Source organism: Perca flavescens, chromosome 9 (genome assembly GCF_004354835.1).
Source record: "Perca flavescens isolate YP-PL-M2 chromosome 9, PFLA_1.0, whole genome shotgun sequence".
NCBI classification, from domain to species: Eukaryota; Metazoa; Chordata; class Actinopteri; order Perciformes; family Percidae; genus Perca; species Perca flavescens.
In genome coordinates, this window is record NC_041339.1 from 3,105,529 (window position 1) to 3,177,617 (window position 72,089).

At 42.3% G+C, this 72,089-nt stretch overlaps 2 protein-coding genes and 1 long non-coding RNA gene across 3 annotated transcripts; 2 read left to right on the plus strand and 1 right to left on the minus strand.

The window, feature by feature from the left end:
* Positions 1-9,712: 9,712 nt before the first annotated feature.
* On the minus strand, positions 9,713-22,708 carry LOC114561913 (uncharacterized). The gene is made up of 3 exons (XR_003693406.1): positions 22,623-22,708; positions 19,853-19,925; positions 9,713-11,110 (listed from the first exon to the last, which is right to left on the minus strand). It is a non-coding gene; the product is annotated as an uncharacterized LOC114561913 (long non-coding RNA).
* On the plus strand, positions 15,525-17,007 carry gsx2 (GS homeobox 2). The gene is made up of 2 exons (XM_028588075.1): positions 15,525-16,044; positions 16,256-17,007. The coding sequence occupies exons 1-2, from the start codon at positions 15,669-15,671 to the stop codon at positions 16,594-16,596; spliced, it is 717 nt and encodes a 238-aa protein (XP_028443876.1). The 5' UTR covers positions 15,525-15,668; the 3' UTR covers positions 16,597-17,007.
* A 103-nt stretch (positions 22,709-22,811) lies between the features above and the next one.
* On the plus strand, positions 22,812-47,469 carry pdgfra (platelet-derived growth factor receptor, alpha polypeptide). Its single transcript, XM_028587001.1, has 29 exons — positions 22,812-23,061; positions 25,423-25,498; positions 25,592-25,882; positions 26,911-27,171; positions 27,692-27,831; positions 28,920-29,082; positions 29,520-29,712; positions 30,214-30,329; positions 30,410-30,706; positions 30,961-31,227; positions 31,379-31,509; positions 31,631-31,799; positions 31,908-32,097; positions 32,247-32,362; positions 33,370-33,496; positions 33,622-33,818; positions 35,069-35,163; positions 35,502-35,634; positions 35,971-36,075; positions 39,748-39,858; positions 40,286-40,439; positions 41,573-41,721; positions 42,031-42,146; positions 42,680-42,802; positions 42,917-43,028; positions 43,118-43,217; positions 43,437-43,542; positions 45,528-45,763; positions 45,980-47,469. The coding sequence occupies exons 2-29, from the start codon at positions 25,441-25,443 to the stop codon at positions 46,125-46,127; spliced, it is 4,404 nt and encodes a 1,467-aa protein (XP_028442802.1). The 5' UTR covers positions 22,812-23,061; positions 25,423-25,440; the 3' UTR covers positions 46,128-47,469.
* Positions 47,470-72,089: the final 24,620 nt, after the last annotated feature.

The following is a 72,089-nucleotide window of genomic DNA, read 5'->3' on the forward strand; positions in this document are numbered from 1 at the left end:
AAATTGTTAACAGAGAAATAGCTCTGTATTTGGTCAAATACAATTTTTTCCAGTAGTTTGCTAAGAACAGGCAACAAACTAATAGGTCGGCTATTCGTGCCGGTGAAGGCAGCCCTAGCTTGCTTGGGAAAAGGTATAACTTTAGCTTCTTTCTAAATTCGAGGAAAAACATTACTTACAAGGCTTAAATTGAAAATGTGACATACTGTATAGGCATGGCAACTTGGTCAGCAACCATCCTCAGTAACTTTCTATCCAAGTTGTCAATACCAGGTGGTTTTTCATTATTGATGGACAGCAATATTTTTTTCCACCTGTTCTACCGTCACTTTACACAATACAAAAGTGCAGGTCTTGTCTTTCATTATTTGGTCTGTTATACGTGAATATGATGGATTACAACTTATTGTTGGTATTTCTTGCCGTAGTTTATACACTTTGTCAATAAAATGATCATTAAAATAATTAGCAATTTCAAAAGGTTTAGTAATAAAAGACTCATCCAACTCAATGAAAGATGGAGTTGAATTACTCTTTCTGCCCATGATGTCATTTAAGGTACTCCAGAGTTTTTACCATCATACTTTACATTATTTATTTTACTTTCATAATACAATTTCTTCTATTTTTTGTTCATTTTAGTCACATAATTCCGTATTTTACAATATGTTTGCCAATCAGATGTACATCCAGACCTGTTTGCCACTCGTTTTGCCTCATCTCTATCAGCCATGGATTTTTTCAAGTCCTCATCAATCCAAAGGGCACTAACAGTTCTAACAGTCATTTTCTTCACCGGTGCATGCTTATCAATAACTTGACTCAACAGTTTCATGAATACTTCAACTGCAGCATCTGGGTCCGTCATCTTACTCACATCAGACCAACAAATCTTTTTAACATCATCCACATACGACTCACAGCAGAATTGCTTGTATGATCTCTTAAACACTATTTTAGGCCCTGCTTTTGGAACTTTGACTTTCCTAGATATTGCTACTAAATTATGATCACTAAATCCTATGGGAACCGATACAGTTTTTGAGCATAATTCTGCAGCAGAGAGAAGAATAGAGCTGGGTGTTTTGGAGAAAATCAAGTATCACGATATTATTAGTCTATATCCTCGACGTTCCACTACTGGGATTGCTCAGGTGCTGCAGGAAATTCCGCCGGATGCATGTCATTTCGGCCGGATGTCCGTCCCCTTCCTCTTCCTTTGTGTTGGCGTTCTAACCTCTGGTGGATTTGTGAGGACTATGGTTAACTGCTCCTCAGATCTCTGCAGGGTAAATCCAGACAGCTAGCTAGACTATCTGTCCAATTTGAGTTTTCTGTTGCACGACTAAAACCACTTTTGAACGTACACATGTTCCACTAAAAGAAGTTCCTTCCTGGGACTATTTTGCAGCGGCTCCGTGTGGAGCAGCCCATGACAATTGTGATTGGTTTAAAGAAATGCCAATAAACCAGAGCAGGTTTTTCTCCTATCCCAGAATGCAGTGTGGACTAGCCAGACCCTCTTTCTCAGCGCTGTGGAGGAAGGTCTGGCAAAGCGAGACTACGATATTCTTGACCAAATACATCGATGTCGATATTGCGACGATATTGTAGGGTTGACTACTCGTGCTTTCCCAAAATATTAACACAATGACAGTTTCGATTAATAATCATCAGTAATGTGGATATAATACTAAGTGGGTAAAGGCAAATAATCAAACAGCTAGAACAGTCTGGAAAGTTCAGAAAATGACATCACTGTAATGTAATGAAGCCTGCAAAACCAGGAAAAGACACCATTTGTATCATATCATGATATTACGATATCCAAAATTTAAGAGGATATCTAGCCTCATATATTGATGTCGATATAATATCGATATATTGCCCAGCCCTAAGTTACAGTAACACACGTACGAAGAAAAAAAACTATTCTGCCAAGTCTCAAGTTCCCTGTGCTCGAGTCAGAGTCCAAGTCCGAGTCACCATGGAAGAGTCTGAGTCGAGTCACCATTACCAGAGTACAAATCCGAGTTGAGTCACGAGTCCAGATAATAGCGACATGAGTCTGACATGAGTCTGTGTCCAGGACTTGAGTACTCCATCACTGCCTATTACACATAAAAGCAGTCAGAAACTTCATCCAACTACCGAGTCCTATTTTTATGAACGCTCAAGTGCGTGTTCATAAATCCTTGAGTCCAAGTCATTAGAGCGCAAGTCCAAGTCCAGAGAATAGCGACTGGAGTCGGACTCGAGTACTCCATCACTGCCTTGTGGATGTGAAAAATAACATTTCAAAAAAGAGCATTTGTCTCTTGAGGTGTGATGGTATTCGTCCTGAACCTGTTGTCACAGAACATTCAGTTTGGTACACGAGTTCTTATTCTGCCAACGCTACGAGGAAGCACATGCTACACTGCTAACGTTTACCTGCCAGAATGACTATGTTGTGTTAACTTGTGTATACTGGAGGGCAATTAGTATGGAGCAGGAACTCTGGCCACCAGCAGCCCTGTAAATGACCTCTGACCCCTACTACATGATCAGCCCATTGAGAGGAGGGCCTGCTTTAATTAGGAGGTCATTAATAGCCAACCTCAACACACCATGGGAGCACATAAAGGCAGCGCTCACTCCCACCTGCAATCACAAAACCTGCGCTCCGACTTTCATTCAAACACAGCTGACTACTCCACAACACTGCACACTGTATGTATGGTTAAAGTTGAAATTGTTTAGTTTGTGATATATATAAAAAAAACATGCTTGGCTTTACCAATATAGTCATTTTATTCAGTATAAGAATAACATTTTTTATATTTGAGCAGTATATGTAAAAATAAAAACGGTTCCTTTTTCTACATTTCACCAAGACTGGAAACAACGCGTAGCTATGTGATTGGCTGGAAGGTATAAAAAAAGAAGGTTACACTCTGACCATGCTTCATAGGATGAAATATAGAGGAAGTGAAAATTCAAAAAAAAAGATGAAAAGCGAGTGAAGAGTCTAAAGAGGTGAAACGACAGAGTCAGTTAGGGTATAAAGGTGGAGAAAATAGATGACAAGGGAATGAGTGATTCCAGAGCGCTTTTATTCAAGCCTCTGATTTCACACTGGCACAAAGAGCTTTGGGGACGTTTCATCCTTTTCACATTTCTTCTGCATTTAGTCAGTGTTATTCTGCGGTGCAGTGTCTCCTATGTGGGAGAGGGAGCGCTGCCCGGAGAGGAGTCAGCTCCATTCACAGCTTTATAAATCACCTCAGCATGCGCAGACCATGGCCAATCGGCCAATTATGCCCCCCTGACACACCGGGGCTGATAAAGAAGGCCCCGGACAATGGGATCACAGGCCAGATAAACGACCCTTTAATGAAGTCGCCCACAAAACAGGCCAAAACCGCGCGCCCCACTTACGTATTCCATCACGCCGTTGCCCTCACATTTCCTCTTGCTCAGCCGCCATGGCAGGCACAGCTGGGGAGAGGGGAGACACAGAGAAAGAGAGGCAGAGTGAGAGAAAAAGGAGAGAAAAATGACTCTGTGCTCTGACACTGCTAAGCCCCCCAACCCAAGGCCCCTTTCAGACTTTTGGCCGAACAAAAGCATCTGTTGCCATACTGTGCCGCTCAGACCCCCCTTAACACACACATACTCAAGTCGGGTAAGGAGCCTCGCAGGAGCTAAAAAAGGCAGCACTGGGCCGTATGCAGCTGAGGCTGCTCACCTTGTGGCACAACCTATTGTGCGCCCCATTCCAGGAGCTTCTCCATCCATCTTTGTGTCTCAGGGACAAATAGAGAAAGAGAGAGATAGAGATAGAGGAGAGAGAGAGAGAGAGAGAGAGAGAGAGAGAGAGAGAGAGAGGGGCACAAGACTGCAGCTGCAGGATGAATAGGAGAGGGAATGAAGGGATGAGGTGGGAGTGAGAGTAGGAGAAGGGGGCAGCTGCATGGTGGTCCCACCCCTCCATCCCTCCACCTCTAGAGTGTTGTTCGGCTTCTCTTAGGATTCAGAACACAAACAACTTGATGCTACGTGCTACGGGAGCAGACTGTTCCTGGAACGCCACTGACAGACAGACTGTGCACAGAGAAGGGTGTGTAGTTGTGAGTTGCGCATGCGTCACTTTGCGACAATTGCTGTTAGCCAAGGCATCCCATTGTCACGGCACGATCACTGATGTCAGTTCTAGATTAGAGGCTGAAGTAGCCAACAAGAACCTACTAACAAGAACTCCTGTAATGTCAATACAATAAAAATGGACCTACATAACAAAGTTCGTTCACTGCTGGCTACAAGTTCAAGCACAACAAAGGCTGTCACTTGAATAGCGTTTTGAGCTAACGTTAGCAATCAAACAATCATAGATAGCTAAAACGTTTTTGAAATGATTTCCATCTTCTGATATTGTTTGTAATGAGAAAAGTTTATTATTTTATGGATTTCACAATGCAGTTGGATCCGGATCCCTTGGCGTTATGCCGTAAAACGTTTAAATCTGGGCATGTGCAACTCACATCTGCACTCAACTCACATCGGGTAGTAACAAAGGGCAAAGGTGTATGTGATTACCTATAGAGGTTTCACATGTAAACCTTCAGGGGGGTGGGAGGTGGAGAGGCTTCCCCCTGAAGTAGTTATAAGATGGGGAAGAAAATCAGCTCAATAAACTATGTCTGCCAGAATAATTTCCTGTATATTCTGTATCACTGCTCTATGTTTACACGGAGTGAAGGATTCAAACCACAGACTGTTTACATAGCTGGTTACGTATAGCCATTCCTTCAGGGTGAAAATATTTTAGCCTTCTATACACATTTCCCCCAAATTCAGCACATTATTTGGCATCTTTGGAAACTTCAGGACATCTACTAGAATAGTGAGAGTGTTTGGCTGCAGGCATGAGTTTGACAGTTTGCTGCTTGTTTGAATGAACGGATGAATAAAGGTGAGTTGGAGATACGCATATAAAAAATAATGCAGGAGCAGCATAACACAAACAATTAAAGATACATTTCATGACAAAGTTTTAGTAAAACTTGACTTTAAAAAGCCATGCCAGTATACATATCATAAAAAGCTAAAGACATATGCAGCTCTATAGTTTGATTGCACAGTGCTTAATAATGACTGCAGTGAGTTCTGGCTTCCCATTGGTTGAAAGGTGTAACATGATGTCTGTGCTTGTTGGTTATTGTAGTTAAAGCTATGGAGAACACGCTCTTTTTTAATGGGTTTTTGGTAACATTTTCATGTTATTCAGTGCTGTTCATTGAAAACCATGCATCTCCAAACTTAGTGATTTTCAAAAAAGTTCCAAACAAATTAAGGATTAAGTGCGATTTTCTGTTGTATTTCTTAGGGTTAAATAAACCATAAAAAAAAAATAGGGTAGGTGACACTTTGGAGATACTGTACATGGTTTTCACAGGACAGCAACAAAAGCTGAAAACAAAAACCTACAGTCATTGGAAACAAATATTCCATATTAGTTTCTTTAGCGAACCTAAATAGTCTAAATATTGCATTAGGTGCATGCTAGAAGAAGCCAATAAAATGTTAAAGAGTTATTGCACTTTAGTGAAAAAATCAGCTGATGATAATCAAAGCTGCAGGTGCAGTAGGGGTGTCACCAAGTTCAAACCCCTCCGCCCGTCCCTCCCTGGCCTCTCTTTAAACAGCCGCCTCCCTGGAGGAGAGTCATCGGACGCCACGGGCCAGCCTCCAGCCTTCAGCCTCCAGCCTCCGGCCTCCTCACACCCAGCCCACTTCTTTATTCTTTGTATATGTGACCTTGCTCCTGAAGAAAACGTATTATGGATTAAACAAACATACGTCTTTGTGATGAAGTACCTTTCTCTAGCATCCTCTACTTTATCATCACATGGCTTAAAGCCTTTTTCTTCTCAAGAAGATCCTTCACTGAGGTCTGTGTTTTTTTCTGATTTATATGTAGATCAGGTCTGGTCCAAAGATGCTCCTACAGTATCCTCACTGTAGAGATATCTTCTTCTTTTTCTTCTTCCATCCACACAAACATCTCTCACTCACACTTAAAACAAATGTACTCTCTTGGGCATTGTCATGCTTCAGAATGAGACTTTTTAAGAGTGTGTTTAGCATTCAGGTTTGGTCATTCCTTCCCCCCCCCCGTTCTCTGCCAAGAGATCCTCTTCAAACCTTGGAGTGTCACGAGGGGCGGGGGGATCGATTTGATTCTAATCGGACCATGAAAAGAACATGATCTAACTACTTTCAGACCGGAGTATATATACACTCTCCCTCTCTCCATCCCCCCCCCACACACACACTTTAGTGCAAGCACAATGAAGCTGGCCAATTTGAAAAGCTTTGAATGTCTCGTCAATGACTTTGTGAATACAGGGGAGAGAGAGAGAGAGAGAGAGAGAGATTTGGAGAGGAGAAGAGGGAGAGAGCGAGTGAGTGAGGAAAGCAGGAAAAAAGGCCAGGGGAGCAGACAGAAAAATTCCAAGAGTTGTTTAAGCGTGGGTGGATTCATTTGCATGACAGCGCCATGTGAATAAGACTGACCTCTTGGACCGCCCCAGTGCTAGGCCGAGCTGCAGCCTGACGTGCAGGCTTTGACCCAGCTCATTGACTCTGAATGGATACTCTGTCAAAGGGAGGGACCTTGCAGCTCTCAGCCGGACCGGCATCTGCAGACCTCCTGTTTGACACCCAGCTATACCTCCAATTCCATCCCTACTGCTATCACAGAGAGCAGTGCGCACACAGAGATACACACACACACACACACACACACACACACACACACACACACACCATTAGGCAAAGCTCCAAAACTCTCTTATCACTGAGCCCCAGACCTGCATGAAGAATCACAGAAACAGTTAAAACATTTGCAAAGACCTTTCTTTACTTCTTCAGAACAAACACACACTCACACACACACACACACACACACACACACACACACACACACACACACACACACACGACAGGTGCAGCAAAGCTCTTGCACGTGCAGCTCCCATAAACACGCTTCACTTGATGGCTCTATGATTAACTGCACCAGGCAGGTGAGAGGACATAGAGTGGACCAGGGGGGAGTTGGAGCGATGCGGTCTGCATACAAATCTCCGGAGCTGCCCCGACATCCCCCTCAACCCCATACAAAGTTGTGACTCAGTGCAAACACAAAGCTCAGAGAGCTTACAAACACTCCATCCATTTATCTGGCTGGCACAGAGCTGGGACGGTGCAGACAGGAGCTCCTGACCTCCGCTGTCTAGATACGGTGAAAAGGAAGCCCACTGCACTTGGAAATGCAAACAGTGTGGAGCAAAACACTTATTAAATTTCTATGAATTAGCTTTTCAAAGAAAAAAAGACAAGTATAGTGCAATGAATGGCTGATTATGACAAGGGATGGTGCAGTTTCTGTTGGAGACTCATTTTACAAAGAGCTAGGTGTGAGTGCTGGCCAGCGCTGGCCCGCAGCGTAGGCAGTAAAAAAAAAAAAAAAAAAAAAAAAAAACGTTGAACAAAAACACTAAAAAAATCACAAAAGTATCAACGGATGTCAAAAAGCATGGGGGAAAACGTTGAAAAAAACCACCAAAAAATTCTGAAAAAAAGACCAAAACGTAAAAAAAAAACTGAAAGAATAAAAAATTCGAAAAAAGTGGCACAAATGTTCAAAAAAGCAGAATAAAACTGGTTAGGGCCTGCTCTGGTGCAGACATTCAAAGTACACAATTCTAAATCATAACCTTATTTCTTCTAGCACCCACATCCCCTCCATTCCAGCACCTTTATGTACAATTTACATGTAGGCCTATGCATTTATTATTGTGGACTCACTGCAACAAAGCTGCTTATTAATTCACTACCTAAAAAGATGGAAAGGCTGCATGGTGTTTATGGGTTACAGTAACAATCTGCACTTTTGAAATTCTGACTTAATAATTTGAATTTGTGTGTTTTATTAGAAAATACTATCATGGGGAGCTGAGTTTTGTGTCCACCATACATCACTGTGCAGTAGAGAAAGAGTTACTGTATGCTGAACATTCATCTTTACCAAATATAACTTTTTTGTGTGTTTTGGGGTGAAACTGAAGTTTTATAATCAAGTATTTTCAGTTAAACACATTTCAAGTACCAAAAGAAAAAGAACCATTTACACACAGTGGCCTCGTACATAGTGTTATATTCATAGACATATATACATAGACGTTTATGTATATATGTCTGGTTATATTTATCATAGCCTATATATTATTGAAATATCATTACTGATGTGTGTTTTTAATGTTTTCAAGGTTTTTTTGTCAGGTTGTTATCTATGGCAATACATCGTATTTCATTAAGTGATTGTATATTTTGAAAGAAACTTAATTTGAAAAGTAACAAGCTAACAGATAAATGTAGTAGAGTAAAAGTATACATTAACATTCAAATTGAACATTTTAAGTCTAGTACAAGTACCTTAAAATTGTACTTAAGTACAGTACTGAAGTAAACAGACTTACAGTTGTGACACTACTGCACTGACTGTAGAGCCAAAATGATTCTTTAATTTAGAGATTTTCGGAAATTCCTCCCCTGTCCTAAAATGTGTACAGAAACGTGCCGGAAATGTGGAAATGATTTAATCCATTCACTGTATCAATTGTATTTATGTCTAGGTGTACAGTATGTATTGGTTTTATATTTGTTTGTTTCTAAAGGATTTATATATTCTAGGGAAGAAGATTAGGGCCACATGTGAAAACATTTATTTGGGTTCTGACTTTATTCTCAGAATTCTGACTTTTAAAAATTCGGACGTTAAACCGAGAGAACTGTAGAGAGCTTTTCGTTAGGTCATTGTCTGTACTATTCTGTAGTGCGGAGACTGCCTCCTTGTTGGGTTCTCAAGTAAAGTGAACTTTGATATACAGTGTTGGACAAGTTACTTTCAAAATGTAATACATTATAGATTACTAGTTACTGTGATTTGAGAGTAATTAGTTATATTACAATATTACTGTCTCTGAATTGTAATGCGTTACACTACTTTTGCATTACTTTTGAGTTACTTTCACCGACACCCCCCCACTATGATATAGAGAGAGAGAGAAAGAGAAAGAGAGAGAGAGAGAGAGATACAGTACAGTATACCCACTACAATACATTAGACTACACCACTGAAGACACTTCTGTAATACTACAGACATCCTAATTTGACAGTAACCACTTCAAACAGCTTTATTCAGCATGGTGTATTGGAAATGGTCAAGAAAATTCCAAATAGCTCAAAATGGGATTACAGCATGTTCTAATTAGAGTTTTGCACTTTTGAACTGAATCACATGACTTCTAAAATAATATGGCACATAGAAAACAAACAGCCCTCTGGGCTGCAGCCCCTGTGCTGACTCACTGAGCTGGAGGGTGGATGCAGCGGTCCGCCAAACTCCAGCCAGTTCATGTGATGCCCCCAACGGCCCGCCGCACAATTAGCTGCCTGTTGTGTGTAATAAGCTCTGCTGGGCTTCAAAACACTTTTTTTGCTATTAAACCTTGTGATGCTCTCGATAGACGCCGACTGTTGGGTGGATGCGAACACTAAATCTGCCAATTCACAGTGGACCGCTCTCACAATTTCTAAAGAAAAATGAGGAAAAAAAACAACCTCTTTGGCAGTTTCACAGATAATTTCTCATCAGCAATTTAGTCATGATCTAAAGTCAAACGCTTTATTATGATCAGAATATTCAGTTACATTTACTTTGAAATCCCTTATACTCTTTACTCCTTAAACAGGATCTTCAACATATGAAGCTAAACTGATACAGTTGCTGACAAAGTGTTAAAGTGAAATTTTCTTCCTTCATGTTTTGAAAAGCTTTTTGCTTTTTTTTTAGCTCTGTATCTGAGAATTACACAAGACAGTAAAGGAGTGTCTGTGGCTGCCTACTGCCAATTAACACATATAAATCTGATAATCCTCTCATAAAAAGAATCACATGCGCTGGCGGGAAGGAACACATCCATCGCTCTAAAATACGAACAGTGGAATGGATGTGAATACACACTAAAATGCCAACAGCTGTAACGATGAAGAAGACAACGACAGAGGAAAAACATCCTGATCGAGGCTTTCGTCCCCAATGAGCCGGAAAATGTCTCAGAGTCCTGACAGCTCGCTCTCGACCTTCCTTTAAACTTCTGCACATCTTCCAATAAATCACACTATATTCGTAATAATAGATGGGGAAATACGGCCATCATGTCAATTGAGGATCTCGTGAAAGCTTTCCCATTTGTTTGAAAAGCCCCTATTTGACCTCGTCTATAGGACGAGTTTAGAGCGGCAAGCTGACACTAACGGGCAACGATGAGAATCAACATAACGACAAACTCTACTCAACACGACACTTTTCTAGATCAATATTAAATCTGGAGAGATTACACATAGGAAAATAAATCAGAAATATTACTTATCTAAGAATAAAGTCCCTTGATCTGTCCTCTTTGGCTACATTTAGCATGAATGGGGAACAGCAAAGAGGATGCTAATTAAAACAGAAGCTGCAGGTTTACAGGGAATAAAGAAGTGATTGACAGGTATAAGGTGCCGATAACATGCAGAAGAAACATTTGGGTTTGTTTACTTCTTCACAGTCTGATAAACAAGAGGACAGGGAGATTGCGGCCTGTGCCTATTCATGGCGCCGGCAGGCGACAAAAGACGCGGCCCTGGACACACATTCCAGCCTGCTTCCGCTCCAGCACACAAGCTCAATCCCAGGGATTTCCCCTTTCAGAAAGGGAGAAAAAGGGCTACAATATCACCTCCTTTAGATTGAGGGAGAGACCGGTCGGGGTAACCGGGTGGAGGGACTCCTGTCATTCACTCCTTTGAAACGTTTCCTGATTTGAGCTTCAGGGGAAGTCAGGATCTCTCTGTTCATGAGCAGAGGAGGGGTGGGAACCTTTCAGGTTTTGGCTGAGGCTGTTCAGGGAGGACGTGATCGGTCTCCATCTATAACCACAGTTGCTTTTAATTTGCGAAATAATTTGTATCCGTGGTGGAGTTGTGCTGTGCAGAGATGAGCATGTGTTCAGATAAAGTCTAAAGGGGAAAAAAAAAAAAGCAAATCATTAACAAATACATAAAACAGCATCTTGATCTTCCTAGAAAACCAGCGAGGAGCACAATAATGAGTCCTTACAGCTGATCACTCCTGCGGGGAGAACATGCACTACAAAGTGACCAACAATGGAATAGCTCCCTATTATAAAAAGGATAGAATTTCAGGACTGTTTGACGACTCAAGCGAGAAGAGATTGAAATAAGGGCGGCTGTGTGTGCACGCTGCCTCTGTAATGGCATTTGCTTAGTCTTTTGGAAACAACAGAGGAGGCAGAGGGACAAATCAGGGCTCGAACAATGAGCTTTAATAAAGACGTTTCTCTGGGAACTTAACCGTGATCGGCGTCACTTATCGGTCGGTGTTTATCTCATTTCCGAGGCTCGTTAATTGTGTGCGCAGACGCATACACATGCCGCAGCGCTGAGTGCGGACACGCAGACACACTCGTTGGCGCAGGGGCACACTTCAGTCTGGAGTGTCTGGTCTGAGCAGCTCTGGGAGACTGAGAAGCGTCTCTCTAATTAGAGGGAGCCTGGTGCAGGACATCTCTATAGGCCATCGACAGGGCCCTCGCTGGCTTTGTCCAGCAGCCTCTTCTTACACTGAAGCTGTCACTTTACTTTTTTCTATAGCAGTGAGGGCCGTGCTCCCTAACAGTGTTGTTGTCTTTTTTTCCAATCACAGAAACCGTTTTGTGGACATTTTTTTTAAAGACATGAGCTGCAACACAACACTCCCATACTGAAACAGATGTAATTTCTCAGGGTGGGGTAAAAAAATATCGATTCACGTATGGGTCGTGATATTTTTCCGATGTTTTTTAAAGTCGGTTCTTTTCCCCAGGTTTGATATTTTTATTTTTATGAATTTGTTTTTATTTATTTTTTTATTTGGGCATTTCTGCCTTTATTTGATAGGAAAGCTGAGATATGAAAGCTGAGAGAGAGGGGGGATGACATGTAGGAAAACCGTCACAGGTCAAACTCGGAACCCTGGACTTTCTGCGTCGAGGAATAAACCTCTGCATATGTGCGCCCGTTCTACCAACTGAGCTAACCGGCCACTTATTTATTTTTACCAATGATTCACCTGAATATTTTCTGTTTACACTGTACCGCCGATGGCGACTACATCATATCTGCTTCCAGCAAAACAGAACAAAAGCAGAAAAATGCAGAAAATCCATGTTATGTACTTCTTTACAGATGAAATTAATGTCAGACTGACTGACTGACATGTGATGTGCATTGTTTTTAGAAAACAATTAGTTTTTTTTGCACATTATTGTTTAGGAATGTATGAGGATATATTGTCTCTAGAAGTGTATTCTTCCACTTTTGTTTTTGTTAAAGAAGGAAAAGAAAATCGCAATGCTCAATACTATCGAATCGCAATGCTTCTAGAATCACAATAAATGAAAATCGCAGTACAAATTGAATCGGCGCCCACGTATCATGAAAGATTTTAATCGGAACAATAGTCCCAGGCCTAGTGGCCTCCTGATCCACTTTTGCACTGAAAATTGAAACGTTAGCTTATTGATCTTGACAAACTCCCGGCTGTGAGACGTTAAAAAGGGACTGCTTTGCTTTGTTTCTCCGGCTAACTTGTCACGGCATTTTAAAATGTAATTATTTCCGACTCATTTTTGCATAGAAACCTAATTATTCACTGAGATATAAATTAGATTCCACATTCATGGAGACCATGAACCCCCTAAACTCCTGCAGGATGCTATTCACTGGCAAGCCTCTTTCTCCCTCTTTTCTCTGCAAACCATGAGATGGAGAGCAGCCACTGCAGCTGCTATTCACATCAAGCAGATAATTGTTGATGAAAAGTCATTGCGTGGCATTATGTTGTCCACAGGATCATTGTTCATTTTCCCCCCATCGCCATTGAGATCTATATGGAGGACCAGAGTGTTTCCTTTGAGTTTTGGTATTCAGGATCTGTTGCCTGGTAACTAATAAAGGGGCAAATCATCCACTGTATTGGCCAAGATGGGCCGCAGACACAACAATGCAAGGTTTGTAAAAAGGCGTTGAAACAAGTTAATGACGCTTGTTCAACAAAACATTAATGGACTTCTTCACGCTATAATATGGCATGGGATGCGATGTGAATGAGAGGGGGGAACTTTAGCAGTGCACTTTTACAAAGTTTGTGTGTTTTTAGTACTGGGAGGAGCCTGTTACACACCCCCCCCCCACACACACACACACACACACACCTTTTTCCCCTCTCTTTGATGCACTTGCACACACTCTCATACCTGAAATGTTGTTTGCCACTCAGGGGGAATGAATTTAAGACTAACCCAATCTCTGAAGAGAACCAACTTGTTTTAAATCCCCTATTTAAATTGAATTTTCATGTTATTGAATGGGCCAGTGATTAATTGCCCATCAGCATGATTTGAAAAGGGGGGGGTGAGTAGTGGAGGGCAACTGCTGCACTTTAAAGTAAAAGGCGCACAACATTGGAGAGAAAGACGAGGCAAGAGAGAGAGAGGTGGGGGCCTGAGAGCTGTACACATTTCTCATTTTTTTGTATATATAATCTAACGTTTAAACAGTGAGTGATATAGCACAGCTCCATTGGTTGCACAGGCTTCTTGTAACCGAGCGGACAAAAAAAACTGCAGCCCTGTCACCCCGAGCAGAATAAAAGGGAATCAAAGGATTTTTCCCTTAAATGGACTAATTTTCTCCTTGAATTATGAAAGTAATGGCTAGGTAACAGCCTGTGCTCAGTACCCGACGGCTTAATGCTTCCTAAATCCTTCCACGTGGCTCCACTAGTCCACTAGCAATTAGGCCTCATTATAGCCTCATAAAGGGTCTCATTTGTGGGATTACTTAATAGACAATGAAATTTTATCGTGCAGAATTATGGAAAAATAATATTAGAGCTCGCATGGCGTGTTGAGGGCGCGCGCCACGCATCATTCCGCCTGGTTTGCTCTCTCTCTCTCTCTCTCTCTCTCTCTCTCTCTCTCTCTCTCTCTCTCTCTCTCTCTCTCTCTTGTTTCAGACTGCTATCTGTACCATAACAACTCTGTGGCTTCCTTGTCAAGCGCTGGATTCACTTTATTAGAGCAATTACTGTCTGTGTGACAGACAGACACGTTTGTTTGGATCCTAACTGCGGTTGGATTTTAAAGACTTTCTAATTCTTTCAAAGACTGCATTTTAACTCACGCTTCAATAAGCGCTCCAGTTTGCTCTAATCATGCATGTGCTCCATAATGAAGAGTTTTTATTTAAGAAAAAAAGGGGGGGCAATATAAACAATTTAAAAAAAATCCACTTATTAAAAACTTGGCACCCACTCCCAACAGGCCAGTTCCATGTTATTCTGTGAGGTCAGAGGAGAAACTAACACACGTTGTGTTGGATCTGCACCACGGACCTGCTGACGGCCCGCCTCTGTCTGAAGGGCCGAGGCGTTACTTGGCAGATGAAAGCAGAAGCTAAACCTACCGGTGACCCGCCCGGGGATCAAACTCGCTAATTATTGTCACAAGATGAAGGATTAACGCATTTCTGAAATAGCTGCCTGTTTACACCCGCACAGACCGACCATTATAAACACTTTCTAATTGAATCCTAATCGCCATCGAATAACCGCTGCGGCCCAGACTCGCCATCACTTCATAATTCTTTAATTGCTGGAAGTGAAACTTGGACCAACCGGATTCAAAGTATGATTAGGCTGCAGGGCAAATTAGTGCTTATATAGTCGCGTGCACAATTCCTTAAATGGCATTCGGGGGAAAAATAAATCCACTATGGAATAAAAGTAGGCCTGGATAGAGTCCATTATATAGCTTTGCTTACATTCCAGTTCATCACGTCATGGAAAGAATTTTAATTCATCTGTAGATTGAATTTTGGGGAGAAAAAAAAAGAATAAAGACAGTGATTATTCTGTTAACCCACAGCACCTGCTCCTACAGGTGCATCTTTCAGCTATTTCATCTGACTTATTTAATGCAAATCCAAATTACATTTTACAATTTCAGATTTCTATCTGACCAGTTCCTAAAAATCCTATAAATAAAATTTTTTTGCAGCACGTTTGTGAAAAAATATATTTCTAAAAGCTTCATATTTTTGTTACATTGTTTCAAAATTATTCTTATTGGATAATTTAGGTCTGCTGAAGAAAGCCCTGCAGTGCAGAACTTATAGTTCATAAGAAAATATATTTTAAAAAAAATGTATGTATTTGTAATGTGGCTGGTTATGGTATTCTAGTGCCCAAGACTTTTCTAAATTCGAGGATTGAAAAAAAAGAAGGAAATCTGCAAGATGTGATTGGAGGCCCGGGGAGACGTCACGTGGTTTGGGTCGCTGACAGTATAAACCTTTGGAATCGGGTGCGCACGTGGGTGACGCTGCAGGGCCAACCCTCTTCGGGGTCCCTTTTGTTAAACCATCAAACATAAGCACCTTTGGAGATCCCGAGGGGTTCAGATGAGAAACAGCTATCATCCTGTGCACGGAGAGATCAGTTATCAGCAGCGCAGCCATGTCGAGGTCTTTTTACGTCGACTCTTTAATAATCAAGGATACGGTTCGACCAGGACCGGTTGAGCATCCAGGACAAGACTTCCTTATTCCCATCAGCATGCATTCTCCGAGCGTAATGACCGTCACCGCTCCGGTCTGTCCATCCAGGAAAACTGGGACTTTCTGTGTTTGCCCGCTGTGCGTCACGTCCCACATCCACTCTTCCCGCAGTGGCATTCCCATGCTGAAGAGTCAGTTTCCAGGAGCGGAGGCACAGTACTGTCAGAGGATAGCGCATCATCAGTCTTCTGCACTCGCGCACCCGGGACATACACCTGTCTGCACGCCCACCTTCAGCGTCACAGATCCCAGGAGATACCACTGTCTTTCTATTGGTAAGCCACCTGTTTGCTTCACTCTCCACTCACAACACTGTTCGCCACCTGTTTGACAGTCTTCCTACCCTTCGTGATGCCCTTTCAGTTAGATGAATGCTTGGCTTTTACGCACAATGATTTACGCGCGATGTTTTTGCGCCATTTGCATCTGCGATTGAGTTACAAAAAAGAATTAAACGTCTGACATCAATTTGTTTCTCTCCAACAGGCGCCTCCGAGAACAGCCACATACAGAATGGCAAGAGGATGCGCACGGCTTTCACAAGCACGCAACTCCTGGAACTTGAAAGGGAGTTTTCCACGAACATGTATCTTTCAAGACTCAGGAGAATCGAAATCGCCACGTATCTGAGCCTGTCAGAGAAGCAGGTGAAAATCTGGTTTCAGAACCGCAGGGTGAAGCACAAGAAGGAGGGGAAAGCCACCCAAAGGAGCGCGCACAGCGGTTGCAAGTGCGCAAGCGGTCACACAGACTATTCGAGGTCAGAGGACGAGGAATCTCTGTCTCCGGCCTCTGCTTCGGAAGAGAAAGAGGTGTCACCCATCTGAGAGAAACGCGACTCTCCATGGAGAGATCCCACCGCTGGCACTTCTATCTGCCCTGCTGTAGCTATGGGTTACAGCATTTCGCAACCTCTGGGCCAAAAACCTCCTGCATGAAGTCTGAGAAAAAGTGTTAAAAATGTTGTTCTTCACTTCATGTTTATCCTGCTTTTAAATGAAAGGAACAATGTGAATACATGTTTTACCCCTGTGGTGAAATAATGGGAATCATGACCTAGGCTGTGTCGTAATGATGATGTAATTTTTATCCCTTCAGGGTCCCACCTACATACCCAGGTCTAGCTTACTATCCCCAGTAAATGTTTTCAACTACTGCCTAACATCCCATTACTGTCAGCGAGGTTGTGTGGTAATAAAAGCCCTTTAGGCCTGCCCCGTGGGGAACCTGTACGCAACAATTTGTAAACTATGTATATGTGTATTTATTGTAATAAACATGACGAGTTGACCTAAGAAGTTGTCAGTGTGCTGATTATGACCAATCCTGTGTTCAGGTATAAAAAATAAGGACCTAATAATGCAAAATATATATATATATATATATATATATATATATATTTTAGTCATATATTTTAGTCATTTAATTTTTTGTAAGAGTTTGAAGAAATGTGTTTTCGCATGTATTCAAGTTGAGACGTTTCCAACTAAAATGGCCCACATACATAAATGCCCTTCATTATTGCATTTTAAATTGAATATAAATAATCTGCTTATACTATGATGCATTATTATTATATTATGATTATTATCAATTTATCGACACATTGATAACCGGGAAGAACTGGTCCTATAGTTTTGATGATATACTGAATATTAGTATCCCCTGTATAATGAAGTGCAGAGCTTTATCCCACACATCAGGGGTTCATAATATGAGTGGACAAAATATTTGAAACACCTTTCAAGACAACTGGATCCAGTAAAACACCACCACCAACTCCATCTTTAAAAAAAAAAAAAAAAAGTTGGATCAATTTCCCTGAAAAAAATAAAATAAAATAAAAAAAAGTTCACAGAGGGAGTTCCCTTTTTGCATTTCAATACATTAGATCACCTTTCTACTTTTCTGGCCAATCGTGAGTAAAAGCTAAAGAGTTCTGCACAAAGTGCACATTAACTATGAGCGCAGTTTTTTCCAACTACAGTTTTACAACCTTCCCAACTCTTTTCTATCAATCGACAAAGTACCTGACATTACATGTGCTGCTATGTTTAATATAGTAGAGCCAATGTTCACTGTGCGTTTTATTTTATTTTTATTTTTTGATACGATGATACAAGCTATTTAATTATCAATGGACGGAGTGAGCTATATGAAAGTGTAGCTGTAATTTCTCCTTAGATCCGACCACAAAAGGGTACCCGATAACGCCCCGTGGGGAGCAGCCAATAGTCCATTAATGTTCACTTTTGAAAAGATTTTGGGTTGTCCAAAGCGAGTTTAATTGCGTTTTCGGTCCCACGTTGGTTGATTATGCTGCTATTGCTTGAAACCCCAGAACAAGGATATATAGAAGTGGGCAAAGGCTTTGACAGGTTAGATTGTCCTGCCTTGGGACTTGCATTTAGCCGGAGACCCCCGACGGCTGTGTGCTCAGAGAGCTTTGAGAGACAGCTACAGGGTTCCTCCGAGCGACACAGAACGATTTAGTCACTGTTTCATTAGGCACTATTTGAACCTTTCAACTTATGGTGAATTAAAGGGGGCACGCTCAAATGGAAAGACTGTGAGGTGGGGGATTACGTAGGAGGGGACATTGGAAATTAGCTGACGCCTAATTTAACTCGGTTCTGTCAGAGTTTGGGATACATTCCTAATTGAGAGGGGAAGCAGGTGAAGTTTTGGTCCCACGCAGGCCCATTCAGAGCGCGAATAAATGTCCCCTTTCACGTCCCGCTGGAGATCATATATTATTGGGGGAAAGCCACCTAATGAATATATATTGAAGTTCCTATTAATCGAATTAGAGTTCCCTTGCAGGTGTGAAAGACCAATGCAGCATTTAAAGCGATTCACAATGGAATAAACCGCAGTTTTGGAGAAAGACTCCCCCGTTTCCAGCCCCACAGGACGTGACCTGCAGCCTGGAAGGCCACTATGAATCTCATTCTGACAGTGGATCTATTTGTCCAGGTCAAATGGATAAAACTGTCACACTCCCTAAAACTTTTTGATCACATGCATCAAACTAAATGTCGAAAACAGTGCCAAGCAGAGTCTGCGGAGTGTAAATTTCAGATGAAAGAGACTATACCTACCACTTTACAGAGAAACCAGGCCACTCCAAAGATGTCAGGCCCTTGCCACCATTGAAAATGTGGCAATTACGCATGACAAAAGGCAATTAATAAGAGCGCTTTTCAGCCGGTTGCAGCTGCTGTCTCATGCGGAGAGATGGAGGCTAGAAGAAGTGCCGGTGTGGAAAAGGGGAAAGCAGCGTTGTCTTTTCCAGAAGAGACGTCTACTTTACTAATGAATGGAATAAAATGCAATATAATCCTCCCTAAATGCGGCCTGTATGGATAAGCCTGACGGCTGACATCAGATAGTGTGGAGAGATCTGAAGAAGGAAGATCCTTCCTCTGAATGGTGGAAATCATCACAGCTGTAGCATTAACGGCATTTTCTGGGAGCAAAGAACCGTTTACACCTGTGGTAAACGTTTTGTACAGTTAAACGATGGTGGTGGCCTGCTGTTATAAAGACACAGATTTGTAATGCAAATGTATAGGTTGGCTGTTAGATTTGGTAGGCTATAATATAATTAACGGGGGGGGGGCATCCTGTCACAGTGTTAAAGGGCTAGTCTATGTGTGCGTGTGTGTGGTGTGTGTAAGAGTATATCATAATGGTGTCAGTTTCAAAGTAAAAGCCAAGTGGGTAAACAGAAAGAGGCAGCGCCAGTGAAACACTATTCATTTTTTTATTATAATTTTAGTTTGGCTAATTATTAATTTGCTTGTTCTTGAGGATTTGGCCAATACATGTGCTTTCTGGCTGTAAAAATGACTTCCACTTCTCTTAGTGGTTAAATCATTAAACATCTGTTATGTACGTCACTAAATCCGTCACTAAATCTGTTCAGTTTGTTGCAGTGTTACTGTGAAATCTTTTTTTTTTTTTTAAAAAAAAAAAAATCATTGCATTTTAACTGAATTCCTCTGTTATCTGCTTGTATTCATTTATTGTTTTGACATGTAAGATGTTGTGTCGTTTTTCTTCTGATTTATAAAAACTCACCTCAAACCTTGAGAGATCTCCACAAGGCCTTTGAGTTTCTCTGCAGTCCACTGCTTCAGAGAGGTCAAAGCTGCTGGAAAAAAAAAAAAAACACGGGAGAATTTTACTGATGTATTTATTTATTTATAGATAAATCGATAGAGTCAGTACTTGGGCTGAGAGGCGCCAAGACTAATTTCAGCACGCTGGACAGCTCCCACAGGGACCGCCGCCCGAAGGCCAGCGACACTGTGTGTGTGGAGTCATCTTCAGACACTCAACATCTGGATGACCGCAGCAGGACTGTTGGGTGTCCACGTGTGTAGTCCTGTTGTGTTGTATGCACTCTTAATCACAGACATGGAAGTCGGAGTGCCATGCATTCATTTATCCTGGTATTTGACCCGACTAACAACTTTTAGACAACAACAAAGTGGATACATCAGGAACAGGATGAGCTCCAAATGCTTAACCCTTGTGCTGTCTTTATGTCGAACATGCGCGCTGTAAAGACATAACTTATCATCCACTTATGTGTTACACCGTCTAGCCAACTTCATTCCAACTTATTCCCACTAGTTGTACACTTATGTTTGGAATTCATGGTCAATGAACCTCATTTTTATGAAAAGGGAATTCATTATTTTAAGAACGCTGTATGGAATCATTCACGTTATTGTTGGGCATTAAGGATGAATATTTATAAGTACAGACGTTTTGAAAATGGGTCAAATTTGACCCGAGGACAACATGAGGATTAAAGAGTAGCCTAAAAACGGATGTTTTGATGAGTGTTGTTACTTTGGGATTTTAGGGATAGTTTTCTTTTGACACAGGAAGGAGCGTGTGTCGAAATGATCAGCAAAACATGCTCAGTTTGTTTAATGTATGATGATTTCTATTGGATAAGTCGCCTCTGAACGTAGGTTACAGTTTAGATACTTAGACACATATTGCTATTTTCCCAAAGCCCCCTGGTGGACAGTCGGGGGCAAGTCCCCATGAAGAAGATGAGTAATGTTGGTAAGAGCAGTGCCCCCGACTGCTTACAGTAAGCCATGATGTGCAAACGTGTGGATTTTAAAGCTTCTGAGATTTCACTCAGCTCCATCTTTAAGTTATCTTATATCCCATATAGCCTAGTGAAGAACGCTTCTGTTATGATTTAGCAAAACTCTCGGTGATATTTGGAATCATTTGTAAAAGACAGTGCTGACTGGGGACTTCTTTATGACTTTTTATGTTGCGGTAGTGGTATTTTTAATTTTTTTAAGTTTTGGTGAAGGCAGATATTTGCCTTTTATCACGTTGGATTTATGCAAATTTTAAAATGTTGTTTTAGTTAATGTCTGTATAAAATCCGCCTCTAGAATCTTAACTTTAATTTAGTTTTTGTTTGTTTTTTAAGTGTTTTTTTCCCCCCATCTTTTTTAATTTAAATTTTCACAACAAGTAACCTACAGCACAGGCCACGGTGAGCAAGGCATAGTGAAGACAGTATGTCACTGTTGTGTATTGAGTTACGTCTTAACCACTAGAGGGCGCTGTAGTCCACAATACATTGTACTGGATGTTGGTAAGAACCGTAAAGAAGAGGGAAGAAGAAGAAGAAGAAGAAGAAGAAGAAGAAGAAGAAGAAGAAAATAAAGAAGGGAGTTTACAAAAGTTGATGCTAGCTTGACGGTCTCGTCTGTTTTGGTGTGAATAATACCGAGACATAACAAATTGGCGACGAGGATGGCGACTACCGGTGTGCCTCTTCCTGCGTTGTTCCTACCATGCACTTCCCTTCAAGTCCCCTACCCACCCACAAACCAACCCAGTTCGGGTCCAAAACAGACGGGGACACACAACACGGACCCATGCGCACTGACAAACACACCAGTAAGGGCACACAAAATCCAAACGATAAAAGTAAAAAAAATAATAGACAAATTAAAAGAGATACTTTTAAGTGTGTTTAAAAAAGATCTGTAAAATTGAGAAACTCAAACCGATTTGAGGTAAGCTTGGTCTGCCGAAATTGAGACCCTTTGTTTGGAGAACAAGGGCACTGTTCTTTTCGGCAACATGTGGAAGTAATTGCGCCAAACGGCTGCGTGGAGCTCGGAGAGGGGTGGGGGGGTGATCATCGGCCCCGGGGCTCTGCTCCATGCAGAGACACCGGTCCGATGCCCCTCTTCTACCCAGAAATGGACGATTCATAGCGGCCCATTATTCTCTTGTTGCCCGTCAGGAGAGCCCGGGGGTAAGGGGGGGCAGGGGTAAAGAAAATAAAGAAAAATAATGGCTGTGCTTTAGGACTCGGTTACCAGCTGACGCATGTGTGCCAGTAAACAGGAGTCACAGTAGTTTTCTGTGGAAAAGAAAGAACTACCCTGATGGTGTCATTTCTTTCAATAAAATGTGCAAAGGGCGATATGTGCGTGCGTGCGTGCGTGCGTGCGTGTGTGTGTGTGTGTGTGTGTGTGTGTGTGTGTGTGAGAGAGAGAGAAAGAGAGAGAAACAGAGGCTCTGATGTGGCTTATGATATGATGGTGTTGGAGCGCCCTCTATGAGTTCAGCAATCCACTGTCCCCGCTTTGTGACTGATGCACAAGAACTCCATTCACATGCATCATGCAAAAGGAAGTAAAAGAAAAAGTGCAAATTTATATTGTAATCTAGTGGTAACGCTTGGGAACGCGATCAGCTAATAATTGTACTCGCAAAACGAGAACATTTGTGCGCATGCAATAGACAGTGACATAATCAGATGCAACACGAGCTACTAAAAAAAAACACAACACACCTACTTCTGTCCTCCAAAAGATTCCGCATCCACATAAAACCCCATGAAAATGCCATTCCTGCCTTCATTTCGCCGGGGATATTTGTCTGCATTTCTCCCCTAAAAAGACTCTTACTTTGAAAAGGGGTTCAGCGCTCGAAGGGAGGAGAGGGGGGGAGTCATTTCCTGAGAGTTATTTACTTTGAGCCAGATGATTACTTCTTTTTTTTCGGAGGGAGGAGGGAGGACTGTAACATTGAATCAGTTACAGGTCGCTTAGCTGGAGCGCAGTTGTGCGGACGGTCGCGGATGCGAACAGAGGGTCGCACATATGCTCTCACAGCGCAGGACCTCTGAGGATTACAGCCGCTGTAAAGGACCCTTACTGCGCCTTTTGGAGCGAACAATTCACTGTGGATATACTTACACTGAAGGAATATAAAGAGGGTGTTACTAAAAGGTAATTGAAAGGTTGCTGGAATCCAAAAGATGATTCAAACTTTTTTTTTAAAGAAAAGAAAAGTTTGGGGTGATTTTTTATCGAATAAATCTTGAGGGATGTAAGATAGAATGATACACTATGGGGCTAACAAGAGTTTAATTGCAGACTTAATTACTTTATCCAATTAGATTATCTTCTGGAATCGTTCTGGAAAAGTTTAAAAAAAAAGTTGTATTCACGTATATGGGGATGCACTGCTGGAGTGCAAGTTGTGTGCAACTTGTGCATTAGGCAACGCATTATATTCTTTTTAAATTAGATTTCTGTTCCCCGTGCAACATATGGTGTCCGTCCGTCCGTCTCCCCCGACGCCGAGCAGGGAGATTTCGCTTACTCTGCTGGATGAAGGCGCTCGGTTTCGGCCTCACAGCTGGAGGTGTCACCTCGACGACTGAAGGCACCATTGTGGGATGCTGCCTGGCATGTAATGGGGAACACATTGGAAATTGTACATCGCATTGTTTTCTCGTCTGGTCGTGGAATGTGAAGAATTAAAACGGAAAATCGGCACTGGGGGGCACAGGAATGAGTCCGACTGACTGAGGCTTCAGAGCTGCAGCTGAACCCGTTCCAGAGGGGGAAACACGAAGAACTGAGCTTTGGAGCCATGACGCATTCTTCATTAACCCGCTACCCTGCTGTGTCACCAAGGGATTTTGCATAGAAACACTAATGGGGATCAACGTTGCTTTACATTTTTGTTCATGTTTTTTGCACAGTGGTTTGGTTTTGAGACAAATTCTCTTTTCAAAATATTTTCCATAGAAATCCAAACTTTTTGACGCGCGGATTGAACCGAACCATATCACCACCGTCCGTGGAGGGCAGAAAGTTGAGACAAGCATTATATCAGCTGTTGCTCAAATGCATCCAGCCCAGAAGAGCGATGCATTTGCTATCTGCCACATTTGTTGACTCGCTCGGTGGGAGCAGGGGGGGAATAGAAGAGGAGCAGGATATGCAAGCAGTATGACTGCCACTCAAGGCTTAAGTTAGATTTACGCGCAGTGGCTGCAGGATCCTCGCCAAAAGCCAAGGCAGGAATCCCTTATTGAAATTGTTTGAGACAAGGCGTGTGTACACAAACGCGTCAAAACGAATTAGGCTTTTTTTTTTTTTGCCAGCTGATTCCCACGCATGTATGTACTTTTGTGCGGAGTGGGTCCGTTAATTATAGAATTTAAGAAACCCAGGTTAACCATGGATAATTTAGGCCGTTTCGGATGAGCCAGAGCGGCTAGCCACTGGAAGCTTTGCGAGGGCCAAACGTTTTATTGTTTGGGGACAATGAAGATGCAGAATGGCTCCTGGACGCTAGAAATAGAAATAAAAGAGTTACAGGTCAAACACATAGGCTAACTATTTTAAGATAAATAACTCCCGAAGCAGAGATGGTTTGGATGGTGATTTTAGAAAGCTATGGAAATTAAAATGTTCAGACGCGTTGGGTTTTAGTGAGCGCCCCTCAAACTGTGTGGCCCCTGATCCAACATCAGACAGACAGACAGACAGACAGACAGACAGACAGACAGACCAGGGGAATGTCCGTGACAAAACTCAACCTGACAGGATCTGTGAGATGAGTTGAGAGGAGTCTGGAATAAACTTGAGAATGTCTTAATTAGGGCTCCTTTAGACATTTCGTTTAGCCTAATGAATGCGGTTAGATTAAACAAGAACACGGCAATTTAGACATGCATAGGCCTAGCAAAAACAGATTGAAGACAAAGCAATGAAAATCGGATATTTTCGAAAAGAAAAAAAACTTTGGAAAGGCGACTGGGCAAACTGGAGATGATGAGATTCCCGGAGGTCCAGTGCCCCTCAAAAGGTGGACTGTGTCGCCCTCTAGTGGCGGCCCTGGCCCTCACTGTCACTTGGAGTCTCTCCTCTTCATCCTGCCCACCAACCTTTCTTCTAACGCATTGGAATTTACAGTCTTGTTATCCTCCCCCTCATCTTACGAAAAATAACTCGTGTGTTACATTTTAGATTGTTACTTGTTCAGTACTGAAGTGATGTGGGAGACCACAAGTGTTGCTGCCAAGTTCCCTTAAGCCCTCTATAAATCACTGTGGGTTTATTACAGTAAGGGCATGTTACCGGAGTCAGTGGAACTGAACTGCTTATAGGCTGGGTTTGACGGGACATTAAGAAGTCAATCAAGACATCGATTTAAATCGAAATGTTATCGAATTGTTTAGAATGTAGAGACAGTGGGATCATATCTTATCAGGAAGGACCAAATAATAATAATAATAATAATAATAATAATAATAAATTGTTTGCTTTACTAGCTGACTTCTTCTGTCTTTACAGGCTAGAATATCCATAGTCATGGATGGGGTAAAGACGTATGTTGTCTTTGGGGGTATCCTGGTGGTGCTGGTTTCAGGTAGGGCCTAAACATACATAATATTGATGGTTTTTTTTCCCCTCATTTTTTTTTTCGGACAGTTCCTCTAATGGTTTCACAACTATCTTTCAGTTACCTTTGGACTGTCGCCGCCTACCATTGTGTCCAATGAAGAAGAGTTCATCCTGCAGCCCAATTCCGTGTTCAACATTAGCTGTACCGGTAAAAGAAACGTCGTTTGGGTTGAACCCCTGCCGGAAAACACTTTCGTTTACCCAGGATATTACACGGCAACGCTTTTCATTTACAACGCAACTGTAGAAAACACCGGCTATTACATGTGTACCTATGAAACCCCGGAGGGTGACCTGGAGGATGAACTGGATGAAGACAATGAGGCCGGAATATACGTCTTTGTCCCAGGTGAATATGTTTAATATCAGTCAGTACCAATAGTCATGGGTTTACTGTGTATGGACATTTAAAGAGAGACTAGTCTTAGTAGAGCCCGACCGAATATTTGGTGATTTAAAAATCCGATATTCCGCCGATATATATATTAAAAATTATTTTCCTAACATTAGTTATTTGAAGTTATTTATGAGTCCTCACTAAAATTATATGATAATGGAGTTTAAAAATAAACTTGTTTGTTTTATTGTCACAACAGAACAGAGGAACATCAAAATATATTAAAGTTCTGATAAATAAAATGTATAAAAATACAAACTTAAGACATGAAACTTAAAGTCCTTTGAACAAAAACAATAACAACAAAAATCAAGAGTGCTGCCAACAGTGACCTTGTAGAGCACCCTCTGGTGGACAAACAATGGACCGCCAACAATCATAACATGGTTGAAGGGTGTTTCATCCGTTTTTATTTAATTTTTTAAATATTAATTTATTGGCCATTATAAATGCCGATACCGATAGTTTGGAAAATGCCTAATATCGGCCGATAATATTGGTCGGACTCTACTACGTAACTAGTCACAAGTGGGCTAACAGTAATTGGGATGACAGTACATGTTAAATAGCAGTGTAACAGCAGCACAAGTAGGGAATCACAAAATCAGAGAACTAGCTAACTTATTCATATCAGTTAGCGAACAGAAGCTAACATTAGTCAATGGCCATACCAGACCATGCATGTATTTAGCACCAGACCAAGTAAGGCTGTAGCAGCAAAACCCTTAAGTGTATTAAGGTGAGCAATGGTGCCTTTTAATACTCATAAATTCAACTTTTCATTTGTATGAGAAATATGTATAGAAGAAGTGTACACTTCTTTTGAAAGTTGCAGAGTCTCACTTTAAAGTAATGGAGTGTACGTTTGCAGTAATTGTGAAATTATATGAAAAAGAAGCTTAATGGATCACAATGATGCTTTTTGATCAATCCAAATCGCCTTACACAGTGTGACCTCATTCCTCTGCTTGCACACCCAGATCCCCAGGCTCCATTTGTCCCCGAGACCCCTGACAACTTGGTAGTCCCCATGGACACACTTGGGGTCCCCATCTCCTGCCGTGTGTCTGACCCCTACTCCCAGGTCACCCTGAGGAGTGTCCCCAGTGGAGAGGATATGCCCGCCTACTACGACAACAAGATAGGCTTCTTCGGAAGCCTCTTGCCTGGGCAGTACCAGTGTGAAACCATAGTGAACGGCCAGACCATGAGAAGTGCCATTTATACTGTGGAGACTGAGGGTAAGTCAAGACTAATAGAGACCATGGGGTGTTGAGGGAAAAAAGGGACATTTCATAGATTTGGTGTTATAAAGAACATCACAAGATATATCTGGATATCACCTGCTGATTACGTTTTTTAATGAAATGAACAACTTAGAATGAGCAAGAATCAAGTTATTATTGTGTATGTCTTTTCAAAAAGCACAAGTAAGTAATATGATAAGGGTCTAAAAACTGCACAGCTGGAATCACTCCCCAAGTCTGTTTACCATGAGAGGGCTGCAGGGTGATCTCACTGCATGAGAGCCATGACATTATGTCATTATCACAGAGGGAGATGACTTAACACGTCTGTTTTCACTCTGTGTGTGTGTGTGTGTGTGTGTGTGTGTGTGTGTGTGTGTGTGTGTGTGTGTGTGTATAACAATCCTAGTGAGCCACCACTCAGTGATGAATTAGCTCATGTTAATCAATTCGTCACTATATTGGTCCCTGTGAGATGACGGTGCTGATATCTGCTCTCTGGTGGTCCCTCTAGCCCCTGCAGACACTGAGGATTTCGACGTGGAAGTAAAAGCCAGCGGGGAGACGGTGAGAGCAGGGCAGCCTTTTAACGTCACGTGTGTCGCTCCGCCTGGACTGGGCTTTCAGCAGCAGTGGCTCCATCCTAAAAAACAGGCAAGATGCAGCCCTTTTCCTTTCTGTGTTTTCTTTTGAATTTCAATTTAGTCTCCTCTATTGTTTTTCATCCATAATCAGCTTTAACTTCTCAGCCTTCCTGTCCTATTTCCTTCAAACCCCTCGTCATACTTCAGATCCCTTCACATGAGCACAGCTGTGTGTGATTGTTTTCACTGAGTATTATTTACTTGTTTTGTGCTTCATGTTTTATGTGTCTTGTATCTCGGCAAAATGAGGGAAACCTCAGTGATTTCCGAGATTCTTAAATAAAGGTTATGATGAAATTGTTTCCTACCCAGCAGCACTGAGCCTTAAATTAGCCAATAATGGTTTTGGACTTAAGCTTACTGTAGCAGCGGCAAGTGGAATATAGCTCTGAGGACGGCCCTTGGTGGTTACAAAGTATGTGTTAGGAAAGCAGCGACCGAATGTTGCGTCTTCATTATGAGGACGTCAGCCAAACAGCTCCTTCTGCAGTTAACCCTGAACGCAACACGCTGAAGTTCAGGACAAATGGCTCGAGGGGAGAAACAAACAAACAGAACAGTTCAAACAAAGTAAAAAAAAAGGATAGTAAATCCTTTGACCCCGTAGACCCTAAAACATGCAGGACAGATGCTGTCTGCCCATGACAGCCAGCTGAACATTTAATGCTTTTGAAGTGTTGGCTAAAAGGATCCGAACGAGTTTCCTATGCAATTAACGTTTGTTTATATTTATATTCAGATTCCTAATCTATATAGCACGTCGTCTGTTTTTCTGCATGGGATTCCTCTAAGCCCTTTTCCAGAGACATGGAGCGTAAGAACGCTGGAGTCCTGACTCCTGGTTTTGGTCTCAGTTGCAATTACAGGCTTTTAAAAGGCTCTGTGATCCTGATTTATCTCCTGTGGCCTAGCAAGTGTTTTAGCCATTAGCCTTCAGCAGCACGACGGACGCACCGATCATACATTGTACCTGTAAAACGGAAAAACACTGAGTTAAAAAAAAAGAAAATATCAAATATCTTATTACCAAGATTTTTTATTTTTTTTTTATTCCATTGGGTAGGATCTCAAACCCATATTGTTCTCCTGTACTTATAGGCTGTGGATGCAGTTCAGATGAAACAGACTTTCCCTGACCGGGTCATCTACATCCTTAGTATCCAACAAGCCACCTCTCAGGATAGCGGCACCTACGAGTGCTCCGTCACCCAGCATATTAGCGGAGAGGTCCGAGTCAGCAGCGTGGCCGTCACTGTCTTTGGTAAGTCTTTGTCTGGTCAGAAACCTGGATATTAGAATCCTTATTTTTTATGAGTTATCAGCCAAACTGTAATAATGGGAATAAGTGCTCACACCACTGACTTACACGCACTTAATCCAAATGTAATAGTCACATCATCATTCAGTTAAATTTGTTGGGGTTTCACATGTGTGCACAAGGTGCTTTTAGTGGTGTGTGGAAGTCATTTTCTACCATCCGATTGTAAAGCTTCACCTCTGCTTTCAACATCAGCTGCTGTGTTTTATGGGATGGCTCCAGCATATGTGTGTCAGGCCTTCATTTCACCTCTCTGTCACTCCACCTTCATCTCAATCTTCGCTCTGCTCTTTTTACTCACTAAATCCATTTCTTTACCCATTTTTTTTTATCCACGATTACCTGTTCATTCGTCTCTTATTTTTTGTTCATCTCTTCAGAGGAGAATTCCTTTGTGGCACTGGACCACAGCGGGATTCAAGCTACGGAGTTTGTCAGCCTTTTAGAGGAGACAGAGTTTACCATCCTCATTGATGCCTACCCGGCCCCCAAAGTGACCTGGCTGAAAGACGGCACAGCCATGCCACAGAACTACTACATCCTCACCAAAACTAGCCACCTCGAAGGGAATCGGTGAGAATAAAGATTTGTTAATATAATAATGGGTGAGGCTTTTCCTTTTCAGTTCTGACAGCAGTTAATAAGTTTAAGGAATAGTTTGACATTTTGGGAAATACGCTTTTTTGCTTTCTTGACAAGAGTTGAGGTAACAAAATAGCCAAAAACATACTAATTAACATGCTATAGCCTGTGTGTTGAATCTGTACAAAAACCCAAATGACAAATCGTTGTTTTACAGGCAGTTATGTGTCGGGCTATTCCATGGTTGGGAGCAGTCATTTCCTGAAGGAATAGTCTGGCACTTAACCCCCTGCAAAACAACAATGTATCATTTCAAAACCTTCAAATAAATGGTCGATGTTTTTTGTTACCTTTGGACATTGCCTTGCTAGCTGTTTCCCCCTGTTTCCAGTCTTTATGCTAAGCTAAGCTTAGATAAGCATATTTCCCAAATTGTCAGTCGTCAACAACTCCTTTTTAAATGAAAATTATTTGATAATTTTCTTCTCATAGGTATCAAAGCATTCTGACATTACGGCAGCCTCTGGGGAAAGACAACGGGAATTATACCATCACGGCCCTCAGTGGCTCTAGCACGGCTCAGTTCTCCTTTACCCTCAAAGTGAAAGGTAAGATAGATAGATAGATAGATAGATAGATAGATAGATTTGTGACCTATGACTGAGCGCTGTACATGTCTTTCTTTCAGCCCCCACCGCCATGATGTTCCCACCATCCTCAGCCCCTGTGCTGCTTCCCCAGGTAGAGGAGATGGTGGTGCCCCTCCACACTCCTTTCACCCTGACCTGTCGGGGAGAGGCAAAACTAGACTGGGAGACACCGCTGGACGTGCACGAGCAAACGCAGGAGGACAACAGCGGCCTGTTTGTCACCACCGTCACCGTGGACAGCGCCACTGCAATGCACACCGGCTACTACACATGCTCCTACAGCCGTAATACCACCGAGGATACAGAGGAGAGCAGCATCTACGTCTATGTGCCAGGTACACCGCAGCTTTGAGTTTGTGTCTTTAGGAAAAGAGTAGTTTGTTTGTTGCTTTTTTGGAGTTGATATAAATGTAACTGTGTTAAATGGGCATATGATATAATCTCATATCGATTGAAGGCCCCTGAATTGAATCAAATCGAAATCACATCGTGACAGACTTTAAGATATCAGCAAATACCGTATCGTTGTCCAAAGAATTAATATGATATCGTATCGTGATAAAACTTGTGATTTACACCCCTACTTCAGACCCAGATGTTCCCTTTGTGCCATCACCGGTGCCTTTTGGCAACCACGTCCTGTCCGACCACGAGGAGATGGAGATCCAGTGTCGAGTGTCTGATCCCAGTGCAAACGTGACCCTGATTAACGTCGACACCCAGCAGCCGGTGCCAAGTGTTTATGACAGCAAGAGGGGCGCTTTGGGAGTATTCACCGCTGGAACCTACATCTGTAAGGCTCTCATAAACGGAGAGGAACACTCCAGCGGGGAATACATCGTCCATGGCTGGACAGGTGTGTGCTCACGTGTTGTTGAACGTGTACATTTGTGGTAAACGTCACTTAAAAAAAGATGTTTAACCTTTCAAATCTGATCAGTCACATTTTTTTGTTTGGTGGATCTGTGGGCCCACACATTTTTACCCTGTGACTTGTTGTATCTCAGGTGGCGCTGCGCTGCATGTTGAGCTGACAGCCAAACGGACGGCTCTACTGGTGGGAGAAACCATCACTGTCACCTGTCTGGCACGGGGATCTGAGATTCTGGAAGACCACTGGAAATACCCTGGCAAACTGGTGAGGGCACACGAAAACGATTCTAACTGATTATGTGTTTTGGTGTCAAGTCTTCCCAAAAGTCCTATCGCAAGGTTGGATTGAAACTCAAAGTTCCTGGTGTTTCTTTTTTGTTTGGCAGGCTAATCGTGCTATCAAAACAGTGCATGAGAACAAGAGGGCTCAGGAGATCCTTTACACCCTGACGATCCCGCAGGCCTCGACCAAAGACAGCGGCATCTACTCTTGCTCCATCACTGATGTTATTAGTAATGAAGACCAGACAAAGGAGCTAGCTGTTCAAGTGTTTGGTATGAAAGCTGTATTTCGTTGACTTGGCATTACTTCATAAATTCCTCTCTTTCCCGTGGCAATGAATGATTGCTTATTGTCTGTTGGCCTCTCCTCTTTTCTAACAGCAACTGCGTTTATGTCTGTCTGGCCTGAGTTCGGAGAATATGAATCGGCAGAGCTGGACGAGGTCCGGGAGTTCAGAGCCAAAATCAGCTCCATGCCCAGCGCTCACGTCACTTGGCTCAAAGACGGCATCCTGCTCAGCGACGTGACGGCGGAGATCTCCTCCAGCCTCCGGCAGCTCAGCGAGACCAGGTGAGGCTCCCATACGTGGTCGGCTAATGACAAGCTCAAAGTTAACATTCCCGCACATTAACCGGGCCTGTCATTAGGCTTTTAGTGCCATTGTGAACTCCTGTGACTGTGCATTTATTGCAGTTTCTGGTTTTTGTTACTCTGTCTAGCTACATGAGTGTTCTTACCCTGATCCGGGCCAAGGAGGAGGACAGCGGGAACTACACCATGCGAGTGGAGAATGGAGACCAAGTTCACGATGTCAAATTAAACCTGGAAGTCAAAGGTGAGAGAGCCCTAAGGCCTTCATTACCTTTATGTTCTTAGATACTGCTCTCCTCAACCTTTTGGCCCCACTTACAGTCTGTCTTTTTCTCCCATACTTACACTAGGGCTGCACGATATGAGGAAAATATCTAATTGCAATTATTTTGACTGATATTGCGATATGATTCACGATAATCATCTTTGTATCATTATTCTCATTTTCATAAAAATATTTCAAAATTTAAAAAATGTAAGTGATTATAGTGGGATTTTTGCGAGGATCTGTTCCAAACAAAGATTTTTTTCTTCTGTAGGATACGATTTGTAGGCTGGGACGTTTGTGCAGCACCACAGTCCTTAATTCAGAATGGTTTGACACATATTTTGCCTTTAACAAATGTTGCGCCCCCCCCTGCAATATTGCACTAGTCCTTATTGCGATTTCGATAAAATTGTGAATAATTGTGCAACCCTAGAATAAGTATATCACTTGCCATAAATAGATATTGAAGTGTACTCATTTCTGCTGCTTTCAGTATTCTGCTAAAATACAACTAAATGCCAGTTGAATTTAAAACACATGAAAGGAAATCATTTCCAACATTATTTTAATGGACAAATTATACATTCAATTGAATATAAAAGGCACCACTAAAAAAAGAATGACATTTTGAGGGTTTTCTACTGCTATTCTCTTTCAACTAACACAACAAATATTTAAGTACCATTCGTTGGCTGGATTAGCTCAGTTGGTAGAGCAGGTGCACACGTATGGAGGTGTGTACCTTGATGCAGAATGTCCTGGGTTCAAGTCCAACCTGAGTTGATTTACTGCATGTCATCTTTCTCTCTCCCCTTTCATATATGTCTGTTCTTTCCATTAAAGGTTGAAATGCACTCGAAAATAAAAAAGTATCATTCGTTATATGTATTTATTGTGTATAAGTTGATACCGTGATGTTGATACCACCCTAATTTACACACACTTTGCCATACTTAACCCCCTTCTGTCGGACTATGTTACAGTGCCTGCAGTCATTATGGACCTGATGGACATCCACCATGGCTCAGCCACAGGCCAGTCTGTGGTGTGCATTACCAGAGGGCAGCCCACTCCTGTAGTGGAGTGGTTCATCTGCAAGGACATCAAACAGTAAGTTCAGTCTTCTTTAGTGCTCACCAGCCAACAGAGATGCTTCTAGACTTCTCAATGCACACACGTGCAGTCCCTCCCCCCTTTATGGATCATATATCTCTCTTCCATTTTTTGACATTAAGTTGTGCCAATGACTCGTCTGCCTGGGTGCCCCTCCCGGCCAACTCCACGGAGATCACAATGGACTCGCACATCAACGAGGAAAGTAACCTGGAGAGCCAGGTCATGTTTGGTCATCTGGAAAGCACACTGGCGGTGCGCTGCCTGGCCAGGAACGAAATGGCCGTCGTTAGCAGGGAGGTCAAACTGGTGTCCAATGGTACGAACACACAAACACACACACACACACACACACACACACACGTTTTGTCCATGTTTGTTTCCTCTGAAGTAGTCTGGATCGACGATGGTTCATTACGGGATAGTTCCGCGAGATGTCCCTCACTTTCCTCTTTTCTTTGAGTTAATTTTAAACTCCAGTCGGATCGAGCAACATTAACTGGAACCTCTGATGACGTTACACGCTGAAAATGGCAAGTAAATAGGAAAATTTGGATTGTGCAACAAGGCATGCCTGCTTTGCTCGTTTGGGGAACAATTGTAAAGATATACAAAGAATATGTTTACTGCATTTTTTCTCTTACTGGGACGTTTTGGGACCTATTGGCGGGAATTTGCTATGGACAAAATACACACGGCGATACACTAGTAAGAGCAAATTATGTTTAACTAGCTAATTTATACAGCACACGTTACTTTATTGTGTGAACAGTTAATTTCATTAAATATTGTATGTGCCGTTTTCTTTTGCGGGGTGCAAATGTTCCACCAAAACAAGTTCCTTCCCAAGGCTTTTTTGAAGAGCCACGCTCGCTGCGTCCGGAACTTAGCTCCGCCCAAGACGATTGGGATTGGTATCAAAATGCAAACAACCCCTGACCGTTTTTTTTTCTCCTATCCAGGAGCATATGCTCCTAGACTACCCCTGAAGTCATTTTTCTCTTTAACCAGCTTTTAAATTGACATTTGATGTTGTTGTTTCCACCTTGTTTCCTCCTAAGTTCCTTCCATTTCTGACGCTCAGAGTGTGACAGGCTTTGTGAGGGACTGTGTTCAGGGCCGGGATAGTGCTGTCAGCGTCACAGCAGCTGTCAGATGATGTGTTTGTGATGAGACAGCTGATAGGGGGCTGCGCTTTAGCTAAGAAGAAGAGGGCTTTTATTCTGACGGGTAATAGGCCATTTGGTCCTTCCAGATGAGCTTTACACCCCCATCATCACCCCCTACCCCTATACCCACTCCCCCTAAGCCTAAGTGCCTGGATCCCTCCCCCCCCTACTACTTTCACGTTATCTAGCCCTGATAACATGTTATCCCAGCATACCTTTTGCTCCCAGTAATCTGGACACCCTATGGATATAATTGTTTCTTAGCCCTGACAGACGACATTTGTTACGCAACACCTACTTTCGTTTCAAGCATTTCACGTTGCCACGACACATGTTGCATCCATGTGATCAGTGTGCTCTCCATCTAACATGTGTGACTGCTGGCTCTCCTCCCGAACAGGCCCTCACCCAGAGCTGACTGTAGCTGCTGCTGTGCTGGTGCTCCTGGTCATTGTCATCATCTCACTCATTGTCTTGGTTATTATCTGGAAACAGGTACTGTTGCCACCATTTCCGATTCATTTTTCACATATTCACTCATATATTCACACACAATCTGTTCTTCTACTCTCCCACTTGTTTAACTTTTTTCTGTTTTGGGCATCCACCAATTAGCATTGATGATTCCAAATAAAGCAAAAATCTCTTCAGCTAATACATGAAAGACAATTTGTGGGCAGACTTTGCAAGGCAAGGAAAAAAAATGTTTGTTAAATAAAAATTAGAATGGTAAAACTGTCCCATAAGACAAATATAAGACACAGTAGCATATCCAACAGTCTTGACTTGACAAAGGTTAATTAATTAGCTCTTATATGTGTTTTGTCTTCCAGAAACCACGGTATGAGATCCGCTGGAGGGTCATAGAGTCTGTCAGCCCAGACGGCCATGAGTACATCTATGTGGATCCCATGCAGCTTCCCTACGACTCCAGATGGGAGTTCCCCCGTGACAGACTTGTGCTCGGTGAGCCGAATGCCATTTTCAATGTGCTAAAAAGCTGTAGTCCTGTCCCAGTGGCTCTGCGGCCACCCTGCAGGGATGTTCTGGTCAGGATGCCTCCCTCTGTCTTTGAAGTGAGGCTGCCATGAGCTTATCTTGCTTGGGCAGAAGGGGTTTGCTGGCTGGGATTTGCTTTGACTCAGTGATCAAGGGGACATTCAGCCACTGAAAGAGTCACAGATGAGGGACCAGAGGCACCTGAAGTGCATGGATGTGTTTGTATGGCTGTGTTTGTGCGGGCTCTTTCGTTTTTCTTTGTTGATAATCAATCCTATGGCTTTTATGTTGTGTTTCTCTCAGGTCGTATCCTGGGCTCTGGAGCCTTTGGGAAGGTGGTAGAAGGCACTGCCTACGGACTCAGCCGCTCCCAACCTGTCATGAAGGTGGCAGTGAAGATGCTGAAACGTGAGTTTAACAGATAACAATTAGATTACAATTACAAGATGTTGAAGCCATGTTGCCATCAGTCTTCTGATATGTTTCTTTATACCAGTGAAGCTCACTAGTTATAGGGTGAGGTTAGGTGAGGGCACTGTTGTTACTCCTGCAACTCAAATACACTCTACATCACAGGTTTTCAAACTGTGAGGTGCAGCTGAATCATCACATTTTTCAGTTTTATTCAGTATGAAAGTAATTGATAGTTGTCTATACAGCTACGAGTAAATTGCAAAAAGCTAATTTGGCATTTTCTTTAATGGTGCCAAACGGGTGGTGTTTGAAAACTCCTGCCTAAATTAATAATAAATTCAATCAACGGCACAAAATATTAAGCCTGCTAAGCCATTTAATTCCAAAATATCACTGAAAACACTGAAAGATTTAAGTGTAATTCATCCATCCATCCATCCATCTTCGTCCGCTTATCCGGTGTCGGGTCGCGGGGGGAGCAGCTCCAGCAGGGGACCCCAAACTTCCCTTTCCCGAGCCACATTAACCAGCTCCGACTGGGGATCCTGAGGCGTTCCCAGGCCAGGTTGGAGATATAATCCCTCCACCTAGTCCTGGGTCTTCCCCGAGGCCTCCTCCCAGCTGGACGTGCCTGGAACACCTCCCTAGGGAGGCGCCCAGGGGGCATCCTTACCAGATGCCCGAACCACCTCAACTGGCTCCTTTCGATGCAAAGGAGCAGCGGCTCTACTCCGAGCTTCTCACGGATGACTGAGCTTCTCACCCTATCTCTAAGGGAGACGCCAGCCACCCTCCTGAGGAAACCCATTTCGGCCGCTTGTACCCTGGATCTCGTTCTTTCGGTCATGACCCAGCCTTCATGACCATAGGTGAGGGTAGGAACCAAAACTGACCGGTAGATCGAGAGCTTTGCCTTCTGGCTCAGCTCTCTTTTTCGTCACAACGGTGCGATAGATTGAATGCAATACCGCACCCGCTGCGCCCGATTCTCCGACCAATCTCCCGCTCCATTGTCCCCTCACTCGCGAACAAAACCCCAAGGTACTTGAACTCCTTCACTTGGGGTAAGGACTCATTCCCTACCCGGAGAAGGCATTCCATCGGTTTCCTGCTGAGAACCATGGCCTCCGATTTAGAGGTGCTGATCCTCATCCCAACCGCTTCACACTCGGTTGCGAACCGATCCAGTGAGTGCTGAAGGTCGCAGGCCGATGATGCCATCAGGACCACATCATCTGCAAAGAGCAGCGATGAGATCCCCAGCCCACCAAACTGCAACCCCTCCCCACCCCGACTATGCCTCGATATCCTGTCCATAAATATTACAAACAGGATTGGTGACAAAGCGCAGCCCTGGCGGAGGCCAACCCTCACCTGAAACGAGTCCGACTTACTACCGAGAACCCGGACACAGCTCTCACTTTGGTCATACAGAGATTGGATGGCCCTGAGTAGAGACCCCTCACCCCATACTCCCGCAGCACCTCCCACAGTATCTCCCGGGGACCCGGTCATACGCCTTCTCCAAATCCACAAAACACATGTAGACCCGGTTGGGCATACTCCCAGGCTCCCTCCAGGATCCTTGCGAGAGTGAAGAGCTGGTCCGTTGTTCCACGACCAGGACGGAATCCGCATTGTTCCTCCTCAACCCGAGGTTCGACTATCGGCCGAACCCTCCTTTCCAGCACCTTGGAGTAGACTTTACCAGGGAGGCTGAGAAGTGTGATACCCCTATAATTGGCACACACCCTCTGGTCCCCTTTTAAAAAGGGGAACCACCACCCCAGTCTGCCACTCCTTTGGCACCGTCCCAGACTTCCACGCAATGTTGAAGAGGCGTGTCAACCAGGACAGCCCCTCCACACCCAGAGCCTTGAGCATTTCTGGACGGATCTCATCAATCCCCGGGCTTTGCCACTGTGTAGTTGTTTGACTACATCAGTGACTTCCGCCTGGGAAATCGGCGACAATCCCCGTTATCCTCCAGCTCTGCCTCTAACATAGAGGGCGATTAGTCGGATTCAGGAGTTCCTCAAAGTGCTCCTTCCACCGCCCCTATTACCTCCTCAGTTGAGGTCAACAGTGTCCCATCCTTACTGTACACAGCTTGGATGGTTCCCCTCCCCCCCCTCCTGAGGTGGCGAACAGTTTTCCAGAAGCACTTTGGTGCCGACCCGAAAGTCCTTCTCCATATCTTCTCCAAACTTCTCCCACACCCGCTGCTTTGCCTCTTTTCACGGCAGAGGCTGCAGCCCTTCGGCCCCCTTCGGTACCCTGCAACTGCCTCCGAGTCCTCCGGGATAACATATCCCGGAAAGACTCCTTCTTCAGTCGGACGGCTTCCCTGACCACCGGTGTCCACCACGGTGTTCGTGGGTTACCGCCCCTTGAGGCACCTAAGACCCTAAGACCACAGCTCGCCGCAGCTTCAGCAATGGAAACTTTGAACATTGTCCACTCGGGTTCAATGCCCCCAGCCTCCACAGGGATGCACGAAAAGCTCCGCCCGGAGGTGTGAGTTGAAAGTCTGTCGGACAGGGGCCTCCTCCAGACGTTCCCAATTTACCCGCACTACACGTTTGGGCTTACCAGGTCTGTCCAGAGTCTTCCCCCACCCCCTGACCCAACTCACCACCAGATGGTGATCGGTTGACAGCTCTGCCCCTCTCTTCACCCGAGTGTCCAAAACATACGGCCTCAGATCAGATGAAACGATTATGAAATCGATCATTGACCTTCGGCCTAGGGTGCTCTGGTACCAGGTACACTTATGAGCATCCCTATGTTCGAACATGGTGTTCATTATAGACAATCCATGACTAGCACAGAAGTCCAACAACAAACAACCACTCTGGTTCAATTAAATTGTATTTATAGTGTCAAATCATAACTCGTCTCGCATTGCCAGACCTTCCTTCACAGCGCTGCGGCGGAGGGTCTGGCTAGTCCATGCAGCATTCCCGGGATGGGAGAAAAGCCTGCTCTGGTTTATTGGCATTTCTTTAAACCAATCAAAATTGTCATGGACTAAGCACTGAGCGGAACCACGGTGCCTCTGCAAAATAGCCCCAGGAAGGAACTTGTTTTGGTGGAACATGTGTACGTTCAAAAGTAGTTTTAGTCATGCAACAGAAAACTCAGATTGGACAGATAGTCTAGCTAGCTGTCTGGATTTACCCTGCAGAGATCTGAGGAGCAGTTAACCATAGTCCTCACAAATCCACCGGATAGAGGAAGCCCAAGGCAACGGATATCTGGCCTAAATGAGTGCAATCCGGCGGAATTTCTGTCGGCAAAGGAGCAATCCTGGAAGTGGAACGTCGTGAATATAGACTTAATCATAGCAGACATTACCGTCGGACACTTTACAGATAGAGTAGGTCTAGACCACACGCTATAATTTACACAGACCCAACAAAAGTGTAGCAACACCTCACCTGACAGCTGATTTTATTCAACTGGTGCAGAATTGTCAAGGCAACAGTAGAGACATGGGAAAAGAGGACAGAAAGGAAGATACTAAAGATTTTTTTTACAAGAAGATAAAGTAACTAGTTCTGGAATTCAGATAAAAGAGGCCTCTTGGCTGAATGTGGTTGGTTGGCTTGTTTGACAGTTTGATTATGTGCGATGATACTCATGGTTGCTGTGTCTTCTTTTCAGCCACGGCGCGCTCCAGCGAGAAACAGGCCCTGATGTCTGAACTGAAGATCATGACTCATCTTGGACCGCATCTCAACATCGTTAACCTCCTGGGAGCATGCACCAAGTCAGGTGAATAACACACACACAAAATGGAAATATGAAGACACACACACACACACACACACACACTCCTTCATAGGCAAACATATACTGTATAATAACAGTTCAGTTTAACCATTGTTGCCTTTCCCTTGCAATTTAGTCACCACTTTATAAAAAGACACACAATAACGCCCACGTTCATGCTGCCAAAAACCTGCACGCATATACACACACTTGGTCAGATTTGGCATTTGTACATATCTACAGCTCTAACAGCCAAAAAAAGATTGACAGCCCTGTCTCAGCTCTCTGTAGGTGTGGTATTTTAATAGGCTTTTTATGGCAAAGTGGAGGCTTGCCCTCTTGACTGTGCTTTTAGCCTTTACGAGCCTCTGATAAGATTAGCCTGCCGACTGACGCCGATGCACGACTCTATCTGCTGTGTTGTTCCCAGGCCCGATCTACATTATCACTGAGTACTGCTTCTACGGGGACCTGGTCAACTACCTGCACAAGAACAGGGAGAACTTCCTCAGCCTGACTCCAGAGAAAAGTAAAAAAGAGCTGGATATCTTTGGAATCAACCCTACAGACGAGAGCAGCAGGAGGTATCACATATATACGTTTCTAAGCTTTTACATTTCAAGTGCTTTTTTTTTTTTTTATCTTGAATAATCTTTGTAATTCAGACACTTTGTCGTGTTCGAGAAATGTTAAGGACAAAAACACAAACCTTTTTACATCATTTCACTTCCCCTTTGCCACTCCCAAATAGTGCAGCCATTGTCACAACAATTTGCACAATTGTCTCACAAACACACACTCACATTCTCCTCTACCCCTAATCGGTAACTCTATCGCCATTTTCTCTGTGGTGGAGGAGATTGCCTGGCGTCTTCACCTAATCAAATCACATTCTGAAGTGGTCTCAGCTTTCAACTTAATGTCGTTGTGTTGGAGGCACCTGTTAATTCTGTCCGCCCAGACGATCACGATGAAACAGCAGCCCTCTCCCTCTCCCTCTCTCTCTCTCTCTCTCTCTCTCTCTGTCTCTCTCTCCCCGAGGCTCATCTGTGTTGATGGATGACTCACAGGGACCACACCTCGAATTGACCATAACATGATTTAATCCTGGCTACCATGTTAGGCTCAACCACATCTTCCTCTAACCCCAGCCAGAGGGAGGGAGGGAGGGAAGGAGAGGATTTAAGGCCACACACACATTGACATCAGTGTTTCCCCCAGAAAAGATGTTTAGCCCGGTGGCAAGTGTGTTTTCGACGAGGGCCCGGCTGGGACCAGTCACAGACTCATGGCAGCATTGATGTAGAGCCCAATAGTTTCTGTGATAACAGAATCATGGACGATATCGTGAAATTGAGAATTAAAAAAAGCTATAAGACAGATTCCATAGGGCCCTACATTAAGTCTGTGCTAAAGTCTAATTGGAGAGTTGAAAATATGACTGCCCTATTGTAACTGTAGTTCAAAAAACATTCAAAAATACATTAAAAATGTTTTTTCCTAGTGGCTTAGGCCTGGTGGGGGCCAACTTAGGCCCGGTAGTCTTGCAATACACTGGGAGAAACCCTGGACATACACACATTAGGGGACTGCATGAGATGTATAACATGATGTTTTCTCACCATTGTTCTTTATATGGCTCAGTATTCCCACAACATGTCCTCGCCTCGTCACTAACAGCATTTCTCCTTTGTGTCTGTGTCGTCTTTGCACGCAGTTATGTGATCCTGTCCTTCGAGAGCAAAGGAGACTACATGGATATGAAGCAGGCTGACACTCAGTATGTGCCCATGCTGGAGATGAGCAACCCCCATAAGTACTCGGACATCCAGAGGTCTAACTATGACCACCCACCCTCTCAGAAAGGTACGCACATACAGTTTCTTTCTCTTCTCTCTGTCCTCCTTTTCACTCTCTCCTCTGAGTTATTGGTGTGTACTCGATTGGCTTTAGTGCTGTGTTTGAGTCAGTGTTGGTGGAGGGGTACACCCTTGTCAGAATTTAGGATTGGTACAGCCCTGTAATTACATGGAGAGGATAATTGTAGCAGACGCATAATAATGCCCGGTTTCTCTCTGCCATTAGTAAAAGTCAGGTTTGAGCAGCCAGTACTATATTTACAATACATGATAAACATATACTCATGGTGTTTTCTGTGTGTGTTTTCTAAACCAGAGGACGAGATGGACGTCCTGCTGTCAGACAACATGAACGAAGGCCTCACCACCACCGATCTGCTCAGTTTTACCTACCAGGTGGCCAAAGGCATGGAGTTTCTGGCTTCCAAAAATGTAAGTTTTGTCCCCAGAACGACATTTGTGCAGCTAGGGTTTGCATACCACATCCCCTGCTTCCCACTGGGTTGTGGATTTTGTGTCCTATAGGGTGACAGCAGGGCCAGCCAAAGGGGGGACTGAGGAAATCAGCAGTTGTGTGATAAGCAGTCTTGTGAAGGCTGCTGAGCCCACTCAGAAGAGAGGCCAGGGGCTGAATATAGTCACTGCACAGCAAGGGCTAGAATTACCGGCCAGGGACACGTTGCAACCAGAAGCTATTCCTTCAGCTTCATAGTTATTATCCCTAAATATCCAGTGGTCACAGCCATCCCTCCAACTGGCATGTTTAAACAAAGACCATGTTTTATAAAGCAATATGAAACGGCATTAAAAATGAACTCGGCTAAAATGAAATATGTACAGAAATAGATGCAGTGGGTAGCTGTGGGAGCAAAATGTGCCGGTTTGGGAATGGATGGAACTGAGGAGTGAAAACACTTGTGTATGATGCTATGAGCTGCTTATCACATTTGCTTACTTTCTTTCAGTGTGTGCATCGGGACCTCGCTGCCAGGAATGTCCTTCTCTCTCAGGGCAAGATAGTGAAGATCTGTGACTTCGGACTGGCCCGAGACATCATGCACGACAACAACTATGTCTCCAAAGGGAGCGTAAGTCTCCGTTCATACATGACTATCACTTTATGCCTTAACCATCACTTCATCTGTCTTATCCATAGTGGTTTTGCAATTGTAATTGAACATTTCCTCACTGTCATCGCACAGACTTTCCTGCCAGTGAAGTGGATGGCGCCAGAGAGTATTTTCGACAACATGTACACCTCTCTCAGTGATGTTTGGTCCTACGGCATCCTGCTCTGGGAGATTTTCTCCTTAGGTGAGCCCCTGCAAGCATCTATTAGAGATAATAAATCGTTGAGACTGGAGTCAGATGATGAACTCATGAGAATCTGTTTTGGTCTGAAGGTGGCACCCCATACCCAGGGATGGTCGTGGATTCAAGCTTCTACAACAAGATCAAGAGTGGATACAGGATGTCCAAACCAGAGCATGCACCCCAGGACCTGTACGTGATCATTCACACAATGACTGTACTGCTGCTGTGCATGACATAAAGCTTTCCTCACATCCTGTCAGATGAGGAATGCTTTGGGCTGTGAACTCAGAACAATTTGTTTCTGAACTTTGATATATAGTGGCTGACATGAGTCATGGCTAAATTATAAGGTACAGGGCCAGTTGTACACTTCTCTATGGTAACATGGCCTGTTTTTGCTTTTTCCAGGTATGAGATGATGATGAAATGCTGGAACAGCGAGCCTGAGAAGAGGCCTACTTTCCTGGGTCTGAGTGAAACTGTGTCTTCTTTGCTGCCCTCCAGCTACAAGAGGGTGAGTCGCCTTGTGACCCCTCACATCCCCAGACCTCTTTGGATTCTTAACATCTGCTTTTTTATTTTACCACCTCTCATTCTTGACCCTATGGTTGGACCTGCATATTCTGTTCCTCTCTCAATTTTAGGCATTTTCTGGCTGATTTGTTTTTTTTTTTTTTTAGAAGTCTTTTGCACAATTTTTAAAATCGATTCTTTTCCTAGAATCAATATTTTTAATTTTTTTTTATTTTTTACCAATGATTCACCTTAATATTTTTTGTTTATACGGTACCACCGATGGCGACTACATCATATCCGTTTCAAACAAAACAGAGCGAAAACAGAAAATGCTGAAAAAATGTTCTTCATGATGTATTGTCTCTAGAAGTGTAATAATTAACTTTTGTTTTTGTTAAAGAAGGAAAAGAAAATCGCAATACTCAATACTATCGAATCGCAATACTTCTAGAATCGCTGTAAATGAGAAAAATAATCGCAATACAAATCGTATCGTGAAAGAATCGAATCGGGACAGTGTGTTCCGTCCCAGCCCAAGTCATCAAAGTGTTTGCTTTTAATCGTGTTGCCGAGCAAAGTACAGGTTTTAAATAATGTAAACACACTCTTAAAGTAGCAGGTTGTTCATTTAAAACCCCTTCCACTTCCTCTGAGAGTGCATTAGGAGTGTTTGTGCGGGCTCTCCATGTTTCTGCGAAACAGGAACCTACAAGTGATTAGAGTGCAAATGCAGCAGCTGGATGTCAGAGCGGCTGGCCTCAGACTGGGTAATGACGCAGCCCCAGTTCTCGCCTCCACCACCCAGCCAACCTTAATTACCCCATTAAACTCCACACCACACATGGCACATCCAAACAGCTTTACCTCTGCGTCGTTCACAGAGCTTTAATGGCTGGGGGCAGAGGAGGAACCCACTCTTGCTTTAGCACCTCAGGCTTGGATCGGATGTGTGATTTTTCAGTTTGGATTGCACCATCCAGCTGGCAACACAACCCCACTGATTACACCTCGTACCACAGTTCTTCTAAGGCGTTGTAGAGCTTCATTCATTCTGGGCTCACACCACGCGTTTGCTGTATTGTAGTGAACATCTTATGAGCAATCTTATGACATTTATTTCCGACGATTTTTTAGAAGAATCGTGATTTTTTTTAAATTTTGACCAATGATTCACTTAAAGGTGCCCCCCCACACGTATTTCATTACTTTGTGGTAATGTCTGAAGTTCTGAAGAAAAATGCCTTGGTTACCTTGTTTCAAGCCATTCTAGCGTGGTATAGAAAGCATACAGGAAGACTCAGCTCGATTTCTGCCAGTTCTCATTAATATTCAACAAGCTAAGCTGTTTGAATCTGATTGGCTAACAGCTAGCCGATGAGAGCCTGGCTGTCAGCATCCTTTACCCAGCCCAACTGGGCGAGCTCTTGCCTGAGCTCATTTCATTATGAACTCAGGCAACATGATGTCAGACTGAGCAGCTTTTGTCATTGGCTTGATTTCTCCGCTTATTTCTTTTCAGTGGCTAGAGCTGACAGAGGAGGTAGCAGTTCATTTTCACATTCACAACATAACACAAACACATATGGACCTAACATATTTTAAAAAATGCAAGTAAAAACGGTTTTGTATGGTAGGGCACCTTTAAATGCAGAAAATCCATGTTATGTACTTCTTGACTACACACTTGACGAGCATTCTCCTTAGAAAACAATTAGTTTTTAGGAATGTCTCATGATACATTGTCTCTAGAAGTGTATTATGCAACTTTTGTTTTTGTTAAAAAAGGAAAAGAAAATCGCAATACTCAATACTATCAAATTGCAATACTTCTAAAATCGCTATAAATGAAAATCGCAATATAAATCGAATCGGCGCCCATGTATTGTGAAAGAATCGAATCGGGACCAAAGCATCTCGTCCCATCCCTAGTGTATTGTATTAAATGTAAGCATGTATTCTAATATATCTGTCTGTCTTGTGCAGCATTATGAGAGGGTGAACCATGAGTTCCTAAAGAGCGACCACCCCGCTGTGACTCGAGTGTGCGTGGAGAACGACGACGCCTACATCGGCATCACCTACAAGAACCAGGGCAAGCTGAAGGACAGGGAGAGCGGCTTCGACGAGCAGCGGCTGAGCTCCGATAGCGGCTACATCATCCCCCTCCCCGACCTGGACCCTGTATCTGACGACGAATATGGAAAGAGGAACAGACACGGGTAAATGGAACCAAGCGCTTACCGCCACTACTCTATCTTGACATTTAAGGACATCAGCTTGGGCTTTGAAAAACTACGGAGCCCCTAAGGGGACATGACATGACTTTTTTTTTTCTTGTGCGCATGAGAAACTTTCTGGTGCGCACCAACAATGTAAATGTAAATATTGGTTATTTACAGGCCTGCTTACCAGTGTTATTCATGTCTCCCCTGCAGCTCTCAGACGTCCGAGGAGAGCGCCATCGAGACGGGCTCCAGCAGCTCCACTTTTGCAAAGCGCGAGGGCGAGACTCTGGAGGACATCACGATGCTGGACGAGATGTGTCTGGACTGTAGTGACCTGGGGGAGGACAGCTTCCTGTGACAACTACCCAGCCTGTAGAGCAGAAGCAGCAAGGAAAAACGGGGTGGAAGGCCACAGGAAACTAGAGAAAAACTTGTAAATCAACCAAAGACTCTGGCTGTCCAACCCTCTAGCCCCCTCCATTCCTCCTCCTTGACCGGCCATTCAGAGGACAGAACAAAAACTACTTCCCTGCCTGGATGAGTCTGTTGGGACGGTACGGTACGCCCCTCGACTCCTCCCTGGACACTGCCCCCTGTTGGGCTGGAGGAGTCTGTGAGCATTGATGAAAACGTGACATCGAGGACTCAAAGAACCACCGAGCCTGTGTCGGAGACCTATCTTGATAAAACAGATAAAAAAGATAGTCTTTTTTTTTAATTTGCAGAGCTTTATTTTATCGGGCATTCTTTTAACAGCAATATAAGCAAGGGACGAATTCAAACGTGTTGGTCAGCAGCTCTAAATGAACACCACAGGATATCATTCATATGATATATATATATATATATATATATGTATATGTATGTATGTATATTTAACCACTACAAATGCACGACACTACATAGGTCCAATACTAGTAACAGCACTGGCAGGTAAACTCACTTCATACTTCCCTGCTGCGACAAAAGCGCCTGATGCTGGCACAATCAGTAGCAATAGTCACATTTGAAAAGCACAAAATCTGGACTATGTTTTGTGTCTAATAATCTATGACCACATACTGTTTTCATTGGTGAAATATGTGCAGTAATTCAAATTTATTTTTTTACTTCATCATTATGTAAACATGTATTGTTTGTGAATACCGAGTAGGTGTTAACCATAGCTGTTTGAATGGTTAGGAAGAACAGAGCTTTTGAGTTGCACGCTTCTTTGCGGCGTCTCATGATTTTTTCGTTGTTGCCCCAAACACAGCATGACGTTCTTAAACGTCATGCCCTAAAGGCTCCAGTCATAATGTGTCACATGGGCTGTGGAAGAACAAAACGAAGTGTGATTGTATTGTAAATAGCTCCAGAGTTGTTTTATAAGAGAGAGACATATTGGGATAACAGTATTTTATGTTAGCACATATTGAGCTTCTGCAGCCGCATTCGGCCCGGTGGAGCCAATTCTTTTGATGAATCCATTACAACAGAAGGAAATAAAACTCATTTCCCCCCAATAGGAATCACGTGGAAAACATTTGCCCTCATAGTGGACAGCATTGACAATATTTGTGGATTTGAAATGTATGATTTAATGTATGTTATAGATAGTAATCAATTTAGCTACTATAATAATGGGGAACAAAAAAGGGATCAAACCCAGTTTATCATTTCATTAATAAAAAAGTAAAAAAAAAAAAAAAAATATTATATCCGAAAGCTTCACTGGCAGGTTGTGTCTCCCAGTCTCATTTTATTAACTGTCCAGATGTTATGGCTGACAATTTGGGGGGGGGAAATCGAGTTGCGTTTTTTTTTTTTTTTTTTGCCAGCTTTTGCGATTTGCGATTTTTTTTTTTAGCTACATATTGCACCTTCTATGATCATGTTAAATAAAGTAATAAAAAATAAATGAAAAAAGGACATTTCTTTAAACAATCTGTTATTTGTAACATTATTCCAGCATTTATCTAAACAAAAAAAACTGTAAATATAACAATGAAAAGAGGAATGACATTTTCTTTAATTCAAATGTAAAAACTAAATAATTCACGCGCGATTAATCGCGGTCTTCACGATCGCATTCTTTCAAAACGCGATTTTTGATTTGAAAACGATGAATCGTTCTGCCCTACCAGACGTCTATTAGCAGGTTCTAGTTCAACCAAGAGATTCATGTCGATCTGATGTTGTACATCAGTAATGTGTAGACTGTGTAATCCTCTGTATCTTCCAGCTGCTGTACCAGCTGTGCCTCTGCCTCTGCCTGTTGACTGTGATATAATCTGCAATCAGCTGTTGCACTTTCCTCTTTTTTTATCCCATATTGTTGTGGATGTTGCAGAAAAAAAAGAAAAGAAAAAAAAGTTTCTACAGAACGTTATTGCTTTGGCTTTAGCTGTTTAACCCTCCTGTTGTCATCGGGTCAAATCTGACCCGTTTTCAAAATTTGAAAATGATCAGACTATGAATTTGGTTGCTTTATTCAATTTTATAGCATTTTAATTTATTTATTATAAAAGAACGTTGAAAAAAGTGACCAAAAACGTTTTAAAAAACACAGAAAAATCGACAAAAACAACGGAAAGTCGGGAAAAGTGACAAAAGGGTCGAAAAAGACTACCAAAACGTTAAAAAAATAAAAGTTTTAATTTAAAATTCTGACCCAGAAAAACAAAAAGCTGCGTAGTTGACAGGAAGACAACACAAGGGTTACAGCTCTGTGGATGGGAATGTTTGTTTCAGGTGAGTGATGTGTTGTCGACGCTACAGTATCTGTAATTATAGGTAATCACACCCAGTAGGATGATTTAATACTATGTTTCATTATGTTACATCATGTACATTCAGATGATTTATATTTCAATAAATGATTTATAATGTAAAAAAAAACAACAACAACATGTTCTCTCACTTATTGTGGTTTTAAAGTAATGCTCACACAAACAGAAATAACATAAGTAATAGAAAAGGATTTATGAGGCGCATGTCATGACATACACCCCATAAATCCTTGGCCAAATAAAGAAAAAAATTGTCCTCAGGGATAATAGATGCAGTAGATAATGCAGCATTCCTCGACAAGTGTACTGTACACAACGTGAATGAATGGGTCTCATTTTAGATGTTTGGCAACATAACATATTGCTTAATAACATCAATATGAATAATACAAGACTGGGGAAGGAAACACCTTCTGCATATATCATAAGGGCATTGTTCTTTTCACACAAGCAAAAAAACAAAATGACTAGCAGCGGAATAAATACCCAGATCATTTACTTAAGTAAAAGTACAAAGATAATAAGATGTACAGAAGTAATATCCGCAAAATGTACCCACTATGCAGTGAAATGGTCACTGTGATTGTTATATTATTATTACATTATTAGATTGTTGATACTGATGCAACACTGAGCAGCATTTAACTGTTGTGGCTGGTTGGAGCTGGAGCTAGTTTGAACTACTTTACATCCAGTTAGGTAGTTTAGTCCCCTCCAAAGGGTCACTAGATTAATCTGAGGGGCCGTGAGATGAATACTTGGGGCAAGAAAGAGGAAAAAACTATCAAAGCTGTAGTCATTTCTTAGACTTTTCTCCAATCTTTGCTTTTCTTATAAAATATTAAATACACTGATATTCTTCTATTTTTTTGATGATTGTAGTGGAGTCAAAAATACAATATTTCCCTCTTAAATGCACTTAAGTGGATGTACAATGTTGCGTAAAATGGAAATATTAAAGTAAAGTACTAGTATTTAAGTTGTAATTAACAGAGCTGTTTAACGAAGTAGAACTACTTCACTACTGTACTTAAGCACTAAAAGGCTGTATCTGTACTCTGCTTTTTTCTCCTACTTCCACTTTTACTTGAGTACATATTTCCGATGAGTTTAATACCTTTACTCCGATACATTTGTTATGTGCTGCATTGTTACTCGTTACTGTTGTGAATGCCTCACGCTGCGGAGACTGTGGAGGTTGCAGTGTGTGTAGTTACGGCTATGTTAGTCACGTACGCAAAGGTACGCTACGTAAGAAATCCCCGAGATTGCATCGTCCTTTTTTTCATTACGGTCGCCTGTTCAGAAGTCAGAGACGATGTAAGTTTGTACTCTTTATATTTAGTTATTGTTGCAGCCGATTAATCTATTCCTGAGTTGTTTGAGTCTGCAGTGAGTTCTGAATGTTAACCGTTTGACCCTGTGATGTGAAGCTGCTAGTTTATCTGGATTTTGCTAGCTTGCTAACTTTCCACTACATCACACATTTTATTTCAGTATTTGTTAATACATGATTAATAACCCACTGTTATATCAGACAATAGTAGTTATAACAGCTGTGACATTAATGTACCTTTTGGGGTTTATTTCAGAAACGTCCTTCATATCCAGCAATGTACAGCTTGTGACCGCCTTAATACCAAGTAAAAAGTTGAGTTCCAACAATATGATATTCAAAATTTGACTGCTTTCTTTAATAACTACACAACACAATACTTGTACTTTTACTTTTAGTACTTGAGTAGTACATTTTAAAATAAACTACTTGCAATACTGTTGAATACTTTAGTACTTCCATTAAGGGGGTGCTTAAAGAGCACTTCTACTTCTACGCAAGTCACTTTTTTGATAGAGCACTTTTACTTTTACTCAAGTATGAGTCTCTAGTACTTTATACACCTCTGGTATTTAAATACAATACTTGAGTAAATGTACTTATTCACTTTCCATGCATGCAAACAACTAACATATAAACAATCCTACTAATAATACATTTTAATTTAGAAAATATATTTATTGAATATGATGATGATGATGATGATGATGATGATGATGATGATGATGATGATGATACATAATCATATTTTGGTTAAAATACATGAAAGAAACAATTAATTCCCACAATTTGCATAGGTAGCTAACTGAAAATCAATATTCTCTAACTACATGCAATATGTAAAGTAAACTGTCCCACTAGTACAAATGCAATGTGAAAGATAGCCTTTAGTGAGCAATAATCTCACTATTGGGCTCCCATCTACTTACAGTTTTTCACAATCGCTATGACACTTTTTTCAATACTTTTAACAACTTTCCTAAACTCTTAACGCACCAACACACCTACACACACAATTGGCAAAACATTTAATTTCATGCTCAAAATCACACATTGTAAACTAAACTCCAACACCGATTTTCAAAATACAATAATTCACTAACACAATACACTGTGTTTACCAAAACAATATAATCATGTCTCAAAATCAAATAATTCTTCCAAAACACTAACACATGTTCTCTCCCAACAGGAACATTTAGTCAATCATAGCACAATGTCATAAAAAACACTAACATCCCATGGAATTACAGAAACTACATTATTTATGTATCAGGTCTGCCCTTATACAACAGACAAAAGTGACTGTATTGATCATAGATTGTGTTTTGGACTGCAGTTCCTGTTGAAGCCTCTACATTTTTGTTTTGTTGGGTTTAGCAAATTTTTTTAAAGATTATTTTTTAGGGTTTTCTGCCTTTATTTGACAGGACAGCTAGTTGAGAAAGGGCAGAGAGAGAAAGGGGGAAGACATGCAGGAAATAGTCACAAGTCGGATTTGAACCCTGGATATCTGCGTCAAGGCATAAACCTCCAAGTATGTGTGCATGCCCACTGAGCCAACCCGGCCACCATTTTCTTTCTTTTGCTGCAGAGATTCAATACAAAAAATGATTGACCCATCTCAGACTAGCTTTATAGAAAGTACGGTTTGTGAAAAAAAGGAGACAGAGACAGAATTGTCCTGGTACTCCTCTTCCAAAGTATTGAAAAAAGTGTCATAGCGATTGTGAAAAACTGTAAAGGTCATGAAATAAAAAAAAACTGCACCGCATTTGCTCACAACAGTGCAACAGTGAGAGTGACTTGTCATTTCCCTTTTGCCCCACTAGAGGGAGGTAGTATCTAGAGAATGGTCACCCTGATGTAAAGGTGCAGCCAATGATGGGAAACCTTTATGATCCATCATGCCATAGCTGTGTAGCCTACACCTGCAATTCATTTGAAACCATCTCGTAATGCCAGAATGTCCATTGTAATGCTGTGACTTTAACTGGCATCATAAAGCAGAACATTACACCATATTGAGAAGAATGATTAGAAGTATTTGTTATGCATAAGGAATGCATTTGATCCTCTAATAGACTTATTTTATAACCAGTGGTGTAGTCTACGTGATACGCAGCTGTACGCAGTATAACTCTCCAGGATTTCCATATACCCACTTCAAAACGCCCAATGACATGCAACAACATACTTTCCATTATATTTTTGATATATTTGGAATTGTCATCAGGTGTTTTTCTTCTTTGCATAGGCTAAATAAAGGTATGTCCACTGTAAATTGGTGCACAAAAGTGTGTCAGGATGTAGGAAATGAAGTCTTTGACACTGAAAATAAGCCTGGAGGAGGACACCCAGACCCCCCACTATGATATGCACCCGCCCCTCCAAAGGCCGATTCTGGCCCATATATATAGGCCAATATATTTATATACAGTGCAGTATACCCACTACAATACATTAGACTACACCACTGTTTATAACTTTGTCCCCACATCTGCAGAGTTACACAACTTTACAACAACAACTTATCCCTTATTTATCTTACTAATTCAATCGTGTTCTACTGGTTTTCCTTTTTTTCTTCTGTTTGCTCAAAGTGTTGAACACCAGACTGCTGGTGTTGCTACAAAGCAGGGTCAATATCTGCTCCAAAGCGCTGCTGCAGCTTTGTGATAGCTACACTGTAAACCCAAATTTAGTTGTATAAACAGGCTTTTTTTGTGAGATAATTTTTTTGGGCTTTTCCGCCTTTAATGGACAGGACTGAGAAAGGGGGAAGACATGCAGGAAATTGTCACAGGTCGGACTCGAACCCTGGACCTCTGCGTCAAGGTATAAACCTTAATGTATGGGTGCGCCTGCTCTACCCACTGAACCAACCTGGCCACTTTAATTAAACTTTTTAATGGTCTCTACTTATTCTTTCTTGTTTTGTTGAAACCCACATTCATAAGTAAATCACATAAATTGTTTGTAATAATCAGCTGAAGTATGCAGTGCACAGATCATGTTAAGCAGACAACTAATAACTAAGGATGTTAAGTTTCTGTGTGGGAAGGGGGGGTTGTTTGAACTGTTCTGCGCTGCAATGCAAAGGCTCACAGCCTCATAAATGTATGTTCTGAACGGTGATTTGAAATATTCATATTTTGTCATGTTTTTAATGTATGATATAGATCAGGGGTCTCGAACCTTTCTTCATCTAAGGGCTATTTAAAATAACAAAAGTGGGTTTGGGTTTTCTCCAGCAAAATTCTTGGCGGTCCAATCAGCGAAAAGAGGGAGTGGCTAAAACGATGACATTGAGGCTGTGCGCTAGAGTTGCGGCGGAGAAAGATGCGAGCGAAGCCATTCGGTCCGTTGTGGCAACGCCGCCAGAGTTGTGTTGGTGGCCATGATGTTGTGGCCCTCCTCCCCACGGGGGTCGGGAACAGTTAGATTTTCCAGCTCACTCCGTTAGTGGTGAAGGAGTTGGCTAGGGCTAACGCTAGTGAATATAAGCCTTGACGGTCTCCCCTCTTGTTGCACATGCACATAACATACGTCACGACCAAGCGTTAGCGATTGGTTAGGGCAGATCCAGAGTGGCTCTGGGCAGATCCAATAGTTTTAAACTCCAACAAAGTACCAGCCTTCAAGGAAGTTAACACTTGTCAATGGAGAGTGGCCAGACTCTCTGTACAAATGAAATGTACGAGAGTCTGGTACGACCAGGCTACGTAGTTATAGCTACATCCCTGAAAATATTCTCATAAGGGTCCAAGAAAAAATGTCCACTTAACACGTCTGGCCCACAAAGTTAGCTACCTCACTTTTAATATCGGGGTCATTTTGTGTCTCAGTTTGTCAACCTATTGGCGAGTTACTGGAAACCTGCTTTACCGGTAGCTGGCTACTTGTTGGAGACCCCTGATATAGATGGTAATCAATTTAGTTCCTACAATAATGGGGAACTAAAAAAAAAAAAAAAAAGGGATCAACCCCAGTTTGTATGAAGTATGTGTAAATGTAGCTGCAGCTTGCAACGACTTGAGGCTAATGGTAAACCCATCAATGTGCTAAGAACCAACAGTTGTGGTTTATTTTGCAACAGAAATGAACTGCTAGAGCTAGGGAAATAATATACGTATGATGTATTTGCACCTGGGCCAAAACAATTAAAATGAACCCTCATCTGGGGTTCAGTAAAAGTATCTCAACGTCAGACGTGAACTGCGTGCGGTCTGTCAGCAGGGTCTTGCAAATGGAGCATAGGCTATAATATTAAACAAAAAAGCCCACATTACACTTAATACGCCAGAATGATATTTTAAGTGGTATTTTTATTTGAAATAGTACAAGTGAGCCCAGAACAATTCCAAACAAGGCTTTGTTCTCAAGAAAAATGAAATCCCTTGTGGTGTATGGTGGAGAAAAGACATGAACTGTGTTTGACATGAAACATGCATGCAAAGTGAACTTACAGCAATAAAATACCTGTAGGTTTGGCAGAACGGTTGCCTTTATGGAAATGTTTTCCTATGTAACATATCTGATAAGAATGTATTTCCATCTATACAAATTCAAAGGTCAGCTTCAGTTCTAGGAAAACCTAATGGAACTCTGAGACTCTGGTTAATCATTTTTAAGTGTTAGCATGCTAAAACTTCCTCATAAGTAATGCAGCAGTGTATTATTTTTAGAAATGATGCTCCAAGTTACTTTGCTTTAAACTAGAGCGGGTTTGGTTTCATATTAAATCTGGGGAGGACAAATAAAAAAAAAATCATCCGTTCATTTGTCTTTAAATTTCCTGTTTATCTTTTATGGCGCATACTTTTCTTTTTACTTTACTACTTTTTCTTCACTCTGACTTGTAGCCAGCCTCCTACACTCTCTTTTTTATGTTCATACACTACATGTTAGCTAGCATGAGACATTAGCTGACCTAAAACCACTATAAGAGAGAGTGAGCAGTGTTGCCAGATTGGCGAAAGTTTCCTCCAGAGGGTCCAAACTGGCAACACCTTACTGACCATAGTGAGTTAAAGTAGTTCTGAGTAGGTCTGTTTGTAGCCCCTACTGGTATTTGTGTATGAATACCTAGCTGTTTTGACTATTTTAGAAAGTGCGTGTATTGGCTGCATTGTCGTCTACTTATTAACTGCCATGCGTGCTACCAAGTAACGCCTGGTATTGCCGCGTGAGGTAAGGTGACCAGATGAGAATGGGTAAAATTTGGGACGGGGCAAGACGGGGGGAATTATTATTTGTGTGAAATACCAAACTCCTCCCTACATACATTGCAAAATGCTTTGTTTGCATCACATAAAACTGCAGTAATCCAGGGGTATTTCCCCACCTAGTCCTCCCGGTACCTGTGCTAGTCATGGATTGTCTATAACGAACACCATGTTCGAACATAGGGATGCTCATACTGTAAGTGTACCTGGTACCAGAGCACCCTAGGCCGAAGGTCAATGATCGATTTCATAATCTTTTCATCTGATCTGAGTCCGTATGTTTTGGACACTCGGGTGAAGAGAGGGGCAGAGCTGTCAACCGATCACCATCTGGTGGTGAGTTGGGTCAGGGGGTGGGGGAAGACTCTGGACAGACCTGGTAAGCCCAAACGTGTAGTGCGGGTAAATTGGGAACGTCTGGATGAGGCCCCTGTCCGACAGACTTTCAACTCACACCTCCGGCGGAGCTTTTCGTGCATCCCTGTGGAGGCTGGGGGCATTGAACCCGAGTGGACAATGTTCAAAGTTTCCATTGCTGAAGCTGCGGCGAGGAGCTGTGGTCTTAGGGTCTTAGGTGCCTCAAGGGGCGGTAACCCACGAACACCGTGGTGGACACTGGTGGTCAGGGAAGCCGTCTGACTGAAGAAGGAGTCTTTCCGGGATATGTTATCCCGGAGGACTCCGGAGGCAGTTGCAGGGTACCGAAGGGCCCGAAGGGCTGCAGCCTCTGCCGTGAAAGAGGCAAAGCAGCGGGTGTGGGAGAACCAAAGTGCTTCTGGAAAACTGTTCGCCACCTCAGGAGGGGGAAGCGGGGAACCATCCAAGCTGTGTACAGTAAGGATGGGACACTGTTGACCTCAACTGAGGAGGTAATAGGGCGGTGGAAGGAGCACTTTGAGGAACTCCTGAATCCGACTAATACGCCCTCTATGTTAGAGGCAGAGCTGGAGCATAACGGGGGATTGTCGTCAATTTCCCAGGCGGAAGTCACTGATGTAGTCAAACAACTCCACAGTGGCAAAGCCCCGGGGATTGATGAGATCCGTCCAGAAATGCTCAAGGCTCTGGGTGTGGAGGGGCTGTCCTGGTTGACACGCCTCTTCAACATTGCGTGGAAGTCTGGGACGGTGCCAAAGGAGTGGAAGACTGGGGTGGTGGTTCCCCTTTTTAAAAAGGGGGACCAGAGGGTGTGTGCCAATTACAGGGGTATCACACTTCTCAGCCTCCCTGGTAAAGTCTACTCCAAGGTGCTGGAAAGGAGGGTTCGGCCGATAGTCGAACCTCGGGTTGAGGAGGAACAATGCGGATTCCGTCCTGGTCGTGGAACAACGGACCAGCTCTTCTCTCGCAAGGATCCTGGAGGGAGCCTGGGAGTATGCCCAACCGGTCTACATGTGTTTTGTGGATTTGGAGAAGGCGTATGACCGGGTCCCCCGGGAGATACTGTGGGAGGTGCTGCAGGAGTATGGGGTGAGGGGTCTCTACTCAGGGCCATCCAATCTCTGTACGACCAAAGTGAGAGCTGTGTCCGGGTTCTCGGCAGTAAGTCGGACTCGTTTCAGGTGAGGGTTGGCCTCCGCCAGGGCTGCGCTTTGTCACCAATCCTGTTTGTAATATTTATGGACAGGATATCAAGGCGTAGTCGGGGTGGGGAGGGGTTGCAGTTTGGTGGGCTGGGGATCTCATCGCTGCTCTTTGCAGATGATGTGGTCCTGATGGCATCATCGGCCTGTGACCTTCAGCACTCACTGGATCGGTTTGCAACCGAGTGTGAAGCGGTTGGGATGAGGATCAGCACCTCTAAATCGGAGGCCATGGTTCTCAGCAGGAAACTGATGGAATGCCTTCTCCAGGTAGGGAATGAGTCCTTACCCCAAGTGAAAGAGTTCAAGTACCTTGGGGTTTTGTTCGCGAGTGGGCGCCTCCCTAGGGAGGTGTTCCAGGCACGTCCAGCTGGGAGGAGGCCTCGGGGAAGACCCAGGACTAGGTGGAGGGATTATATCTCCAACCTGGTCTGGGAACGCCTCAGGATCCCCCAGTCAGAGCTGGTTAATGTTGCTCGGGAAAGGGAAGTTTGGGGTCCCCTGCTGGAGCTGCTCCCCCCGCGACCCGACACCGGATAAGCGGACGAAGATGGATGGATGGATGGATGGAGTCCTCCCGGTACCTGCAGAGACGTTTTTGCTTTTTAGCTACGTGTTCATCGGGTCCCGGGACACAATGAGCAGCCGACGGGAGCTGGCTGCAGGACGACTCAATCACCATGAACAGTTTTTAATGTTCTATCAGACTGTAACTACTCGAGAGTCTGCTCTTGAGACTTTGCTCTAATTTTCGGGACAATTAGGGCAGGATTCGGGATTCAGGACAACTGCTTGCATTTCGGGATGGTCCCAAATTTTTCAGGACGTCTGGTCTGGTCATTGAGTAACACTGAACCCAAGTAACTTCCAACGGTTGTTGAGACATTTCACTCAAAACCACAAATGCCAGTAGATGTTGAGATATTTCACAAAAGGTCTGAAAACGTAACCCTACAGTACCTGCTGTGCTAGAGGAAAACACAGGAGATCACCAAAGTCATTAGATTTCATCCTCTGGGGAACATGAATGTCTGCACAACATTTCATGTTGATCCATCTGTGAGTTGTTGATATATTTCAGTCTGTCGGACAGATAGACATTGCCTCATACATACACATATTTGCAGTAAAAGCAAATATCAACCCCTAATGACAAAATGCTATTGTGAATAGATAAGAATCTCGCTGAGGGGAGAGGAGGGAGACAAAGCCACATGTTGTTGACTGTAGCAACACTTGTTTATTTACTAAGTGATTTGGTGTGCTGCTGATACACTTCACGCTGTTTCATTTCACCATGGGACGCAGAGGACAGTTAGTGCCCTGCAGGGTTTTTAGCCTTGATCAGGGCTGTGCAAAGGTTCACAGTATATTATATGCGTAATAGTCCAGGATGTGCGTTAATTTAACGTGTAGCGACAGGGTGGGGGGTAAAGAGTCTTTAAGAGTCTGTCACTAGGGGTCACGGGCCTTGCTGATTTTTCACATCCACGGTTTTGCCACTGCAATTGGAAAGACCACTGCCTCCTACCAGAGGGGAGAGGTTCAGTAAGTTTGTTTCCGGGAGGGATCAGCCACCATCTTTCCTGCCCACCTCAGCGTCCTGGAGGCGTACAGGTCCTGGAGAGACGGCAGAATGCAGCCAATCACCTTCTCAGCAGAGCGGATGATACGCTGCAGTCTGCCCTTGTCCTTGGCAGCGGCAGCAGCGTACCAGATGGTGATGGAGCAGGTGAGGATGGACTTGATGCTGGCAGTATAGAAGTGCACCATCATAGTCTTTGGCAGGTTCAATTTCTTCAGCTGCCGCAGGAAATACATCTTCTGAAAATACGTATGCACGATGGCGCTACCCTAGTACCAATAACCAATGTGAATTTGGGTCTACTAAAGGGCCCCCAATAAGAAGAATAAGAAGTGTCACTTTCTTAATTCTCCTTTATTGCCACACTATCAACACATGCTCAATGCTCTAACAGTATGGTGTGGCTGTTTTGATGCACGCACACAGTAATGTCCACAAACTTTATCCAACAACAGAAAACAGAGGCCTCGAGGAGGGCAGAGCATGAACTTACTGCATGCTGATATGTTATTATTCCAGGTGAAGCGAGACAACATGCTGACAGGGACAGAGACTGTGTTACTACGTAGTAGCCTCCTCTAGAATTATTGGGAGGGGGGGTCTTGGGGGGACAACTGCCAAGCAAGGCCCACGTCAATTTCTGAATTTCTGTAAACCTGAAGTTCCACGACAATCTACAGTGCTGCTTACTGACGAAAATCCCACTTTTCATGCAGCATGTACAGCCGGTTCAGTCCCACTTGAGGACCTAGAAGATGATGGAGCCCAGTGTTGACTGTGGAGTCACTCAGGGTGATGGGGGCGGGTGGGGCTATGTACTTCCAGAAATCCACATCCATCCCCACTGTCTTCAGAACATTGAGCTCCAAGTTGTTCTGACTGCACCAGGACACCAGGTGGTCAATCTCCCACCTGTAGTCGGACTCATCCCCACCAGAGATGAGTCCAATGAGGGTGGTGTCGTCTGCAAACTTGAGGAGCTTGACAGCCTGATGACTGGAGGTGCAGCTGTTGAGGAGTCCTGGAGTCCTAGGACGGCAAAGAAATGTCTTGCGCTACTCTGCTTTACTCTGCCTCTGATTAGCTTACCCTGGTATTCTTAAAGTTTCAGTTTAGTTTATTTTGAACATGTTAAAATAAGATAAAATAAGAACATTTTAGCAAAATCTTTCAAAATGATTGTAAATGATTCAAATAAAGAATTCCCATGTTCAAAGGAAGAAAATTCTGGTCTTACCCCCTTTTTCTAGTTTCATACTTTAGTTAAATACGAAACAATTTGATGCTTCACTTATTTATACATGTTTACATACACATACATGTACAGTATGTCTACCTACCTACACGCACATATACACATGCATATACTGTACATAGACACACATGCATACATACATGTATACACACTTACACTTACAATTTTCTTTTCTTTTCCTTCTATCTACATCAAACTGAATAATAACCCATCTGAACTAGACTTAGTATGTAAGCCCAGGAACAATACAGTCAGTACACAATACTATCACCTCGAGTCTTTTTTGTTTCCACTCAATATATTAATTTTAAAGAGTTTCTTGAAATTGCTCATTGTTGTAGATGATTTCATCTCGTCACTGCAACTGTTCCATAAATTAACTCCTTTAAACCTTTTCTTAAACCCAAACCTAACCAATCTCACTTCTCATGCCTAAACGTAACTAATAAAACCAAGAAAGGCAACAAGTACTGGCCAATTCAAGTGCCCCTGACTGCAGTACACAGAAGGGGTTGGGCTAAATGTGTGAGCGGAGCTTAACGTTTGACTCCGCGCGGGTGCCATCTGGTGGCGGAAATCAGGCAGCACATTCCCAAATTATAATATATATATTATAATAAATAATGATATTTGAATTATAAAAAAGGAAAAGAAGAACCGGTTGGGACGCAAGACAACAACGGATGGTTGGGTTAATGAAAACAACAACGGGGAAAGCTAACGTCACACGCAGGAAACTATTCTTCCTCCTCCGGTTGCTATTGGGCAAGTGTGCGGAGTCAAACGTTTAGCTCCACCCAAACGTTTAGCTCCACCCACGTTGAGCCACTCCTCGATCTGCGTACTGCAGTCAGGGCTTACTCAGCCAATTAGAGGCAGAGTAGGGCGGGACATTCCTTCGCCATCCTAGGAAATGCAAATTTGCGTCACAGATGTGTTTCCTCAGCTTCACGAGCTGCTTCATGTCAGACAGAAAGTCTGTTATCCACCTCCAGCTGAGAATATACAACAAATCATATGTAACAAGTCATGTGATTTGATTCTGGGTGACCTTTACACAAGAACAATTCATTTCTTGGAGTTGTGACTGGAGGGCTAGACAGTAAGTTTTTGGCAAACAAAGCACGCAAGTGGTGCATCTGAAAACCAAACTGACAACTAAATTTGATTTACAATGACACATAAAGATCTCTTTTCACAATATGGAAAGACTCAGTGAGACCGTGCCAGATCATAAGTCATGAGCGAGATTGAGGGAAATTTGATTGCATCATGTTTTACTTTGCAAGAGTGAGATGGAATCTGATTTTGATATATTTGGCTGCACGAGTGAGTGTGAGACAATTAGATTAGCGATCTCTTTGGTTTGTTTGATATGTAACATCAGTCTACTTCGTGAAACTCTATGCCTTGTTGCCATCTGTGCGGTCGCCATCCTCGGCTCCTCTGGGAGAGCAGGTCCAGGGTTTACACTGATCTGCTGTAAAATAGATTTGTCTGCTGGCCGCTGCGTGTCCTCGAGGCCGGTGTCCCATTTCAAGCTTTTTCTCTGCGGGGCCGGCATGTGCTTCCCAGGCTTTTTGTTTAAAAGGGGCGATCATATCTAGATTAAAACACCATCTCTGTAAGAGATACTGCCATTGATTTGTCACACAATGATGGGAAAATAAACAGCGTTCAGATTACATAAACAGTCCTTTTAGCCTAACCTTGTGAAAGACCTGCATATACTGTAGCCTATGCGGTAAGACAAAAAAAAAACAACATTGAGCTGATTTATAGCTGTAATCAAATAGCTCTTGTTGTCAGGAACTTGCTGCAAGCCGTGAAAACATGCTAACTCATGACTGTGAAGAACGTTTGCTTTCAGGAATCATATGAGAGCGCTGGAGGCTGGGACAGTACAGTACTCCAAGCATTCTTTTTTATTCTTTTATGTTACTAAGCCAACTTCTGTTTAGTCATCTTGTTCCTTAGACTACATATGTTCTTATTTTGCCGGGGGAGTTGGGGATGTACATGGACAATATTCGTATCATCAGTAATAAGCATATATCATCTTCTATCTTGAGTTTGACAGTGCTTTCTCATCTTGGGTTCATTCGGTCCGGAGCAAGTGCAGTAAACTTTGCATTGTAGCATTTTTCAGCCGTTCTAGTTCCTTTTTACACCACTGCTCTGGTCCGAATCAGTTGATGAGTTTGTGAAATGAACCAAAATGCCTGACTAAAACGACAGCTGGTTTAGTCCAAAAATGCGCAGTTCTTCCAGCAGTTGGCTCTGTTCGAGGTTGGGATTACGTTCTCATCACCAGTGTTGGTCATCTTACTTCAAAAAAGTAATTAGTTACAGTTACAAATTACTTCTCCCAAAAAGTAATTGAGTTAGTAACTCAGTTACCACATTGTAAAAGTAATTAGTTACTCAGCAAAGTAACTGTGACATTATTTTTTATGTTCTATAAAGCTATTACGTTCTATAATATCTTTAACGTCAAAGATGTTTATAATAACTGATTAATGTGTTCAGCTCGGCCTTGGCCACCTGTTGCTTACCCGAAAAATCGAGCGTCGCTTGTTTTACCAGAGTGGCTCCGTGTCCTTCGCTGGAGCTCACGCTAGCTGCATTTGGGCTTGGAGGGTTGGGTTAGCAGCAGCAACAAGTGTCGTATTAGCATGTGTTGATGTGAGATGCTTCATAAGATTCGAGTTGCTTGAGGCAGACGTGGATAAAGTCTTTTTTCCTGGGCATAGCGTGCATGTTACATAAACATTCTTGCCTTTAATTTCAATGAGCGAGAAGTAGGCCTAGTACCGTTACTTCCAGGTCGAGAACGCTACCTTTGAATTTCCCTGGCTCGTCGCCATTGTCGCTGTCTTGTGTTTAGTGGTAGTCAGAGCGTGCAGTGAGACAGCGTGAGCAGGGCATCCGCCCACCCAGCCAATCATCATCACATTTGCAACAGTGTCATCATCCCCCCCCTCCTGCTCTCTCCAGGCAGGGTCAGTCATTCAACCAAATTGTAGTAACGCGCCACTTTACATTCTCAGTAACGATAACGGCGTTGCAAAGATGGGAAAAGTAATTAATAAGATTACTCCGTTACTGAAAAAAATAACGCCGTTAGTAACGCCGTTATACTTAAACGCCGTTACTCCCAACACTGCTCACCACAAACGAACTGCTCTAGTTTGTTTGAAAGCGTACCGTGCCCACCTCTTCAAGCAGGTCTCGGTGCGCTTGTTCCGCTTTTGGTGCGCATCCGAGTGCGAGATTGCTGCATTCACACCTGCCCAAAAACACTACACCAAGGGGGAAAACAAACAAAGAAAGTGTGAATCAAACAAAACTACATGATGTAGGTGTGAAAAAAATTTCACTGAAAGAAACTTTTCTTTTCTTTTATTTCTTATCTTTTATACATCACAATCATTCCTGCCTGCAGCCTCAATAACTCATCTACCCCTATTGCATGACCACTGTTAGTCTCCATCAACTCAACACTCCAGAATAATTATAATTCCACTCACTTATATACTTATATATTATTGATCATATTTATTTATGATCATATCGATATATTTGCCTTATGTCCTCTCTGCACCTTATGTATTTTTCACATGGTAAAAGTTCTTTACTGTGCAATGCTTTCCCACTGTAGTTGTAATTGTATCCCTCCTTTTTAACTGCATTTGTATTGTATTGTGATTGTATCATATTTTATTGTACTGTACTGTATTAATAGTAGTGTTTTATGTTGTAACTGTATTTTTTTGTGATCAACAATTTTTTATTAGAAAAGATTGAAATGTTACATTTACAGTCACGTTTACTTTGAACATATACAGCACAAACTACAGTACCACACTCAATACATAGCTCATGAGAGACAAGAGTGAGATGGTGAAGGAGCTAAAAGATAGCAATTACAATGTCAACATTAGCTAGTAAGTATAAAGCATTCCCCAGAATTCTTTTTTAAAATAAATCTTTAAATAAAATCAAAAATTAAATAAATAAATATAAAATAAACAAAAATCTACATTCAGGTCAGAATTTTCTGTTTCACAAGGTGGTCTAGGATGGACAGTGTAATCTGCAACCATGCCTGGATGGTTGTTAGTTTGGCAACCAGTTTGGCCTTGTTGAGGCGTGCAGTTGTACACTCAAGAGAAGTAATATACTGGTAGGCAGTTAGCCAGTATTGTGTTAAGGGTAGATTAGGGTGGAACCAAAGCCTTAAGACGGTCTTTTTTGCTGCCGTAAGCCCTTCCAGGAGTAGTCTACGTTGGTTGAGAGTGAGGGATAGCTGTGAATCATCGTTAAGAAGGCAGAGGGAGGGACTAAGTTGTATGACAACATCCAGTAGTGATGACACCATAGAAAGTACATCAGTCCAGAAGCGTCTGATTGGGGTGCACTCCCAAAACATGTGCATTGTTGTGCCAAGTGCCTGATCTGGGCAGTGAGTGCAAATTGAATTTGGGACTAATTTCATTTTGAAGCATTTCAATTGCGTAGCATATGCCCAATGTATCACTGAAAACAACAGTGAAACATTCATTCAGCTTTTCTCCTCCACACCCGCCCTCTCTTCAACTGTAAAATTACAAATGTTATTGATGCTATTGCTTCCACTAAGGTCAAAGCTGTCTCTGGTAAGAAACGATCTCCATGGAGAAATGTTATAGTGGTGAGAACAGAAAAAAAGAGAGTGTCGAAAAGCTGAACGCAGGTGGCGAAAAACTAATCTCCGGGTCCATTATAACACCTATAAAGAGAGACTTTGCATTTATAATTTGGAACTAAGGAATGCAAGGCGGTCCTTCTTCTCTGACATTATCGCCAGAAACAATAATAATTCACGTGCTTTGTTTGCTACTGTCAATAGATTCACAAACCCTCCAGTACCAGTAGCATCTGAACTGTTGTCTACCAAGGCTTGCAATGACTTTGCCTCCTTCTTCACAAACAAAATTCAGAAAATTAGACAAACAGTCAGTGCTTCCATATCAAGTACAGGATATGTGTTGTCACAGTGTGCACGCAAAACAAATTCCAACATGACACAATTTCATACAATCAACCTTAAAAACCTGGAGGACATTATACAACATCTGAAAACCTCCTCCTGTTGCCTTGATATTCTACCAACGGGTGTTTTCAAAAATGTTTCGAATTGTTTGGCTCCAGATCTTCTACAGATTGTAAACATGTCTCTTCTTTCAGGTATCGTCCCACAGGCCCTAAAAACTGCAGTCATCAAGCCACTCCTAAAAAAGAACAATCTAGACACGTCACTAAGAGCAACTATAGGTCGATATCAAACCTTCCATTTTTAAGTAAAATCATAGAAAAAGCATTTTTTTCAACAACTCAACCTTTTCTTGTCACTAAACAACAGTTTTGATGCCTTGCAGTCGGGTTTTTGACCACACCACAGCACTGAGACGGCTCTTGTTAAAGTCTTTAATGACATCCACTTAAACACAGATAGTGGCAAAATTTCAGTCTTAGTATTACTTGATCTCAGTGCTGCATTTGATATGGTCGACCATGACATATTACTAGACCGATTGGAAAACTGGGTTGGCTTTTCTGGCTCAGTACTAAAGTGGTTTGAATCCTATTTAAAGAATAGGGACTACTTTGTGTCTATAGGTAATTATACATCTGAGCATACAAATATGACGTGCGGAGTTCCCCAAGGCTCAGTTCTGGGGCCTCTCCTGTTTAACATCTACATGCTTCCACTGGCTCAGATTATAGAAAACAACAAAATAAGTTACCATAGTTAATGGGGATGACACACAAATTTACATAGCCTTATCGCCAGGGGACTATAGTCCAATACAACTGAATATGTGCATTGAACAAATTAACGACTGGATGTGCCAGAACTTTCTTAAATTAAATGAAGAAAAAACTGAGGTGGTTGTTTTTGGAGCAAAAGAGGAACGATTAAAAGTCAGCGCTCAGCTTCAAACGACAATGTTAAAAACAACAGACAAAGCCAGAAATCTTGGTGTAGTCATGGACTCAGACCTGAATTTTAACACACAATTACAAAATCATCCTATTATCACCTTAAAAATATTTCAAGGGTTAAAGGACTTATGTCTCAGCAGGCTTTGGAAAAACTTGTCCATGCTTTTATCTTCAGTAGACTTGACTACTGTAACGGTGTCTTTACAGGTCTCCCTAAAAAATCAGACAGCTGCTGATTCAGAACGCTGCTGCCCGAATCCTCACTAAAACCAAGAAAGTGGATTACATCACTCCAGTACTGAAGTGTTTACACTGGCTTCCAGTGCCTCAAAGAATTGATTTCAAAATACTTTTGCTGGTTTATAAATCACTAAACGGTTTAGGGCCAAAATACATTTCTGATCTGCTGCCACATTATGACCCACCCAGACCTCTCAGGTTGTCTGGGACAGGTCTACTTGTTGTCCCCAGAGTCAGAACTAAACAGGGGGAAGCAGTGTTCAGTTTTTATGCTCCACATATCTGGAACAAACTCCCAGAAAACTACAGGTCCGCTGCAACTCTCAGTTCTTTTAAATCAAGGCTGAAGACCTTTCTTTTTGATGTTGCCTTTCTTTAAATAACTGTTCATTTTTTATACTGAAGTTACATTATTGAAACTGTATGACAGCATCTGTTTTTATGTAAAGCACTCTGAATTGCCCTGTTGCTGAAATGTGCTATACAAATAAAGCTGCCTTGCCTTGACTATCTATCTATCTATCTATCTATCTATCTATCTATCTATCTCCACCACTCCACCACATAGTATATTTAAACATCAATATACCCAGTCTGCCTCACATTACACTATTGACTCAATTCTGTATGATCACACATAAGGTTTTCGACAAAAACATTTCTGCTGAATTTTGGAGTCTCCAGTGTGCTCATTGGCTGTTCTGGCCAACTCTTTGCATGGTCTGCCCCTGAGCCAAATTATTGAAACCATCAGACTATCACTGACCGCTGCTTCCAAACTTTTAGAAAGCAACAACCCACTAACCCCTCCCCCTCCTCTCAAAAACACACACACACACACGCATGTTGGAAACTGCACAGAGCAATTATTGTTTTCTTTTGATTTTTTTTTCACTTAACCCCCTCCCGCATCTCCTTATTGTATGGCTTTTGGTCTGGAACACTGCCTTGGATACAACCATGTTTTATCTCAAAGCAACAGTGCATGTGGCTTGTTTTTGCAACTTGTAAGGGCTTGTTTTTGCATAAAACAGTTTTTGTATCTAATGTTTATATGTGTGTGTGTGTGTGTGTGTGTGTGTGTGTGTGTGTGTGTGTGTGTGTGTGTGTGTGTGTGTGCTGGGTGCATGTGCACTTGCGTGCTACTGAGAAAATGTAGTAGTCATGTGCTTTGTGACTTGTGGCCTTTGTGCCTGGGGATGACACCCTTCCACTCATGTGATCAGTGACAGTGGGCTATGCTGGTACTCTGTAGGAGCCTCAGGCTTATCTGGGACAAATATACTCTTTTTATATGCCAGACTGATAAAAATAAACTCTCTAAAGTCACCAAAGTGCATCTGTCTCCCAAACTATTTAAAAAAAAATGGCCACAATATGCCCTCCATATGGTGTGAAGCAAACATATTTGAATTCTAAACTCATATATACGCATATTTGTCTTATGTGCTGAAGGTAATTTTCAAACTGATCTTATGGAGATGGTTTTAATCATGTAGTGGTCTGGCAGAGTTAATACAGCTTTACACAGTCACACTGGCAGGCAACAATCACACTAAAGCTGTCTTATTTCTCAACATTTTCTAACAATAAGGAGTCTCAACTCTTGGTCCTGTATTTCCCAGTGGCGATGGGTATAGAGTGACACCAACTTTAATGTGGTTATTTCACAAAGGAATGCTTTTTATTGTGAAATGTAATATTTCTATGCAAGCTGTTCTCATGAACCATTCGTACATATAGCTACAAAAAGTGATGTTATGTACTGTTATTTGGTCTGCGTAGGGAGGAGGTCGGGGTAGACGTGTGGGTCGTGAGCAGTGTTGGGAGTAACGCGTTACAAAAGTAACACAATTACAGTAATGTATTCCTTTTTGCTGTAACGCAGTAATATAACGCATTACTAATTAAATTTCGGTAATATTATACCCGTTACAATCTCAGTAACGCGAGTTACAAAGCATTTTAACACAACATTTAACAATTTCCCAACACTGCAAAACATTTGATCACAGGAAAAAAAAAGCCGTGAGTATTATTTCATAACATCATGTCCCAACAACAGGTGACGGTACGTCAGCGCGGACAGCAGTGTGTCCAAGCAGCTGACAGATTTAAACATGTCAGGAATTAATGTTTAATGTTTAGGCTTGCTACATGTAAATATAATTGCAGTTTACCAGCCGTGGAGAGTAACTATGCCTGTAGTGGAAGGGCTTCGAATGTCGACCAAAAACGCTTGTCTTTTACTGTGACCATTTACTGTTCAATACGTTGCAGTTTTACACACAAGAAAGTGATCAACTTAACTTGACGGACATGTTTGCATCTAGGGTCTCACGTTCATCTCAACACAAGCTAGAAAGAGTACACAACAGACAACTTCCGTGTAGGCTACTTCAAAATAAAAGCACTTCCTGTGACAATTTGCAGTAAAACTATATTACTGTTAAATAAGGTTGTGGAGCTTTTCACATATCAGCTGTAAATCAAGTACTGTAAATAATGTAAATAGTGAGTTTTAATCACACTATTGACCATTTCCTTTAGACTGTTTTAAACTAAACAACATGAATTTCTTATTTAAGTGCTTTAAACAAACATTTTACAACAATGCTGTACTTCAATACAACTGTAAGGTAGCCTACTTTTAATTGAGTATTTTCATTTTCTCCTACTTGCCTATTGTATGTTTTACTTGTCTAGTTTTATAGCTTTAGTTACTTTGCATATCCATATTAATTATACAAAATATTATGAATAATCTATGATGTATCAAAGTGAATAAAGAGGAGACTTTATTGATCCGGTTGTGAAATTCACAAGCTAGCTGCCAAGTCAAACTTCCGCTGTTATTTTGGTGAAAGTAACTCAAAAGTAATGCAAAAGTAGTGTAACACATTACAATTCACAGACAGTAATATTGTAATATAACTAATTACTCTCAAATGACAGTAACTAGTAATCTATAATGTATTACATTTTGGAAGTAACTTGCCCAACACTGGTCGTGAGTTTGTGTTCTTGGGAAAACACAAGACTTTCACACAGGAAACGCATGTCGTGTCCCAGGATAGGAGTACTACTAAAGGGGACAAGTGTTTTAAGGCAAACCACAATATTTTTTTCTAATCTTAACTAGTTGTTTTGGTGCCTAAACTTAAAGGAGAATTCCGGTCAATTTCAGTTGCGAGAAAAACAATCGGTGCTGCCTACACGTGTTATCCTCCTGCTACAGTTTGCACCCAGGAGGCTGAAACCAGGCAAGTTTTAAACGTGCTTTTAGCCCCTTAACATGTTCGAAATGTCATTACAAGTGCCTACCCATGGGAAGTGATTCCTTCCGAGTGAACACAGTGAATCTGACTGCAGTAGATGTGAAAGAAATGCATAAAAGTTGTGCTAACTCAGCCATAGACAGTTAAAGAAGTATATTAGTATATTAGAAGCACTTTTCCGGTGATGGCTGAACGTTACTGAGCAGCCTCCAACTGAGCTTGAAGACGTAGATGTGACGTGAGCAACCTGTCTGAAGGTTGGAAGTCTTCTGGTAGCTGTGCCGAGAGAAATCTCAATCATTCCCAATCTTACAGAGACGGAGAGTGTAGGTATATGTAAGGAGATAACATACACAACATGGCGCCATAGGAGCTACACTTTGTGGACGCTCGCTTACCCCCTCAAATTCAGCTCTGTTTAGTTCCAGTGTTGAGAGGGCAAGACTTGGGGACCGTCTACAAATTACAATTTTTTTTTATTAATGATTAAATAAGGTAATGTCTCCTAACTTATTGCAATTATAACTTGTCTCCTGCTAGTTGTACTACAGCACTTACATTAAACAAATAAGCATATGCCTATTTTTTTTTAATATTTTTGTATCTCTTTTCGGTGTTGTAGTTTGTAGACGGTCCCTAAGTCTTGCCGTCTCAACACCGGAACTAAACAGAGCTGAGTTAGCAAAACTTTTATGCATTTCTTTCACATCTACAGCAGTCAGATTCATTGTGTTCACTCGGAAGGAATCACTTCCAGCCTCCTGGGTGCTAACGCTAGCAGGAGGATAACACGGTGTAGGCAGCACCGATTGTTTTCGTTTTTCTCGCTACTGACAGCACTCCAAATTTACAGACAACAGAGCTACGTGTTGAAATCGACCGGAATCCTGCCTTAACTGTTGACGCAGTATGCAGTCACATTATATCGGCTAAACTCAACTGCAACGGCCTCTGAAACGACTGGCAACTCACGGTGACCAGTACCCAGCTCACAGTAACTTTTTCTATGCTTAATTTAACTGTAAAGACAGCTAAACTTGACCAGCCGGCAGTCGCGTAATTTTTGTAGGATATCAAATGAATTGGTGTGCATACGTTTTCATGCAATATCATACAAACTCTTTCATGAGAATGCCTTGCACATTTTATTGTGAAATGTAATAGTTCTATGAATTTTAAGTTTAAGTGAAAAAAAACAAACATAAATTGATGCCTGTGTTGAACAAAAAATATTTACTGTTCCTTGTTCACTACAGAAAACACAACCAACCAGTTCTCTTCCCTTGCAGCGTTCTTTTTCTAAATGCTGATGTGTTCTTTGTTTTGTCAATTTGCATGTGTTGTCTAACTTGCAGTGTGTTGACCACTCAGGGCCACTGCAGTTAAAAACCTTTGGTTTGAACCAAATACATCATAACATGGTTCAGCGTTCAAAATACCGACCACAAATCAGCTCAGTGTGGATCACAACTTTTGAAATGAGCGATTAGCAGGTCACAGCTTTAGCTGAACTATTGATTGTTTTGCTCTGACTGTCTTTGCAATTCCTAATTGTCTTATTGTCCACATGAGCAGTGATAACCCATACAGTATGAGAAGAAAATTGCGATGACTAACAGAGCAGCAACAGCAGATCTGCAGATGCCCGAAGCGATCATAAGGGTTCAGCTACAGTGGAAAATTCCATGAAATTGTTCAGACCTCTGTGGTGTGATTTCAATTTGCCAGCAGTTGAGGCTTGTCAGAAGGCTAATGGACAACTTTTCATAACATTATTCAGGCCTGCTTGTCATCATTTCATTTAATTCAAGCTGAAATATGAATAGAATTAGAAATAGCAGAAAAGAAAAGCATAAATACTCTACTTTGACTATGGTCAAATTCACAATTTAAATTCTTACTACAGAGATATAATTACAGATCTCTAAATGTGTAAATCTGTATACTGCAGGCTAGTTACATTACAGATCTTAAGTGCAACTCTTGTTGCTGGAATTAGGTATATACAGTCAAAAGTTTATTTCGACTAACCAAAGTAAAATTTCAGACACACAATTTAAATTTTTGTATATATGTATATATATACAATATATACATACATATATATTGTACATGAGTGAGTGAGTTACAAGTGACTCATGGGACATAATAGGACATTAAGTGCAATATCATGGACATAACTATAAACATTCTGTACTAGCCATGCACTCACCGCGGGAGATTTCCTTGTTTATTCTGGTGGATGTGTACATCCCACCTCAGACCATGTGCGTTCCATCCACACTACTAGGTTTTCATTTTTAAATGGCGCTTCGAAACAAAACTGATCTCCGTCCACACAAGTTTCAACTCTGTAGCGGAACTCATCTGTAGCGGAACTCATCTCCGTCCATATTAACACATCTGACAACACATATCACATGACCATTCACATCCACTGGGCACATGCATTCCAGTGTCAACAGATAGTAATAGTAATACAATTTGGTGTTAAAAAGAGACCCATATTTCTGATATAGAGCTTTTAAAAATGGGTCAAATTTGACCCGAAGACAACACAAGGGTTAATAGCACTTCTTCTGTCTTACTTGTGTCTCATTAAACCAGTCGTACACACAGTACTGTCCAACTTCTATCTGTGAACATGTGTAAAATATTGTGTAACGCGTTGTTATCAACTGTTATTACATGGCTTGGTTGAATTCTAATGTAGAATGCGGTCTGTTATTTCTTGATAACAGACCGCTGCTAAGGATAACAAACCGTTGCCATGCAAAAGCAGAGCGTTGCCATGGACGCAGTTCTGTTCACTCTGGAGGACAGCTATCAATCAATCCGCTGAAAGAAGTCCGGATAATTTAGCCTATCAGCTGTGGCAAAAAGTGGGGAAACATGGAGCAACTTCTGTCCTCCAATTCAAGCAATGACAGTAGATCTGATGAGCGTCTATCGCTAGTATCTTTCTATACGTCTATGATTGCTAGCTACGCAGTAACAGCCGTAGGGACAACAACGCTAATTAGTTAGCTTACATTGCAACTTGTTTAACGTTAACT

Coding starts and splice junctions, on each gene's coding strand:
- gsx2 (XM_028588075.1), top strand. CDS start 15,669: ATGTCGAGGTCTTTTTACGTCGACTCTTTAATAATCAAGGATACGGTT. Junction 16,045..16,255: donor ATACCACTGTCTTTCTATTG/GTAAGCCACCTG, acceptor TCTCTCCAACAG/GCGCCTCCGAGAACAGCCAC.
- pdgfra (XM_028587001.1), top strand. CDS start 25,441: ATGGATGGGGTAAAGACGTATGTTGTCTTTGGGGGTATCCTGGTGGTG. Junction 27,832..28,919: donor GGCTCCATCCTAAAAAACAG/GCAAGATGCAGC, acceptor CTGTACTTATAG/GCTGTGGATGCAGTTCAGAT. Junction 29,713..30,213: donor AGCCACCTCGAAGGGAATCG/GTGAGAATAAAG, acceptor TTCTTCTCATAG/GTATCAAAGCATTCTGACAT.